Source organism: Brassica napus, chromosome C5 (genome assembly GCF_020379485.1).
Source record: "Brassica napus cultivar Da-Ae chromosome C5, Da-Ae, whole genome shotgun sequence".
Lineage (NCBI taxonomy): Eukaryota > Viridiplantae > Streptophyta > Magnoliopsida > Brassicales > Brassicaceae > Brassica > Brassica napus.
In genome coordinates, this window is record NC_063448.1 from 44,440,995 (window position 1) to 44,513,083 (window position 72,089).

Here is a 72,089-nt window from a genome sequence, read left to right on the forward strand (position 1 = left end):
TGGCTTAAGTCCGTCTGGGTTATCCGAAAATCTGAAATTTATATCATAATTTATTTAATTATTTACCAATGGTACTCATATCTTAAATAAATATATAATTAGTGATAATGTCTTAAACACATATAATTCAGATAACTATAGTGGCGTCAAAGTCTAGTTTTAACATTGGTGATCATGTATGAAACAAATATAGAATTTATCTCCGACCAATACATGTTGAATCACTGATTTGTACACATATTTTGTTTGAAGATTTATGTTTTACGATCTAGTTATTTTTAAAATTTTATTTATATTGACATATATGTCAAAAGTTAATATTTTTAAATATATGTAACTCCTGATGACGGTGAAAATGTCACAAAAACATCATGATCTCGATCCATTGTTTCTACTACTCAGAGTTGAAACATTTTTTTATTTCTATTCGATATTATTGTTTATTTGGTTTATTAGGTAAGACATTTATTTTAATTTTGGATTTTATAAACATATATGGATGATTATTTAAATTTGGAATCAAATTAATTTTGTTTTTAAAATTAATGTATTCAATTTTAATTTATATTTTTAAAGCCCAAAAAACACAAAAAAACTATAGCTTTTTCAGTGTCGACAGGGCTTTGAAATTTTTGGCCCAAAACTTTTGCGGACCGAAACAAACTTAAATAACAATGGAATTTGCGGGTTTCGGGCAGGGCAGGGTGGATTAACCCAATTGTCAACCCCTAGGTTTATCCTATTGAATTTATTCTCAATTTCTCAGAAAGGGTTTGCGCTTTATGATTGTGGATTGGGTCAAAGGAAGTTGTTGTCTAATTAAACTGATATTGTGTTTTTTTTCTGTACGCGTCTTCATTTCATATGTATTTCTGACGAAGTTAGTGTGTTCGTATTTTTTTTAAAAAATGTTGTTACATGTATTTTCTGTGTTATGCTTACAAATATTTTGAAGATCACTTAGCCTCATAACTCCGGTCTGTAATTTGGTACAAAGTTAACTAATACTATTCGTTCTTTAATATGAAGCTGAAGAAAATATAATTTATTTGAGATTTGAAAAAGCAAAATGTTGAAGTAGGTATGTTAGATGTTGCAGGGGAATGGTAGCTATGTTGTGTCAGATTGAAGCCAATAACTTTCTGATATGCTTGTAGTAGCACGTCCTGGAACAATTCTCAAGGTTGCAGCTAGGGACAGAATGGTTACTAGAGACAAGCTTCTAAGCTGGGGCTTGTCTGTTCGTTCGAGCTGTGTTCTTTGTTCGGGGTTTGACGAGAACCGACAACACTTGTTTTTTGATTGTGAGCACAGTAGCCAGATCTGGTCTTTCTTTGTTTCTAGGCTGCATCTGTCTCCACCACAGGGGTTTGAGGAGGTGTTGAGATGGCTGAAAGATCCAGCGAGAGATAGCAACGTGACTATGATTATCAGACTCATTCATCAAGCAGTTTTGTATCTGATCTGCAAGGAGAGAAATACGCGCATTCACTCAGCCGTGGAGAAGCCTCCAGACACTCTTATAGCAGAGACTCAGCAAACCATTAGACTCAGGGTGGACCCTTTGGCTCGTAGACAGGTTGTTTCTCCTGGCCATCTTTTTGTTCTTGCAGCTTGGCTATCCTTTTTTGCAGCATAGGATTTTGTAGAAGCTTGCAGCTTTGGCTACTTTTGGCTTTTAGTTGTAATGGCTTGAGCATAAATAAAATGGAGTTAAAAAAAAAAAAAAAAAAAAAGAAAAAAAAAAACAATTCTCAAGGTTATTGGCGTGGCAGCTACTTACTGGCTTGTTATTCCTTAAATTTTGCAATGCACATCCGCATCTTCACAGAGATGATGCCACGGAGTAACTTCTTGTTCTCTTCCTAGAAACGAAGAAGCCATATGACGATAGTATGTCTACACTGACGGGTATTCAAATCGTTCAAAGGAAATCGTCTAGCCAACGCTCCCAACCCGGTTTGCATCAACATACAAAGTCGGCAAGCTCTTTTTCTTGTAAATTCCAGCTGTGACAACGCTATATCTTTGTCATTTGCCCAGTTATTTAGCGCCTCCTTGTTTAAGAGTCTTGTTTTGGTCCAGAACCTATCGGCCATCCTTCCACCACGTGGCGCATGTCATGTCTTGATACGTCACGGTTATGCTGCAGGAACACTGCAAGACCCCGAAACGTTGATCTAGTAAATCCATAGGGTGTTCATCTCAGGCAAGAGCCCAACAACCTTTGAGGATATATCCCTTTTGTGATCCCCACTGAGTCTACTCACACGTGAACCTCGATTTCTCTGTTCAAAAAAAAAATACTTACTCATTTCTCAATTTCTAATATTTGCAGTCAACGTATAGTGTTGCAGAATCTATACCGGGTTTTTTTTTGCAAAGTGACTGAAGAGTCAATTCACCAGCTTGACTCAAAGTTGATAGCAAGGAAAGCTGAGAGGTCAATCTGGAGAAAAGGGAAAAAAACTTAGAATCCAAAATTTCTTACAACATATTATCTCAAACATTTATATTTCTTATTCCTCTTACCTGGGATACTGAGAAGAATCATCAGACTCAGTATGGAGAAGTAGCTGCGACAGCAAAAATGAGTTCTTGTAAGCATCCATACATATTTGTTTTAGTGAAAAACAAAGAGAAGTCCCATGTCCGAGAATTCGAACATATTTCTGTAATGAATGGATAAAGAAATTCAAATAATGCAGACGACCACCAAGTTGAGATCTGAGTAGAAATATTATTAGCAGATATCCCCACTTAAGTAGCCTTTGAATTTCTTGCATCAAATATAGATTAGAAATGAGATATAAAAAGAGAAAGAGCTACAAATGATTAATACATGTCTACAAACCAAATCATTATCGTTGACAGAGCGTACGTAAAGAATATGATCATGTGCCCTTTTATCGATCAAGAGGATCTCAAATTAGTTTCTTAAGCAAATGATACCTCTCCGTACCAAAGCTTTGACGACTTGAGCCCTATTCTTGACTGTTTTCAATCCTTCAGCCACAAAATCATCCTTGATCCAGCCACATAATTCAGAGGCTTGGTTTCAGATATATATTGATCCGTACAAAACAAATGATAAAAGAGCAATCACAGTCTCATAAATCGCAACTTTTCGGAGAGATGAACGCAACGGAAGCCTGAATCAGTGTAGACGGCGTAAGAAGAAGCAACCACATGTGAGGATGTTTGTATTGTTTGAATACTAAAAAAATAAACTAAATCTAGCGGCAATCTCATGGGTTACAAAGTACCTTTTCATAAAATCATGTCGACTCCCATCGCTAGCCTCCTTTTTTGATATTTCGTGCCTTTCAAAAACGTAAAACTCATGTCTCAACCGTCTAGATACATCGACCTGCCTTCAGCTGAGAAAAAAGTAGCTGAGGATTAGTCATTATTAGAACCACTGTTGCAGAGGGAATTAAGCTACGGAGAAGACAAAACAAAAAAAATAGTGCTAGAAACCTTTTGTGGATTTATATAGATTGGATGACACTGTAGAAGGCAGTAAGGCTGAATTAAAGAGGAGGTAGTGGAATTCTGGGATTGAATGTCAATCATTAACAACCGTTACGGTATCACAGCTGGAGCAGAAGCGTTAGGGTTACGACTTGGAAGATATGACCGTCGTAGTCGAGGAAATCCTATGGACAAAGAAGATAAACAGAGCTGGACTTTAAGAAAAAATTACATCAACCCATACTTTTTCTTTCTTGTTTGCATTTACACATAGTTTGAACGTCAGGTAATTTATTTTTCTGAAATATCTAAAAAACCCTTTAACATAAACACACCCAAACAATGTATCTTCTCTTTCCAATTATTCTTTTCGTCTCTTCTACCTTTCTTTCTTCCGCCTCCTTTTTTCCTTCACCCTCTCCATTCTCTGCTACTAACAACATGCTTTCCTCCTCTTCTCTCTCCATTTTTTACTCATTATATATTTTTTTGTTCAAAATCGTGAAACTTAAGCATTGATTTCATTTACATGGCTAAGAAAAGAACGCAGCGGCTAAGAATTAGATGATATGGATGAAGGTAAAATCTAGAAGATCAGTGGCCAAGACAAAAAAAAGCTAGGAATGAATTTCTTCTCATGAAAAAATGGGATCTTTTGAATCTTCCATGAAGGGAGAAACTAATATGAAATCTCATCTGCTGCGCTTCACAAACATTACTTTCATGGAAGGAGGAGTCTCGCAGCTGTGACCAAACTTCATTATGTAAACGCGCTCAATCCTGATTCTGACCATATGAACACTGACCCTAACCACATCTCTACCAACAACCACATATCATCAATCCAAGCTTCACCAACCGATGTATCACCCAACCACACTTCCCCCAACCACAAAGGCAACAACCACCACTGCGTGTATCCTCGTCTGTCAAATCTTGTGCTCCTACCAAACCAGACATGGATGATTAACATTCACAATATTTACGCGCATATGAATATATATATTTAATGTGATGGTTTTACAGAAGAGCAAATAAAAAGTCATGGTTGTTATTTAAATTTAAAAATGCCTCCAAACAAGAAACTAACGATTCGTTACTCCTTCGCTTTAACATTAACTAGAAAGCAAACACTTGTCTGTGAGAAAGGGCATTTAGGGAGAAAAAAAACAAAAACAAGTCCAATAGTACACTTCAAGTATAAAGTGCTTAAAGATGTAAATGACCCAACACAAAATACCCTTCTATGTAACTCTCTTGGACTTTAATGGGCCTTACCCACACGGTTATTACAAAAGACAATGAAGTTAAAAAGAGAGCGATATAGTTTTAGAATTACTTGTCCACGTGTCATCTTCCGCTTCTTCTATTTGATAAGGTGGAGAGAATGAATGTGTACTTTATATAATAAACTAGGGGAGATCCGCGCTTCGGAATTAGGATTTGTGTTAATTTATCTGTTATTCTTGTTTTGTTATTGGTGGTAGATTTCTTTTGTAGTTCTGTCATTCAGACCGTGACAGTAAATTGCCGTGGTGAGATGGGGTTGGTTGGTCTCTTTTGAACGTTTATAAACGTGGTGAAGGTATGAGTATATGGATGTTGAAATATAGGAAAAATGTGTTAAAAAGGTGGTTTTATTCACCACGTACATGTTATTTATCAAGTTGTTGTAGGTTGACATACGGAATGTGGGATTGTCCAATAAGGGTAAATAAAATTTAGTCTCAGTGAGCCACAAAAATTGTATGTCATTCAGTTTGTCAAGATGAAAGCTAAGCTAAGAATGAAGATGAAGTATAAAAGGAAGCTAGAGTAAAGAGTAGAGTCATGCTTTGTATGTTAATGTTAGTAGACTCCATGAGTCTCGAGTGACCGTTTCGATCAAGCATCTTGTAATCCATTTCTGATAATAATAAATAAAGGAGTAAAGAGAAATCAGCTGGTGGTTTTGATTGCAAGTTTTTAAAATAATGGAACTGGTGTATAAGTTTGTTGTTGATTTCATTTATATCACCACCAAAGTAGTTTAAGTAGACTATAAACAACTGTTTCAGAATATATAAACAAACGTATGTGCGCAGTAAGTGCAAATACGTTTTAAATTTATATGGTGGGAGTTTAAAACAAAGTCGAGGAAAGCATAAAGTGAGACTTTAAGATAACAAATACCAGCATTAAAGTGGAGCTTAATAAATATATAAATCAACATCTGTGTTGAATAAGTGACAAACCGTATTTAATTTCCATGGTGGAAGTTAAAAACAAAGGTGAGGAAACCATAAAACTGAGATTTTTAGATACAAAAACATCATTTAAATGGAGCTTGAGAGAAATACCAGACATGTAAAACAACACTGCAATGAGCCAAAAGAGAAAGAGTGAGGTGTCAAGGTCAATAGATTAATCAACTATCTGGTGCATGACTTCTTTGGGGGTGTTTGTTGCATGCAACTTGAACCGGGTCTGCATCTAGAACGCTCCCCTCCCAATTGTGTTGTGCAGCTGAAACTTCTCCACCAGATGGGCTCGCCTGGTCCGAAGGTTTTCCATCAATTTTGTTGCTCTGGACATTACCACTTGACCTTCGACCATCAATGCAGTTGCAAGAGAGACATTTAGCACCAGGCATTTCATCTCCTGGAAAATAGTTCCCTCTCTGTCCATTTCCCTTATAACATGTTAATGCAGAAGAGTGCAAAGTTATTAGTTTAATAAGGCTTACGTGATTTGCGATAATGGCATATCAAAGATGTGCGACACAGTGATGGTCTGATGCTTTGCGGAAAAATTGAACTTTAGTAGCTCAGCTGGAACTTGTATGTTTTCCCAACACTTTCTTAGGTAAAAGGTGGAAGCTCAAGGGGGTCGCCAACACCTGCAACCTGCTTAGCAACAAACATTATGTAGATCCCTTTCTAGTAAAAAAAATAACGTAAGATAAAATGATTTTAAGGGGACACACCATGAACTCGACGACTTCTGCCGCAAGCACACTAACTTAGACATCTCTTAGTCAAACAACACAAACACAGCCGAGTCTGTCGCATCTGTCATGGAAATTTCCACACGATACCTTAAATTTGAAAAGGAAAAAAAGGTGTAAGCTGTGATATGGGGATTATAAAAAATGAGGTAGTATTTAAAGCGTTCAATGTAGTTAAGGTCCGATTACGGCGCTAGTGTGACATGATGTACATGTGAATCAAGATAGGCCACGCTGAAGCTTCCGAGAACATTTTGAGCATGAAATGTAGACCCAGCCATTGGTTGTTTCAATGGACAACGGTTGAATCTGACAGCTTGAAGTGGGTGATAGTTCTTCCAACATGAAAGCCACTGATCTCCTAAATGTCTCCCTCTTTCAGAAGGTGTTTGAAAGTGTGAAGCCGGTGCACCCTTGCAGCAGTGTGGACTGTGGGGAGTCAAAACATAATAACAGTTCATAAGTATTTGACAAAATCTTAGACAAAAGTAGTAGATTAGTCACAGATCTATCTATATATCTGGTTACAAATTGTAACAATACATGGCATACATATCAAATAAAAAATTACTTGAGCTAAATATTTATAAGTATTTGACAAAATCTTAGACAAAAGTAGTAGATTAGTCACAGATCTATCTATATATCTGGTTACAAATTGTAACGATACATGGCATACATATCAAATAAAAAATTACTTGAGCTAATTATTTTTGGCTACATAAATAGAATGAAGGTAATAGCTGTAACTACTTGTGAACGAACATAGAAGATGTTACTACATAGACAAAGTAAAAAAAAATGAGACAAACCTACTCATCAAGAAGCACTATGTCAACTCCCATCAGATCCCCTCCTTTCTTGACGTTGCGTGCTTCCCCCGAAACACAGAAGACGCGCTACCACCGTTTGAGAACAACAACTGGGCTTCAAATTATAGAGAAATATATGGGATGAAAACATAGTTGCTGCTTGTGTGTGTGAGGAGGCAGAAGGTTGAATCGAGTGAAGCTGTGAGATTTCGAGAATTCTGCATCCCTATTTATAGTAGCAGAAATTAGGGATTTGCGGTGGGGCTGAGGTCATGGGAAACTAAAAGCAACGTCTTGGGAGAATTTGAATGAAAGAGTTAGTGGGTAAAATTTATGAAAAGGATTCAATGAGGACGAAAGACGTTGCAACTCCAATTTGTTATCGCCGTGAGTGAGGAGGATGTGATCGGGCGAAGACAATCAAAGAAGAAGGGTTTCAACAAATGGGCTTTGTCGAGGTTTTAGAGTTAGGCTGCTTTGTTGAATTTGTTGGGTGAGAGATTATGAAAATGATGCAATGGTCCACCACAGATAAGTTACAAAATCAGTCGATGTCTTAATTTTTTATAGTGCCAGGTGGCGCAAAACCCCCCACCCTTCTTGCTGATGTGGTCGCCTGAGAGAGCAGATATCTCCACTTTATTAATAAAGATTATATGTTAAAACGATTCTTAAATCAGTGCAAGACAATATACTGTACGCACATTAAAACTGCTCCTGCAAGAGTAGATGTTTTTGCCCAGAACATATGCAACGTGATGTTCAGTTTTGACAAACATGATTTTCTTCCCAGCGACCCCATAAATAAATACTAATAAACAAGAACTTAGTGGAACGTTACTGTGAGCAACTGGAACCTGACACCACCATCGTCAGAGAAGATGATGGATGCTTGTCAATATCAAGAACCAGGACAGATAGTCGATAGAGAAAGGCAATGCGGATTTCAAAAGATACATAATAAAAATGAAATTTATTTCATCAAATAGCTAAAACCTGCTTGATTCTCAGCTCTTGTTTTGGCGTTGAGTCTGCATTTAACAAATGAAGAAAGTAATCATTAACTAATACAGTAATACAATATTTAGAAACAATTATTGCAATTAACCTGAAAAAATTGCGTTAATCCATTGATATAAATCAGTGTTGTTCAACTTACTTTGGCATGGCTTTGATGAATTGATCTGATCCTACGCATCTCTGTGAGACTCTCGTTGATTTAATTTCCTTTTCTTCTCTGCGAGAATCTTTTTTTCCTCAGCGAGAAGCCTTTTCATCTCGGCAAGTTGCAATTTGTTCTCGTTGAGCTTCCTTTGCCTCTCCTTGAGACGCTTAAGGACTGCAAGAGTTAATATAAACAAAAAGAAACTCAAGAAATTAACGAGAATCAAATGAAGATACTTTTTCAAATAGAGATACAAAATACCTGCAGCTCTTCTGATCTTACACTCATGGAATTACTTAAGACGGTCTAGTAATTTTGATATTTTTTCTGAAACTGATTCGAGTTGTGAGAGTTCTTTCATAAATTCACATAAATCCTGCTTGGGGGTTAGATGTGAAGGCAAGCTTGGGAGAGGAGTAAGCGTTCTATTAAGGATGGAAAGAAAATGATCAAAACCAACAAGAGAAATGAATCAACTTGGACTCGTTCTTAGTTCACAATGGAAACCCTAACTAGAGCTACCTCTTGTTCAAAGGTGAATGGATTCTTGGACGAGGAGAATGACAAGTTAGGTATAAATGTGAACGCAATTGTTTGATTTCGAATGAATAACGCGAATGCACCATCTTGAGAAAGAGATCTGCCTCCCTTCTTCTATCTCAACCAAATAAAATCCTATTTCTTTCTTTCAGTTCATATAAAGATAGGGTTAATTGTTTGATAATATTAAATAACATCTTTACTAACTACTCTACCTAGAAATTATCCGTATTTTTAGATTATTATAGATTTATAGGCGATACCGTTTTCGATCATTAGATTATCAAATGAAAATATCGTTGTGGTAAAATCTAAAAAAATTAAATATTCTCCCAAGAATGATTTACTAAGAGTATCTCCAAAAAGAAACTCTATTTTGAAATTTCCAAAACTCTATATTTAAAGTTTAAAAATGTTATTCTCTAAAATCAAAACTTCAAACTCAACTTCAAAATTATTTGTATTTTATAATATGGTCTTTATATTTGTCATAACTAGCTTGAATTCATAAAAAAATTATAAATAATTAGCACATATATAAACATATTACAACAATATTAATTAATAAAATATTCTATTAAAATATAATTTTTAATAAAAATAACTTAATTAATATTAAACTTCAAATAAAATACCATATTATTCCATTAAATGATTTTTGTAATGCACATATGATCTATTAGTGCATTTCAAAGTAAAAAAATGGCTATCCTCATTTTTACTTTGTAGATTACGAGCTAAAGAAAAACCTGCAAAATCGAAAGAAAAAATTCAAATAGAAAAACTCTCTCTAGAAAACCCTAGCCGCCGGGGCTTCCTCCCTTGGCCTTCTCCTCCTCTGCCATGGATTCCGGTCAGTTGACGAAGCCTGACCCTCCAGAACCTCCCGATCCACCCTCATCTCCCGTTAAAACCTCTAACAGATCATTCTCTCCCGTCAAAGCTCTCATCCTCTGTAAATCCCATATCATCAATGGAGTTTCATTCTTGGACAGATCTGTCTTTTCCAAGAGACTTTCCATCTCATCATTCCATCTCCTGTTACTGTCCTCTGCTTCAGAATCATTCATGACTCCAAATTTAAATATGAAGTTTTCTCAGATCTCAGTGTATTCCGCCTTTGGAGTTCTTTGGCTTTCCATCTCCTCTCTGATTTTGGTCCTAAGAAGCTCTTCTACTTCAGTCCCGGTGGCTGGTTTGTTGGTGCTTGGTTTGGGTTCGTCCAATGGCCTTATTACTGCAGAATGTAGTCTCTTTTTATGGGTTTGGTTGTCTCCCGTCGCAGTCACTGTATGTTTTACCTCACAGCTAGTCAATCTGGTTGTAGCTTCGTACACGGGTTGCTCGGCCCTCATCACCACCTCATGCTTCATTCATCTCCCAACAATCCAGGTTGTATCTCTGAGATTTTCAAACTTATTCACTGGTGTTGTGTTGATTGTTTTGGAGTGGTCTTCTGGTCTGCTCCTAACCTTGGTGCGGCCATTTACTGCAGTATGCAGTCTCTTTACTGCTTTATGCAGTTCTGCTTGTGTTATATTGAAGTGCTTTTGTATTCTGTTGTGGCAGCTTGATGGAGTTATGTCTGACATTTCAATTCCTTGGGTCTTGTTTGTCGACATTTACTGCCCCCTTTCCTCCTCTATGGAGTGTGTTCCCCTTCCAAGTTCATCATCTACTTTAAGTGGTTTTGTTTCAGGAAGTAAAACATTTAAGATTAGAGATACTTCAGATATTGAAGTTCTAATCAAAGGCTCATCAAAATGGTGTTCAATCGCCTATGTGTGTGTAGCCATTTCAAGGATTGTCAATTGTGCACTTGCTGCTGTTTCAATCTCAGGAATTATATCACTGAATGTGATCTTTAATTCTCAAGGCTTTCTTTCACTTTGCAGCTTGGTTGTTGAGACTAGAGGACCTCTCCACGCCATTAGTTGTTTAAGTGTTTTGTATGCTTCTATCATTCTTTGCTTCATTGTAATTGTTGTTTGTTTGGCTTTGTTAGCATGTTCTGTAAACACTTTCTCCTTAAACGGAGAGTAAGAATCTATAAAATTGAGAAAAAAGATTACGAGCTAAAGTTGTTGAAATCAGGTGATATTGATACTTGTAAATACATTAGATCAGAACAAGAAATTAAAAGAGAAACATAAAATATTGCTAAAAGACTAATTTATTTTCGATGATATTAATACCCGTGAATCTATTTCGATATGAACAAGAAAGAATTTTACGAAAAAGACATCAAAAACAACAACTACAATCATCTTTAGTTACACAAAAATATTGGGACAATATTTGAAAATTTTGATGGTTCCTGATCAAACTTACCTGACTATTAGTGTTGTTGTAATATTAAAATTTGTGTAATAGTTATGTTTTCATGTAATTTTTTAAAAATTTTTTTGTTAAGTTTCTTTTGTATATTATTGTTGTCTAAATCTAGTTTAATTTTTTTAAATATTATTTAAAGTTTTATTTAATTTTATGTGTAAAATTTAAAATCTATAAACAAAATTTAAAATATTTATGAGATATAATTTTTTAAGGATTAAAACAATAAACGAGAAAATATTTATGAATCATAAAGATGATGTGTGATTGTTGGAACCAAAATGCAAATAAAATATGAAACTTCAAATTTGAAGTTTTGAGTAGTAAAACTTCAAATATAGAGTTTCACTCCTCATGAAGTTCTTTTTTTGAGAACAAAACTTCATATTTGAAGTTATAGAGTGTCTTTTGGAGATGCTCTAAACAATCCGAAGAAAAATCTAGAAACGAGAATTTATCGCCAAAACTACTAATGATGAAATTGATGGAAATTTTGTGATAGCAAAAAACCGAATGTCCACTGGAGTTGACGTAGGTATTAACATATACAAAGAGTCGATTAATTTACTTTGGAAATACGTGTTTGCAATACTGTAGTTCTCTAATCAAACATGGTTGGAATTATTTTGCTTTTATTCCTAAGTTGCATCCCCATAACTTTTACTTACACTAGCAAAGATTATATAATTTATAGACTAAACCATCCATTCAGTACCTTGGCATATTTTGATGATTTCATATATTATAAATTGCACTTGTTTTATATATTAGTATTTTTTTTGGAACGCTTGTTTTATATATTAGTTATTCAATACAATACAGTCAAATATCAAATTTTGATTCATTCAATTTTCAAATAGAAAGTGTATATATTGGTTTTTCTCTCGTTCACCATTGTATTATATTATATGGTATATTGAATTAGGTAGTTACTGCATAGTGGGGATGAGAGAAATGCTGGCCATTCAACACAATATGATTTACAAATTACATTTTAAATATTGATGAATCTTACAAAGACAAATCTTACTAAGACCAGTCGGCGAAGTCGTTGCCGGTGGTGCAAGACTGAGCGAAGTGGATGGGCCACTCGGCGAAGTCGTAGTCGGTGGTGCAAGAGGGAGCAAAGTGGACGGGCCAGTCGACGAAGTCGTAACCGGTGGTGTAGCAAAGTGGATGGGCCACTCGACGAAGTCGCTGCAGTTGGTTTCGATGTTCCCGATCGTAGATGACCGGAAATGATACGGTCGATGTTCCTCCATGGTCGATCCGAGGATCTTAGATTACTTCCGATTACCTTAGACCAACAACCAAAGAACACCAACGCTCCTATTGAATATCACTCCAGGCTTTTCAACCCGAAAAAGCAATATCCGATAGTTAGTTCGTCCGGACAGGTACTAATATCATATGGAACCTGTACTTTAAAAACATTCTTTATATATCATTTAAAAACATCTTACAAAATTTGTTATAAAATAACCTCGAGGTTTTCGGTCAACAAATCTTATACATAAGAAATATCAAAACACCTTTGCAAGGATAATAAAACTACCGCTCGCTAATGCTGTTCCTTTCCGTCCTAGAGTAAGGTCTCCTGTCTACTGGTTACCTGCATCACAAATTAGTCATGAGCAACTAGTTTACTCAGTGAGCCTAGTCTCGCACCCTAACGTATATTAGTAATGTTTCGAGCAATCAACTCCATTTGTACGCAGTGGAAATATATTCCATAACTAATAAGAATGCATATATAAGGTCTATCATTCCATCGATGTGCATCTTATCTTAAACATCATCTCCACGACACCCGCCATTCACTCATACTTATGATATTTATATATAGACTAAACCCGGAAAACCACCAAGGCTAACTGAGCCAATAACATAACGGTTGGAAAAAAGGTTAATCAGTCCGGTTCAACCCCACAGTTCAAGATTCAGGACAGCTACTAAGGCAAGTTGAAGGCAGCTTCAGTTCGGTTCAAACATAAATCGTTTCAGCTAAGTTGTCTAGATGCTAGGAGACCATGAACTGAACTAATATAAATCCACACAAGCGATTAAGAAATTAATCCAGAGAGGAAGAACAACAACTCAGCCAGCTGGTTACAATCTAAACTGATCTGGATCAAAAGGCAAAACAGTTTACCGGTTTAAATCAAACACTGTCTGAACTCAACTGATACTCCACTTTAAGATGAAGCCACGCCAAACCCGATCAGTACCACATCAAGAAAAGGTCGGACTCAATCAGAACAAAGCTGAATCGCAGTCAATCCAACAGAAATGCTCACATAAAACTGATCCACACAACAACTTACATCTTTACCGACTAGAATCAAAGGCTGAAGAACATGGGTGATTCTAAACTTCAGGACACCAAATCTCCAACTCTTTACCACACAAATACTCACTGATTAAAGTCACAAGAAGGTGAGAAAGGGTCGTCCAAGCTCACTTCTCTTCCCTGATTTTTTTCTGAATTTTTCAACCAATTTTTTCTAACAGATTTTTCTCTCTTCTTTCTCTCTTTCTCTCTGAACTTTTCTCTGGTTTTCTATCTGTCTCAGGACGTCCAGAGGAGAGAAGAGGGTATTTTATATCATAAGGAGTTGCTTCAGATGAGGGTTTGCTCCCACAAAAGACAAAGATGAGGTTAGACAGCTGGTGACATGCTTCAGCACACTAAGCAGCACAAGCAGCTGAACATTTCCCTTCCATGAAGAAAGATACAAGCAGCTGAAGCAAACAGCTTGTGACCAGCATGTGACTTCTAATGCGCAAGCAGGTAAGCAAGTAGGTGCATGTCATGTGACCTAATTACTGAGGAAGCAAGTAGGCTAGAAGGTGCAAGGCATGTGATTGTTCAGAAATAATTTTAAGAGTTTTGTCGATATTTTTCGGACTGTTTCGACTAAATATTTTTCATCCTTCGAATCTCGTCCTGCTCTGAATAAACTCGACCAGCATGAATAAAAATCGACAATAATAATTAACATTCGACCAGAACCATCAAGGGATGGTTTTTCGACCAAAAGACAGCCCCGTCGAGAGATTAATTCACCGTGTCGATTTTTATTTAAATTCTGTTCGACCAATCTTCAAACTGATCTTAAAGAATTTTCTCGACCAAAATTCTATCTGCTCGTGAGGGTTATTACACTATCGTAGTAGATCACATGTGAAGGAGCGAAGGGCTGAAGGAGGCTTCATGACTGATTCTAGGACCGCTTACACTCGCCGTGATGGTTATAGTGATAGGTACGCGTGGAAAGAAGGTGGCAAGGATAGGAAGTTAACCTCAGCTTACACACGACAGAACTCACGTTATGCACCTTATGCGAAGAAGAAGCCGAAGACATGAAGGGTTAAGGAAAGATCAGAGCCACATGATGCGTATAATGTGGAAAGAATTGAGTCATTTGCTCATCGAACACAGCTACGGAACATTGGGGAATCATTTGTACATCAACCAGCTGATGAAACATTCTACGACTCTCATAAGAGTAGTGGGAAGAGGATTGCAAGTCAAATTGTGACACCGGCTCGGCATGATAATGATGATAATGTGACAAAACACCCTAGAGTTTCTCCTTGTTTGTTAACTTTCTCTCCTACGGAGAAAGTGTTACCGGCTGATGCTCAGATTATTGGTGCTCTAAATGATATGGAGATCATTGATACAACCAACACAGACGTTGAGCTACATGATACGATGATGGTTGCGGAGACTCAAGATGATGATTTGCTTGGGGAAGATTTAATGGATATGGAGGACGGTACTAATACAGAAACAGAAGGCAATGGGCGAAAGGTTGTGTGGAAGGGAGATACAACTGCACTTGTATAGCTGAGATCCTCATCTTCTTATAAGAGTGGTGGTAGGTCTTTGGGATTACAGAGTAATAAGGCGGGTTTCCTTCGTCGAGGATCTCCGCAAGCGCGTCGATCGTCTTCAAGAGACAAAGCTCATTCAGAAAAACAACATCCAGGGCCGATTAAGAGTTCGAGAGACAGTACACGCAAGGGTAATGGTTTGGAGGGGTTCAAAAGCTCCTCTGAAAAGTATCCATGAAGACAATCAGTTGGAACTGTCGAGAGATAGGGAACGACCTCACAGTTCGACACCTTACGGAGATGTGTCAGAAGCATCGCCCATGACTTGTGTTCCTTTCTGAGACGAAGAACAGAAGGCTGCTGTTGCAAAAATTCAAGCCGACTTAGGTTTTGATCATTTGTATACTGTTGAGCCACTTGGACTCAGCGAAAGTTTAGCCTTTTTTTTTATGGATGAATTTCAAGTTAATGTTTTATTTTCAAATCACTGTATGATTGACATTGAGGCAGTCATTGATGGAATAAAAGTCTATATGATGTTTGTTTATGGGGATCCTGTACTAGAAAGACGAGATCAAGTTTGGGAACGTCTTACGCGTTTCTCAACAACAACAACTGGACCTTGGTTCATGATAGGAGATTTTAATGAAATTACGGGTCATAATGAGAAAGAGGAGGAAGACAACATACTGATAGTTCATTTCTGCCCTTTAAGCAGATGCTTAATGATTGTGGCATGCTAGAGTTTCCTTTCACGGGGAACATGCTCTCATGGGTAGGAAAGAGAGCAGGAAGAACAACTGTTAGATGTCGCTTATACAGAGCAGTAGGAAATGCGGATTGGCATGAGAAATTTCCCCACTCTACTGTGAAGTATATGAGGTTATGAGGATCAGACCATCGTCCGATTCTTGCAGACATACTCACAAAGCCAATGTAAAGATTAAAAAAAAATTCAAGTTTGATAAAAGGTGGCTGGACAATGAGGAGTTAAGGCAAGTCATTCTTGAGGGATGGAAATCACCTGATCTCCCTCCCAATGCGATTATTATAGAACATATTTTTAGCTACCGAAAAGCCTTGAGCAAATGGAGGAAACAACATAATGTTAATTCGGCAAAAATAGTGGAGGAGCTTAAAGAAAAAGTGGAAGGCTTGTACGCAAATGATAATGCTACAACTGAGGAGATTGCAGCAGCATTGAAGGAACTCTCTGATGCTCTTAAAGCAGAAGAAATGTTCTGAAAATAGAAGAGTCGAGTGTTTTGGCTGAGAGAAGGTGACAAAATACAAAAAAAAATTCATGCATTAACGAAGAAAAGAATAGCACAAAATAAGATCACACAGCTCCGGAATGCAAATGGAAATATAGTTGAGGATGAAGAAGGATTAGTAGCAATTGCTACTAGCTATTTTAGGCAGATCTTTAAATCGTCTAACCCGGAGGACATTGAAGAGGCACTGGCTCAAGTCCTTACGACGATCACTGGGGCAATGAATGACAACCTTACAGCTCCAGTCACTGAATGGAAGGTCAAATTAGCGCTTTTTGCTATGCATCCAGAAAAGACTCCATGCCCATATGGGATGACTGTGCTTTTCTATCAGAAATTTTTGGATATTGTAAAGGAGGATTTAACTCATATGGTTGATAAATTCTTTTTTTGAGGGGACTGTGGCGACCAGACTGAATGATACGAATATATGTCTCATCCCAAAGACTACAAAGCCTAATGAAATGACTCAATTTAGACCCATTAGCTTGTGTAACGTCAACTACAAGACAATCTCTAAGGTCTTATGCCAGAGATTGAAGAACGTGTTACCAGGCTTGATATCGGAAACCCAGTCAATTTTTGTTGCTGGAAGACAGATTTCAGACAACATTATGATTGCTCAAGAAATGTTCCACGCTCTGAGAACTAAACCAAGTGGACGTAGTAAAAGGATGGCTATTAAGACGGACATGAGCAAAGAATATGACAGGATGGAATGTCGTTTATTGAAGCTGTCATGCGCAAGATAAGTTTTTCAGAAACATGGATCACCTGGATAATGAGATGCATTACGTCGGTGAAATATAAGGTACTCATGAATGGAAAGCCAAGAATAAATATTGTTCCTTGTAGAGGCCTACGCCAAGGAGATCCTTTGTCTCCTTTCATTGTTATTCTATGCATGGAAGCGCTCGGTAGCCTTCTCAATCATGCAGAGAGCCAAGAGAAGATAACGAGGATACGTGTCACACGTGCGTGTCCTTTGGTATCCCACCTTCTCTTTGCTGATGATAGCCTTTTCTTCTGTAAGGCGGAGCCCCGTGAATGTGAAGAAGTAATGAAAGTAGTCAGGAAGTATGGTAAAGCATCAGGTCAATGTATCAACTTTGATAAATCGTCCTTACTCTTTGGTAAGCGGATTAATGCAACTAGTAGACAAGAGATTAAAGATGCACTTGTAATACAAAACGAAGGAGGAATGGGGACTTAGGTATCCCGGAAGACATAAGTGTTTTCAAGTGCAAAATTTTTGCATTTCTCAAGGATAAGTTAATGCATAGAGTGAATGGATGGACATGTAGATGGCTATCAAAAGGAGGGAAGGAAGTGTTGGTTAAATCCATTTTGTTTGCTCTTTCGACTTACGTTATGTCTACTTTCCTGCTCCCGTTGGAGATATGTGAAAACCTAGCAAGGGCCATTGCTCAATTCTGGGGGAGTTCAAATCCATTATGAAGAGAAATACACTGGGAGAAATGGGGAAATGTCTGCCTACCAAGAGAGGAGGGTGAGATTGGTTTTCTTTTGATCCATGATTTTAATCTGGCTCTATTGGCGAAACAATTATGGAGGCTTGTTCAATTCCCTGACTCTTTGGTTGCCCGGGTATTGAGGGGAAGATACTATAGACTAAGTTTACCACTAAGAGTAAACTCTGCTAGCAGTCCATCTTACGTGTGGACTAGCATTTCTGTTGCAAGGAAGTTGTTGTTATTGGGAATCTGACAGAAGATACATTCAGGTTATGAAGTCAAGGTGTGGGAGGATCTGTGGATCCCAACGACCCCTGTGAGACCAGCTATTCCTGCGGCGCCAGTTATGCATCCCAATATGAGAGTTAGCGATCTCATTAATCAGGTATCGAACATGCCTCGAGCCGTCCCCAAGGTATGGATGGCTTCAGATATGGACGGCTTCAGATATGTTTTCCGGATTTCAACATCATTCATATTTTAAGAGCGCGCAATCAGATTTGAGACTTTTTAGCTAAGACTACTAGATCTTTCTATAGGGAATTATTTTTTATTGGTTGTTCTATTCTGGCCTGGTTACCCAGATCACCTCAAGTTTGAGTTTTAGAATGACCTTTTGACGTCAAAAAAAAAAAAACCCCCAAAATATGTAAATCATATTTTCCAGTGTATAAATAACCATCTAACCAGGTTCATTTCAAGATAGTTATTTCATCAGATAGTTAAAACCCTCGTTTACAGTTCCTGTTCTGGATTTGGGTCTTCATAACTATAGGAACCAAGAATAATCACAATTAATCTACTATAACAATAATAGTTATAATAATAATAATCGTCAGTCTATTGATGTAAATATAAGTAACAAGTTGGATAAGAAACGTGAAAATCTGTTTTTTTGGTCTAAATGTGAAATGTGAAAATCTGTTATCCATTGATGAAGATGATGAGTGTTAATTACGCCGTGTATATATACATTTGAGAAAACCAACTCTATGCCATTGTAAACCATCCAGTAATTTATAATTAATATGTTTAATGATTCTTAAATTAGTGTAAAACAATTTAACTGTACATTAAAACTGCTCCTTCAAGATGGAGATAGATTTTTCCTCAAAAAAAAGAGAGATGGAGATAGATGGTTTTTGCCAGAACATATGCAACGTGATGTTCAGTTTTGACAAACATGATTTTCATAAAACCTTCTTCAAGTTGCTTCCCGCATGACAATAGTTTATTTAAGTGAACCCATAAAAAGACAATAAGTAAGAATTTTGTGGGACGTTATTGTGAGCAATTAAACCTATCTTGATCCTCAGTTTTTGTTTTGGCGTTGAGCCTGCATTAAAAAAAATTGAACAAAGTCATCACTAATCAATATATACTAATCTTTATATCTTTATATATATAATAGGTTTTGATTCTCTCCCAGGGTGTCCACCTCAGCTGCCCGCACATAAATTCGAGCTCTATGGTGTCAACACGTGTCCTGAAAATACAAAACGCAACACTTCATCGAGGCTTCTTCGCTGCACAGCGTTTCATTTAATCGTTTTTTTTATGTTTGTTGGGCTTATTCATTTGCCCGTGTATCTTTTACATTTATATCCCAATGGGCCCGGTGGACCATTATCGATCGTCAACCCTAATTGTTCTTACGGGAGGAATCTAGGATCAGGTTCATCTCTCATTCTCTCTCCTCTTCTGTTCTGCTTCCCCGATCTCTGAAACGGCCGATGGCTTCTGTGATTAATTCCATAAACTCGATCGGCCACGATGGGGTCTCTTAAATGTGTGGTTCACGTCGGCAGGGCGGTGTGTGTTTACGGTATAATAAATATGTCAGTACTTCAGCTCTTTGAATCATCTTTTCTCTCATCTCTTTTAGTACCAGGTAAATTACTCTAATTGAAACGGCCTTTGTATATATATAGGCTTATAGTTTTATAGATTCTATTGAAACGGTCTTTTATATATATATATGTGCTTAGAGAGTTTTATTGATAGATATTGTTTTATCCATATGATTTACTAATAGCGGTTATCTTCTCACAGATGTTATAGAAGTTACTGCAGTAAAAATTATTGGTGAAGCGGCCTTACGACCACTGCCGTTCAGTGTGAAGCGGACTTCGTCGGAAGTGTATGGCGAAGATTATCTTGGAGGAGATGGAGTTGAGATGAGGATGAGAGCTCCTACTTTTCTTTGAAGAAATTGATCGACAACTCAAGACTATTACTCGGTTAGCGCCGGTGCTCATGTTCACCGGCGGCGTTAAAGAAGTTCTATTTTTCGGCACCGTTTGTGACTTATGTGTTATCCCGAGTTTGTAACACGTGTTTAAAGAGGTGGCTTCATTTTGCTAAGCCTTATCAACTTCTGATGGGTTTCTTTTAGGCGTACGTAGTTGGGTTTCAACATCACCATTTGTAATCGAAAAGGCGACAAAAACGTATATCTTCTCACCTTAATGCAGTGCCCGACTATTCTCTCTCAATCTATATGACTATCTCCCAATCTCTCTATATGATTATCTCTCAACCTCTTTCCCTTTAACTCCATCAATGTCTGCTTTTGTAGGAAACCCGTCACTTAATCTAACTAAAAACTGAAAAGATAAGTTTTTAACCTCTCCTCCAATTCTCCAATCAAAAGAAAGCATGGTTTTTTTTCCTCTGTTATGAAAACTGGGTTATTAAATCATCTATGTTTTAACAAGATAGTGGAAGGCTCCTCTCTTTATCTCTCTCTTGAAAGTTGGTCAAACTATTAACTAATTACAAAAAATTCCGTTGTAAAGAAGACAGAATGGTGTTTCAAAACTAAAAAAGACAGAATGAGAAGATGACTCGAGACGCCCATTGGTATACCACCACTAGAACCAATACACATCCAATCTTGGATCTTTTCGATTTTGAAACAAAAAAACTCGCCCAAAAGTTCCTACATACATTAGGAGACAAACACCTGATAATTTTTAAAATGATTCTACCATGGAAATTATTTTATCAAAACCTTAACAGCCTCTTGGATAAAAGAAAAATAATGACCGTTCCAAAGATCTCATGTAATTTTGGTATATCTAAATTCGGGAACTAATGTTTCTTGGTATACCTTACAAGAATGATAAGCAAAACAAGTGTCCAAACGCATGCCCTCTCAACTCTAGAAAATGATTACCTGTCCGATGATGTTTGGGTTTCCTTTTTTCTTTTGTCAACCTCATATGTTTGAGTTTCCAAACGTAGATTACATGAACATTTTAAAATATTAATCTTACAACAAACAAATGAAAAAAATACAATAGAAAGGAGAGACTACCACAAAATTGTTTACTTACAAAAAGAAAGAAAAAAAAACCTTGAATTAAAGCATAAAGAAAATACATAAAAATTGAGAGTGAAACATGGCAGCATTAAGTTATAGATAATTTATTAAATGTTTGACTCAAGTTTAAGTTAGTTTTTATGAATTACGTGATATTTCGGATTGTGCCTGAAATAAACGATTATTGGGGTATGCATCTATCAGCCTAATCTTTACTTTCTACTGGAGACTCGGACGTTCCAGTTTTAAGATCATCGCCAGCAAAGTGGTTACTCTTAATACCACTACCATAAAATCTCAGAGGGTGCTTTGTTTAGTGACTGTTTTTTGACATATATTGGTGAACCATAGCATATGTGTATTATCCCATGTATTATGCCATTTACTGACTGTTTTCTATAGATTACATTAATTTATATATTTTTTATTTTGAAAATTTACATGTTCATTCTACTTTAATTATATTGATAAGTAAAATAAAATAAGAGTTTGACAAAAATATGTTAAAACATAAATGATGGATTATTTATCGGCTTTATACATTTATAATAGTTATGATAAAAGTTCACTAGAGACTTCATACACATTGTCTTACCAATACTACGAGGCAAGAGAGATGTGTTAGGCAACATGTATTAATGCCGGTACATTTTGAAGAAAAACATATATTAGCTTTACACTAATCAGTTTGTTATTAGGGTATGAATAAAAAGTTTAAATGCAGCCGACTAAAATATTGTAAAAGATGATTAACCGAAATACGCAGACCCAACTAAATATGTTAATTCATAGTACTTCTCAAATTTAAACTAATATGTTTTTAAGACATAAACAAATACACTAAATATTAACAAATTAAGGTGACCAGTTTTTTGTAAACTTAATTAATCTCACCATCTCTCGGACTCACTCAGACCAGAATAAATTACACCCTCATTTGCTCCAACAACAATAACCTTACGTGAATGAAGTTTTCAAAACCTAAGAACATTTACATGATCAATAAATTCAAATACAAACAAAAACCTTCCAAAAGTATATTTTAAACAAAAATATACATCACATTCTGCGCGTAGTGTGGACCGACCCTAGTACAATATATTTAGAAGCATTTATTACAATAATAATGTAAAATTCTTAGTCAATCCCTTGATGTATATCAGTATTGTTCAACTTACTTTTGCATGGCTTGATGACTTGACCTGATGCTACCTACGAATCTCTGTGAGACTCTCGTTGATTTAATTTCCTTTTCTTCTCTGCTAGGTTCTTTTTTTCCTCAGCGAGAATCTTTTTTTCCTCAGCGAGGAGTCTTTTCATCTCGGCAAGTTTCAATTTATCCTCGCGGAGGATCCTTTGCCTTTCGTCGAGAAGAACACGGACTGCAAGATTAATATAAACAAACAGAAAAATCAAGAAATTAACGAGAATCAAATAGATATGTTTGTTCAAATAGAGGTACAAAATAAATGCAGCTCTTTTGATCTTACGCTCATGGAGTTCCTTAAGACGGTCTAGTAATTTTGCTACTTTTTGTGAAACTGATTCGAGTTGTGAGAGTTCTTTCATAAATTCACCTAAATCCTTCATGGGGGTTAGATCTGAAGGCAAGTGTAACATCCCGAGTTGTGATATGTGAAAAGGCTTAAGAGAATTGATTTGACTACCTATGTCACCAAAGTTGACTTACCTTTTCCGGAGCACATCCTGAAAGAACTCTAGAGTTAAGCGTGCTTGAACTGGAGTAGTGGAAGGATGGGTGACCTATCGAGAAGTGATTCGCGATAGCGTGCGAGTGAGGCCAAAGCATGGGAAAAGGTCGGGTGGTGATTGCAGGGTCAGTAAACAATGATTTCGAGCCTTTGGAAAAATTAACGGACCGACCGTCAGACGGGATGGGGCCCACGGGCCGAGAAAGCAGGCGTGGGTGGCCCATTAGCTGTGGGCGGTCGGGGCATTATAAGTGGTATCAGAGCTGGTTAGCCATTTCAGTTCTGACCTGAGAGGCGTCTTGAGACCTATCATGGAGCGCAACGAGGACGTTGCGTTCTTTGAGAGGTGGTGAATTGTAACATCCCGAGTTGTGATATGTGAAAATGCTTAAGAGAATTGATTTGGCTACCTATGTCACCAAAGTTGACTTACCTTTTCTGGAGCACATCCTGAACATATTCGGTGGTGTTTTGGCATGTTAGTGGGCAGCGAGTGTGCACCTCACTAGGACTGTTCTGTGATCTTTGGGTACTTTAGGTACCGTGTTCGCAACATGTTAGGATTAAATTATATTTATTCGGAGTCCATGGACTTCGGGTTTAGTATCTCATACCTCACTGAGTGACTTGCCCGTTACTCACCCCTCTCTCTTCCCCATTTCAGGTGAGACTGACGAATATATGATATTTGGACGGATTGGTGCTACTGAGCTTTTTATTCGGATTTTTATTTGGGCTTTGGGTGAGTGTAATTGGATATATGAACTTTTATTATACGAGATATTGTTGGTTGCCCGCTGTTCTCCGGATTGGAGATGACGGGTGTCACAGCAAGCTTGGGAGAGAAGTAAGCGTTGGCAAGTTTGGGAGAGAAGTAAGCATTCTATTAAGAATGGAAAGAAAATGATCAAAACCAATAAGAGATATTAATCAACTTGGACTCAAAAAAAAATTTCATAATGGAAACCCTAATTAAAGCTACCTCTTGTTCAAGTATGGCGTATAAGGTCAGTGAATTCTTGGACGACAAGGATGACAAGTTAGGTATAAATGCGAACGCAATTGTTTGATGTCGAATGAATAACGCGAATGCACCATCTTGAGAAAGAGATTTGTCTTCTTTTATCTCAGCCAAATAAACCCTGACCTATTTCTTTCTTTCAGTTTATATATAGATAGGTTTTTTTATATAGATAGGTTTAATTGTGTGATAATATTAAATAATATCTTTGCTAACTACTCTACCTAGAAACTAGTCGTATTTTAAATGATTATAGGCGAGATTATCAAATGAAAATTTCCTTGGTAAAATCTAAACAGAGTAAATATTCTTCCAAGAATAATTTACTAAAATATCCGAAGAAAAATCTATAAACGAGAATTTATCGCCAAAACTACTAATTTTTACGGACCCTTTGGCTGATCCGGTTAACTTCGGAAAAAAACACACTTAATGCTACATAAAGGATTGACCATCACATTGCATGATCCGAGTTTGGAGTGCCTTTTGACAAATGCCAGAAGTGGACCGTTTATTGTTCACAATGTTAACCATCTGAGCCGAAGCCCAAACCCAAACTAACTAAATAATGATAATTTAGTTCGCAAGGGGAATCGAACTCAGGACCAACATGAATACATGCTAAGCCCAAAAAAAATGACACTAAAGTACTACCACTTGACTTAGAAAAAAAAACTACTCGTGATGAAACTGATGGAAGCCGAATATGTCCACTAGAGAGTTGATTTTAGGTATTAACATATACAAAGAGTCCATTAATTTTCTTTGGAAATACATGTTCAGGCAATACTATAGTTTCTCCCTAATCACTCAACATGGTTCGAATTATTTTGCTTTTATTCATAAGTTTCATCCCCTTAACTTTTACTTACACAAGCAAAGATTATGTAATTTATGGACTAAACCATCCAACCTTGGCATATTTTTATGATTTCATAATTTACTAGAGTTTGACCCGCACAAATATTTTTCATTTTATAAATGTATAACTTTGATATAATTATAAAATTTTAAAATAAATGATTTTAAATTTTATTGTTATATAGTGTGTTAACTATAATCTTATTGTTTAGATTTCTTATTCGACATTATTAATTATAGTGATCTGTTTTATACATTTTATTTTGTTATTAATTGTTATTGTACATAATAAATTTTTAAAATTTATTTAGTTATACATTAGAAAGATATTTGTTTAGTATAATTTAATTATACTATACATGTTGGTGTTTAAAAAATACTTTAACATCTATAATATTAATATTTTTTGGATTTTATAAATAAATTAATTCTGTTTAAATAATATAGCCTACTATTTTAGTAAATTTTATACATCGCAATATCTATCATTATTTTAGTAAATTTATTGATATATGATATTTTTCTGATGTAATGATATTAATTTTTCTAATTTCTTGTTATTAAATTAAAATTTTAAAATAATTCATTACTTTTGATTTTTACAATAAAATTTATTTTTGGTGTTACATTTCAAAAAAAATATTAAATTTTAACATTTATTTTTTATCATTAGCAACAACAGGATTTTTTAATAATTAAAATAAACATTAAATTGTAATTAAAATTAAAATTATTTGTCATTAATATATTTTTAAATTTCAAAGTTTTCTAATAGCATATTTTTTAAATAATATATAAGCATTGAATGATATATGACTATTTAGATAAAAGCATTTTAATAATAAAATAGGTTAATTTACTAATTTAATATAAAATTTTCATAATTAATTCATATAGTACTTTTAGTTTTAATAACATAGACCATAATTATAAAATTTATATAAAAATAGTATAGGATTTTTATAATAAAGTTTTTAATGAATATTATATTATAATAATATTATATTATTAATTACAAAATTAACTAATTCATTGATTTATAAAAAATATCTAAAAAAATTAGTAGGCTTTTGTTAGATTGGTATGTTAAACAAATAGTATGCAATAACATATAAATTAAGAAACTCTTGAACTTCAGATTTGGATGGGTTAATGATGGACACACTACAGGTTTCGAAGAAGACGTATGAGTGTCTTCTTAATGTTTGACGAATTTTTAGATAATCCTTATTTTCATTTTTTTTATTTTTGCGGGAAATTTTTGTGACTTAAATATAAATATTTTTAATATATTCGATGTGATAAAGTATATACTCAAACTTTCTTATTCTTCTTTTACAGCAAAATATATTTAAACTTTATCGATTTAATTGGTTGACTTCATGTTTTATAGGAAGTTTGGTATATTTTTATATTTAAAATTACATTAGATATGTTCTAATTTAATGTATAACCTTAAGTTGTTATCTTTTAATAATAATCTGGAAAGGGTCTAAGATGGACTTTTGAATAGTAGATTTTAGTTATTCAATACAATACTGTAAAATGTCAAATTTTTGATTCATTCAATTTTCAAATAGAAAGATATATATATATATATATATATATATATATATATATATATATATATATATATTTGAATATAATGTAGAATTAAGAGTTTGAGCTGCCCACATGTGCGGATATTCGTTTTGAAATAAATATATAGATATTTCAAAACACAACAAATGGTTCCCCTGGATTATAGCGATTTTCTCGGGAATTGATTGAGCTCCATCGATCTCTTCCAGAAAGCTGCTCTGCACCTTGTTCACGATATTGTAGGCATGACTGATAATGAGTTCGTTCGTGTTCAGCGAACAAGCTTTTACAATTACCTTTTTGTCAACTACTTTACATAATTTGCAATATAATCTTCGCCAATAATAAATCTAAATTATCCAATTCGGTCCAATCTCAATTTGGGTTATTCGGTTCTAATAAAATTCTACTAAATTAGTTTGGTTCCTTGTATTCTCGGTTTAGTTATAATTTAGTTAAAAGATCAATTTAAAAATTACAAAATCAAATCAAAATCATTACGAACAATAAAAAATAACTACACCCAATTACTTAAAAAATGTGTTTGGTTTGATTCTGCATGGTTTGTTTTGTCTTGGTTTGGTTCGGTTTTGTGCTCATTCCTGGTTATAACGACCATAATCTGCGTTTTGAGTCTTATAACTTATTCGAAGCTACCGTGTATGGCTATATAGTACACGTTTTTTTTTGATGAAGGTAGATGGTTTTTCCCAGAACATATGCAACGTGATGTTCGAGTTTTGACAAACGTGATTTTCATAAAACCTTCTTCAAGTTTCTTATACATTGACAATAGTTTGTTTAAGTGAAAACATAAAAGACAATAAGTAAGAATTTGGCGGAACGTTATTGTGAGCAACTATAGCTAACCCTACAATGATCCCCAGTTCTCGTTTTGGCGTTGAGCCTGCATTAAACAACATTGAACAAAGTAATCACTAAAATGTATATTAATTTATTTAAGAAACAATTATTATAATAATTCTTAGTCAATCCTTTGATGTAAATCAGTATTGTTCAACTTACTTTTGCATGGCTTTGATGACTTGATCTAATGCTACCTACGCATCTCTGTGAGACTCTCGTTGATTTAATTTCCTTCTCTTCTCTGCTATATTTTTTTTTTTTCGGCGATAATCTTTTTTTCCTCAGCGATAAGCCTTTTCATCTTGGCAATTCTCAGTTTCTCCTCGTTAAGGATCCTTTTCCTCTTGTCGAGAAGAACACGGACTGCAAGAATTAATATAAACAAAGAGAAAAAAAAAGCAAAAAAAAAAAAACTCAAGAAATTGTCGAGAAGGAAATAGAAATATTTGTTCAAATAGAGGTACAAAATACCTGCAGCTATTCTGATCTTACACTCATGTAGTTCCTTAAGACGCTCTACTAATTTTGATACTTTTTCTGAAACTGATTCGAGTTGTGAGAGTTCTTTCATAAATTCACCTATATCCTGCTTGGGGGATAGATCTGAAGGAAAGCTTGGGAGAGGAGTAAGCGTTCTATTAAGAATGGAAAGAAAATGATCAAAACCAACAAAGATAAATTAATCAACTTGGACTCGTTCTTAGTTCACAATGGAAACCCTAATTAAAGCTACCTCTTGTTCAAGTATGGCGTAAAAGGTGAATGGATTCTTGGACGAGGAGGATGACAAGTTAGATACAAATGTGAACGCAATTGTCTGATTTTAAATGAATAATGTGAATGCACCATCTTGAGAAAGAGAGCTGCCTCCCTTCTTCTATCTCAACCAAATAAAACCCTATTTCTTTCTTTCAGTTTATATATAGATATAGGGTTAATTGTTTGATAGTATAAAATAATATCTTTGCTAACCACTCTACCTAGAAATTAGACGTATTTTTAAATTATTATTGGCGACACCGTTTTCGATTATTAGATTATCAAATAAAAATATCTTTCGTAAAATCTAAACAATAAAAAAAAAACTACATTCAATTTAGTTATAAAATGCATTTGGTTTGGTTATGCATGGGTTGGTTTGTCTTTTTGGTTCGGTTTAGTGCTCATTCCTGGCTATAACGACCAAAAACCGCATTTTGAGTGTATATATTATTCGGTTCCTTTACTTTCTTTTACACTATAGGTCTTCTTTCAAACGTAAAGTTGGAAATGATCTTGAATATTTTTACAAGTCGACAAAGGGACAGAACTTAGGTTCACCCTAGGGGTGAACCTTTAAATTCACCCTACTCTTTAGCAACAATCAAATTTCCACATATATTATTAATTAAAAAACATTAAATTAAATAAAAAATAGCTACAAAAAATAAAAATTTTAATTTTAACGACGCTAACGCTTCCACGTAAACCCTAAACCCTAAATCTTAAATTCAAAACCCCATACCCTAAATTCTAAACCCAAATCCAAACCCCTAAACCCAAACCCTATACCCTAAACCCTAAACCCTAATCATAGATCCTAAACCCAAATTATATACCATAAACCCAAAAACTAGACTATAAACCTAAACTCTATACCCTAAACTCAAGTCCTAGACCCTAAACCCAAACCGTAAACCTTAAACCCAAATTATATACCCTAAACCCAAAACTTTAACCATAAGTCCAAACGGTAAATCTTAAACCCAAATCCAAAACCTATACCCTAAATCCAAATCCTAGACCTAAAACCCAAACGGTAAACCCTAAATCCAAACCCCAAACTTAGATGCTATAGGGTTTGGGTTAAGGTTTAGGTTTAGGGTCTAAGACTTGGGTTTAGGGTATAGGGTTTAGGTTTATAGTCTATTTTTTGGGTTTAAAATATATAATTTGGATATAAGGTCTAGGATTAGGGTTTAGGGTATAGGGTTTGGGTTTAGGGTCTAGGATTAGGGTTTAGGGTATAGGGTTTGGGTTTAGGGTCTAGGATTGGGGTATAAGGATATAGGGTTTAGGTTTAGGGTCTAGGATTAGGGCTTAGGATTTAGGATTAGGGTTTAGGGTATAGGGTTTGGGTTTAGGGCTTTGGACTTGGGTTTATAATTTAGGGTATAGGGTTTTGAATTTAAGATTTAGGGTTTAGAGTTTATGTGGAAGCGTTAGCATCGTTAAAATTAGTATTTTTTATTTTTTATAGCTATTTTTTGTTTAATTTAATATTTTTTAATTAATAATCTATGTGGAAATTTGATTAGTGCTAAAGGGTGGGGTGAATTTAAAGGTTCACCCTAGGGGGTGAACCTAAGTTCTGTCCTCGACAAAGTACATGCATATTATAAGTCCACAAAGTACCACCTAACCAGGTTCATTTCAAGATATTTATTCATCAAATAGTTAAAACCTTTTTTATCCTCAGTTCTTTTTCTAGATTTGGGTTTGCATAATTACTATAGGAACCAAGAATAATCACAATTAATTTACTACTACAATAATAATAATAACTAAATCTCAACCCGCGCGTTCATTTATTTTTATATAAATATTTTGTTTTCAATTCTAAATTGATATATATTATAATATATATATATATATATATATATGTTTATCAATTTTTAAAACATAATAAATTTACTGCATATTTTTCCATTGAATAGATTTTTTCAAACTTTCACATGTATTTGTAGCTTCTTCTATATATATATTTTTAGATTATTATTTCATTATTAAAATCATAACTATATATATAAAGATTAGTAAAACGTTGTTTTATTGTCATATTCAAAGATATTGTAACATTTCACAAATTTAGAAAGTTTTAAAAAAATTAAACTTTTCACTTTATAGATTTATATTATCGAGTAAATAATTAAACATTTAGTTTTTGTTTAATTTTTAAAATAAACTATATAGTTTAAATTTTTTTTTTCATTGGTTTAAGGTAGTAAAGATTAATCATTGTTAGATAATATGATTTTTGTTATTTAAAAAAAATATTTATAATTTTAAAAGTTAACATCGACAAATATTTAAATATTTAGCATAAAGATGTATAGTATTACAACATTAAATTATATCTATTTAATTTATACTATCTATAAATCCAATGAATCATCTATTGTTTAAATCCAATTATTGATAGGCCAGTAAAAATTTCTGGTAGGTCAAAATTTAAATGATAAGATTATATATTAAATGTAATATGACTTTCTATGAATATGTCCATTAGGTCCATTTTTTAAAAAATCACACATGAATCAATGTTGTGACTTCTGTTTTAATATATAATAATAATAATAATAAAAAAAATAATAATAATAATAATAATCGTCAATATATTGATGTAAATATAAGTAACAAGTTGGATAAGAAATGTGAAAATATATTTCTTTTGGGTCTAAATGTGATATGTGAAAATCTGTTATCCATTGATGTAAATATTAATATGTTGAACGATTCTTAAATTAGGGTAAAAAAATTTAACGGTATGATACCACTCAAATTACCCTAAACAGTGATTTATACTCTCTCAAATACGAGGTCGAATTGTAGTATTTAGGGATTGAATTCACAGGGAGATAAGGAACCTAAGAAATCTAATATGATTTGTTAACTAGGATGATTTAATGATTTAAATGTAAATTGCAATTTTTTATCAAGCAAGTGTTTGCTCAATTGATTGGTTGAGGTTTTGGTGCTTAAAAGGAAATAGCTAGACTTATGGTTTTTATTCAGAAAACTTGGGATTATAATCCTACAGATACCTAATGAGTTGCGTGCATAATAATGTAAAGCTAAACTACTTAATCAACAAGTAAATCATCTCTCGTATGTTGAGACTTGTCTAATAACTAGATCTAATGATCTCAACTATTGTTTGTCGATCAATAGCAGTGTCGATCGATGATCCTATAGGGATATCGATCGATTCACCTTTCGCTCCCTCGATCGATTATGCAATAATGATATCGATCGACGCACTTCTAGTTAAGCTTTATGTGCAGGTTGAACGGTAGCTTACTAAGCTCACTAGATCAGCTCTCGCCTTACTCATAACAAGAAACTTAGCTCAGTTATAGAATGTTTTCAGAATGAGAATGAAGCTCTTGCTGTTATCTATCAATCCTAGGGCAAGTTCTAGGAAGCTAATATAGAAACAAGCATTAATGAAAAATCCTAATGACAATTATCACAACTCAGCAATCTATAGTTGAGGCTAATCTCTCCTAACCTATTTAAACCCTAAAATCTAACAATGAAACTACTCAGACATGGCCGAAAAATTCATAACAACATTTAGGTAAGAAAACTTCATTAGACTAGCAAAATAGATATTAATGGAGTTTTAATCACAAATTATAACTTTGGATCTTCTCTCCAATCTATCAAAATCTTAGAAAACCTTGCTGTGAAAATAATAAAACAAGAAAGCACACTTTGCCTCTAACATGGTGGCAAAGCTTATATAATTAGGTTAAAACTCGTCAGGGGTAATCTTGTAAATTGGTGAAGACTTGGGCTTCAAGTCGGCTGTGACCAAACGGGCTTTCTGCGCGCTTCGCTGTCGATCGATGTCAAGACAAGAACATCGATCGATTATTCCTCTTCAATATCGACCGATGGTCGAGCTCGATGGTCATCTCGGGTGCTTACTCCAAATATCTCCAAAATGCTCCAAAATCATCACTTATCTCCAAATCACTCCTGATCCTATAAATATGCTAAATAGACTCTATAATATAATAATTAATAGGTAAAACACTTATAAACCATGATAAAAGTGGATCAAATCCATGGTCTATCAACTCTTCCAGACTTACCTTTTTGCTTGTTCTCAAGCAAAACAAACATGCAGTCTCTCTGAAAGATGTTTGAAAACAGCAGGAACTCACATGATTTAAAACTTAGAATCATCACCTCTACAATATTGCAATCCACATCTAAAAGTCCTAATCACAAAAGCACATTATACCATATCTTAGCTTAGCAACCAAATTCATCTAGCTAACAACTTAGCAAATTTTGTCTGACATTCCCCTCAACCAACCTCATTTCTTAGCATAAATAAAAGTGCAGGATTTACATTGGGGGTATCGATCACATGATGCAAGGATTTTCAAACAAGTGTCTGGACCTGTAGGTAAACATTAGTTTCTATCCTCTCTCTCTACTAATTTTCTCTCTTAGTCAAAATCTGCTTATTTTTGCAAGATCACTGACCAAGATTGGACAGACTTCCATGAATCAAGCTTTAATGGTGGTTGCCACCAAGTCATGTTCACTTCTTTTTGACTTATATCCTAGTATTATTTGTGAAGCAAGCCTTAATGGTTGTAGCCACCGAGTCATGTTCTAAACCTTTACCTATAGAATTCTTATGAAGCAAGCCTTAATGGTTGTAGCTACCAAGTCCTGTTCGAATTCCTTCCTAATAAATCTCTAATAGATATATATCATAGTAATTTTTTTTATCTACCTATAATTCGAAAATAGAGAGAGAAAGGACAATATATCTATCTACACAATGCTTTACCTTCCAGACTTGTTTGAAAAATCTGATCCCATGTATACCAAGCCTCAAGACAAGCAGTTGTGTCAAGTTTAGTGTTGGAGGTCAGTTTTGGTTCCTTCAAACAATCTCAGCAAGTGTGGATAGTTGACAAGTTGATCCACTTTAGTATCTTTAGTACTATCTGCAATCAGTAAGTCTAGAATGGTGCTAAAGAGTGGTTAGATAACAAACAAAAATCTAAAAGTTCATTATCCCCTTCTTGACTCAATAATTTTTTTTTTTTTTAAACATTTGATAAGACTCATAAATAAATTACTACCAGTAAACCTTTCCCCAGACTTAAACTACACTGTCCTCAGTGTAAATTCAGTAGGAGTTATGGTGATAACTAATCATAAGGACTCAATGTAACAAGTTAGAACGATATACCAGACCAGAATGGATGTCGACCGATGTAAGGATGTTGAAATCGGTCGCGGCAGGTAAGGCATTGTCGATCGATGTCGACAGCTTCTCGTCGGTCGATACACACGGCAATCGTCTACTTGGATCTTTTTTTATTTATGACCTGCAATAATTAAAAACCAATATAAATAGTGTATTAATAAAAACTAAATAAATATTACCTAATAGTGGGTTGCCTCCCACTCAGCGTTTTGTTATAGTAATTTAGCTTGACTTTTGGAGGTGATTGGGCTAGTAGTGTTGAAAACTGGAACTTGTTGGAAAACAAGTGTCCATCTCTTCTCTGCGCTTGTTGAACCATGTACCAGTGAAATCTCTCATTGCTTCATCCCCTTTGCGCCATTTTTCCTTCATTGTTGCAGTTGTGTTTTCCATCCTCTGCAGTCTATCTCCAAGACTCTCAAGGTTGAAATGATGTCTTCTAAGTGTGGCATAAGTGTCAGCTGAGATATCCTCTCCATGGTACTGTGTGTCAGACATGTCTGATGTCACCTTTGGTACTAGCCGGCCTCGGTTTGTAGCGTCGTCGACCGATGTCTGTCTACGAATGTTGGTCGATATGTTGTTGTGTATGTCGAACGATGCGGATGCTTCTTGATGACGAGCAATGTAACTCCGAACCTCCACCAATTCCCCTTGTATAGCTTCAATCTTGGAAGTCAAAGTACTAACGCTAAGATCCATTGGGAAATAGATGTCATCGCATCTCCCATCAAGGGACATTCCGACGGAAAATGAAATCCTCGGAATATCCTGAGGAATTTCCGAGGAAATTCTGAGGAAACACAAAATTTGGTTTCCTCGGAATTTCCTCGGAATATACCGACGGAATTCTGAGGATATATCAATCCGTCGGAATATTCCGAGGAAATTCCGAGGAAATATGTGTTCCTCGGAAAAAACCGATGAATTCCGAGGAAATATTATAGATGTTGGAGAGCCGTTGGGGGATTTTACAAAATTCCGAGGAAATTCCGACGAACTAGCCGTTGGCGTCGGAATTCCGTCAGAATTTCCTCGGTCTGTCGGCAGGATTTAAACTATAAATACAAGCACTCCTCTTCCTCTTCATTCACTCCATATCTTCATCCTCCCTCTTACTCTATTTACACACGAATTTGATTCATAAAAAATATGTCTTCTTCAAATTATTTTCGTTCTTGGATCGATCGACCTCATTTGGATCCGAACACGAGATTGCTTACGGAAGAATACCAACGACGTATAACCGAATTCATGGGGTTAGTTCACCGACAACCGGAAGCAAAAACAGGTAAGTTAAGATGTCCTTGCTCTAATTGTAAAAATAGAAAGGTTATTAAAGAGTGGGATGTTTGGACTCATCTATATTTGAGTGGTTTACACGAAGTTACAAAATTTGGTATCATCATGGGGAAACTGATTATGAACATGGTAGTACTAGCGAACCTCAGCCAGCGGTTAGATTAGAAGAACCAATTAGAACGAATGTAGATTATGGTGTAGGTACTGAGCAGATGGTAAATGATCATTTTAGAGGGGAAGATTTACCCAATGCACAAGCTAGGAGATTTTATGATATGTTGGATGCAGGAAAGCAACCATTGCACGAAGGTTGCAGAGATGGTCATTCAGCTTTATCATCTGCTACAAGATTGATGGGCATTAAAACAGATTATAATTTGGCTGAAGACTGTGTGGATGCGATTGCTGATTTTGTAAAAGGTATTCTACCCGAGGATAATGTAGCTCCAGTTCATACTGCGAGGTTCAGAAACTCGTAGCTGGTCTTGGTTTATCGTATCAGGTAATAGATGTATGCAGCGACAACTGCATGATTTATTGGAGGGCGGATGAACAGCGGGTTACATGCACATTTTGTGGGAAACCTCGTTATAAAGATACGAGTGGAAGAGTTCCAGTGCCATATAAAAGGATGTGGTATTTGCCTTTGACGGAAAGGTTGCAGAGGTTGTATATGTCTGAACGCACAGCGCAACAAATGAGATGGCATGCGGAGCACTCAACAGATGGTGAGATCAGACATCCTTCAGATGCAAAAGCGTGGAAGCATTTCCAATCAAATTATCCCGACTTTGCGTATGAGAGAAGAAATGTCTACCTTGGATTATGTACTGATGGTTTCAGTCCGTTTGGCAAGAGTGGAAGACAGTATTCTCTATGGCCCGTCATTCTTACACCATACAACCTACCCCCAAACTTGTGCTTGCGACGAGAGTTTTTGTTTCTCTCGATTCTCGTTCCCGGACCAGAGCATCCTAAGAGATCACTTGATGTGTTTCTTCAGCCACTAATATATGAGTTGCAACAACTATGGGCTCAAGGTGCTGAAACATACGATATTTCGTGTAAAGAAAACTTTCAAATGGGGCAGTACTAATGTGGACAATAAGTGATTTTCCAGCATATGGTATGTTGTCTGGATGGACAACGCATGGAAGGCTATCATGTCCATATTGTCAAGATAACACTGATGCTTTCCAACTAAAACACGGAAGGAAAACGTGTTGGTTTGATTGTCACAGGAGATTCCTACCACCTGATCATCCATATCGTAGGAGTAGGAATTTGTTTACGAAGAACAAGAGGGTGTTTGACAGTCCACCTCCGGAAATTTGTGGGAAAGATTTGAAGATACAACTAAGAGATTTTGGTGCAGAAAGGACGCCAGACGTCGGTGGACATGAGCGTTTTCCGGTAGATGCTGTTGGAGAACTACATAACTGGCACAAAAAAAATATTTTCTGGGATCTGCCATACTGGGAGGATCATCTGCTAAGGCATAATTTAGATGTCATGCATATTGAGAAGAACTTTTTTGACAATCTCATGAACACGATCCTTAATGTTCAAGGTAAAACAAAGGATAATTTGAAGTCAAGACTGGATTTAGTCGATATATGCGCTCGTTCAGAACTTCATGTTGATGAGAATGGTAGGGCTCCTTTTCCCATATACCGACTTGATGCAGAGGGCAAAGATGCGTTCTTTGATTGGATTTCAAACGATGTGGAATTTCCAGACGGTTACGCATCAAATTTGCGTAACTGTATCGACAGAAAGGAAGGAAAGTTTACTGGCTTGAAAAGCCACGATTGCCATGTAATGATGCAGCGCCTCCTTCCGTTTGCCTTCAAGGAACTATTACCACGAAATGTTCATGAAGCAATTGCAGGGATAAGTGGTTTCTTCCGCGATTTATGCACGAGATCAGTGACTCTTGAAGGTATTGAAAATTTGAAGACTAACATAACCGTGATTCAGTGCAACCTTGAGAAGATATTTCCTCCTTCATTTTTTGATGTTATGGAGCATCTTGTTATTCACCTGGCAAGAGAATTGGAACTTGGTGGTCCTGTGCAGTATAGATGGATGTATCTGTATGAGTGGTATATGTTCCATTTGAAGAAGATGGTGACAAATTTAAGTAGGGTGGAAGGTTCTATAGTCGCAAAGATGATCAATGAAGAAACTTCAAACTTTGCCGAGTACTACTTTCCAGCAGAAGTTCAGACCAAAAACAGAAGACCTGCTCGGTATGATGATAGAGGCAAACAGGCAACATATCCTGTTACGGTTCCAGACATTTTCACAGACGTTGGGCGACTTAGCGGAAAACCAAAGGACCGTCGACTTACTGAGCAGGAGCGCAGTCATTTACAAACATATTTGCTCACCAACTGCGAAGATGTTCTTCAATATGAGAGGTAAATAAATTAGCTTACAAATTTTTATTTTAACAAGTTGAAATTTAAATCTTAATTAATTACATTATTGTCATCATATGTACAGGATTTTCATGGCAGAAAAGCGGTTCGAATATAGATACGCCACAGAGGACGAACTAGAAGAAATGAAGCAAAGAGAATTTGCTAGATGGATGTTTATTTATGTGAGTGCTTTAAACAAATTAAAATATCATTTATCACATACTAATTCACATTTATTGATATAACATATATATGTGCTATTAATAGGTGTCTGCTGGTTTGGCCAGAGGTGAAACATTTGACGATTGGATACGCGAGATGGTCGTTGGACCAAACTTTGTTGTGAAGTCATATCCGAGATTTTGTACTCGAGGATATGCATTCACAACTCAGAAGAGGAGACGTTCGAGTACGACTTATGATGCTGGCGTTTGTTCTGCATCAGGAGATGATGTATACTACGGACACATACATGAGATTTTGGAAATCAAGTATTTGGGCATGGTTGGATTGCGCTGTACTGTTTTCTATTGTGATTGGCACGACAACACTCCAGATCGAGGTGTGAGAACAGATGCATTTGGTGTTACATCAGTAAATTCGAGGCGAAAGCTGCAATATTATGATCCTTTCATTCTTGCTTCTCAGGCCGATCAAGTAATTAAATGTTAATTATTCAGAATGATTCATCATCATGTGTATTAATTTATAAATTTTTCTAAATGTTACAGGTTTGTTATATCAAGTACCCCCGGGTAAGGAACAGAGATGATCCATGGGTTACTGTTACAAGACTCAACCCGAAAGGCCGAGTTCAGGGAAGTTCTGAGCTGGAAGACCCACTACAACCAAGCACATCCGGCAACTTAAGTGCAGCAGAAGATTTAGCTGGAGTTGGCCTTGTAGTCGATTTAACCGACTTCGGAGAGGAAGCCGCCGTTCACGTAGAGGATGAACCAGTGATTGGAGAGTTTCACCAAGATCCAGATTCAGATTCATCTAGTGATGATGACTCGAAAACAGAATACCATTGATTTTTTTTTTTTTTTTAAAGAAACACCGAGGAAATTCCGAGGAACACTTGATATAACCTCTTTCCTCGAATATTAGTTATTTGGTTTATCTAGCAAGGCTAAGCTGAATACTAATTAAAAACTACTCAAAATACAACCAAATAAAACGAAGAAACCATGAAAAAGATATAGGAACTCGTAATTAAGAAAAAAAATAAAATAAAAAACTAAGTTCAAAACTAAGTTCAAAATTAACCGAAAAAAAAAGCATAGCTCCTACTCCTCTTCTCCTGCTCCAGATGTTCCTGCATCTTTGGCTCTCTTAGACCTCTTTCTTACCCTGTGTGTACCACTCGAACCCGAACCAGAGCTGGATGGAGAGTTGTCCCGATGAACAACATCATCCTTTTGGCAACGACACGGCCTGATACGTGAAATGGCAGCCCAGATCTTGTGTAGCATGTCGTTGTTTGTCTTTATGCTCTGATCTCTCCAATGTTGTTGCTGGCGCGAAGTGGCGTTCGGTGGAAGCTCTTGCAACTTGTACTGGCTGGAGTCTGATGGGAGTAGCTGATGGGGTTGTGAATCATCTGGAATGGCTTGTGCAGCCTCATCTTCTCCTTCTTCATCATCCACGGCCTTGCCTTTGGTCTGATATTTTGGCGTGAAGAAGGATGGCTTGTCTACTAGTGCGGTAGCAGGGGGTAGGAACTCAACTGCAGCCTCTGAAAGTAGAGCAGTCAGGCCGATCTGAGGCAGGTGGCAGTAGAGTGTTTTCTTCGCTCGGTCCTGGAATACGTAGACGTAAGGACCATCCCGATGGATCCTCGAGTGGGGACCAGCTATGAACTCCTTACTTACTAGATTTTTGACATCCAGGTAGTTCCAAGCAATGTTGTTTGATCTGTCCAGTGCTACCTGATGGTTCTCGCAGTCTACACCCACATGTGTATGGATCCGAGTAATCACTGCACCAAATCCACATGCACTGCTCTTGGATTTGGTTACTTTCCCCTTGTATCCTGCTAAGTTTGCGGCCAGCACCGCTTCCATGTTGAAGACAGTAGCAGGTGGGAATGTAGAGTTTCCAAATGCCGGTAGCAAATGCCTCACACCTTGGTACATGAGGCACAACTCCCATTGCGTGACTGATGCGGCTGTGGTTGTCCCGTATAGCAATGAGCCAATGAGGCGTGTGGCATATCTCAGTACTGGGCTCCGGATAAGTGACTCCTTTGCCTGAGAAGATCTATAAACCCCTGTGCCAATCGTTTCCCAGAAGTTCAACAGCTCTGAAGTCCAATAAAGACCAGATGTCCTCTCCCCTGCACTCAATCCAAATAATCCGCAGAGGTCTGTGAAAGATACCTCAAAGTATTTTTTCTGCACTACGAATGCCAGAAAACCTTCCTGATGGCTATCATCGGGATGGCTGACGTATGCGGATGCTATGAACTGGCGTACCAACTCCGGATAAGTGGGTTCGTTGAGGTTGCATAGTTGGCCTAGACCCATGTTCTTGAACAGCCCTTCAATGTCTGATTTGATTCCTAATATTGTCATCGTCTCAGGACATGCTAGTTGTGTAGCCGGAACGGCTACCTTCTTCATGTTGTTGTAGTGGGTGGTATCAGACTTATCCCACTTGTTTGGCCTTTGCTTCTCTCGCTGAGACGAACCCTCTTCTTGTGTGTTCTTCTTTGCTGATGTTTTCTGGCGGTTCATTCTCTACAAAATAGAATCTTTGAAACAAGTGAGTATGCAGTATATGTTTTGATAAAAAACAAGCGAGTTGTGATAAAAGAAAATCCAAATTGAAAAAAATTCTCAATCCCTAAATCATCTCAAATCCTGTTCCAAACTCGTTGATCACAGACAATTGTGTTCTATTCCATGTTTAAACATCTGTTTCATACATATTTGATCAAGGAATCAACACGGAAATAAGAAATTCACAAAACCCAAAAAAATTGCTCAAGAACACAATTTGAGAATGTGGAGATTCGCGGAGTATACCTGTCTTAGGGTGAAAACGAGTGTAGGAATCAGGTAGAGCTCGAAAAATCAAGGGGAATAGAGCCCAAAATTGTTCAAATCGGATGATTATAGAGAGAGAAAAGGGGGGGGGGTCGAATTATAGGGGAAATCGGAGGGGATGAGAGTTCTGAGGTTTAGATCCAAAAAGTTCGGGTTTTGCCCTATAATTCTGTTCGCACACGCATCGATCGATGCGTTTTTCTACAAAAACGCATCGATCGATCCATTTATAAAAAAGCGTACAAGATTTTCCGAGGATATTCCGAGGAACGCTTCAGATTTTGTTCGATCGATCGATGGTATAATCTAATCGATCGATTACATTCTTACGGCTTTCGTCCATCTGGTGATCGATCGATGCGTTTTTTTACACAAACGCATCGATCGATCCGTTTATAAAAAAACGTACAAGATTTTCCGAGGATATTCCGAGGAAGGCTTCAGATTTTGTTCGATCGATCGATGGTATAATCCAATCGATCGATCACATTCTTATGGCTTTCGTCCATCTGGTGATCGATCGATGCGTTTTTCTACAAAAACGCATCGATAGATCCATTTATAAAAAAACGTACAAGATTTTCCGAGGATATTCCGAGGAACGCTTCAGATTTTGTTCGATCGATCGATGGTATAATCTAATCGATCGATCACATTCTTACGGCTTTCGTCCATCTGGTGATCGATCGATGCGTTTTTTTACACAAACGCATCGATCGATCCGTTTATAAAAAAACGTACAAGATTGAAACCCCAAACACTAGTTCCTCGGAATTTCCTCGGAATATTCCGACGGAATTACGAGGAAGAACAGGTTTTCCTCGGAATTCCCTCGGAATAGTCCGAGGAAATTCTGAGGAAATAGGGGTTTTAAACCGAAAACAACGTTTTGCAGTTTGAATAACACCTATATAACCCTTATTAAGTGTCTTACGTTAATTATGAAGTCTAAAATTTGTTCCTTACCCCTTAATTAACAATTTTCCAATTGTATGAACGAAATCCCACAACATAAGAGAAACACTTATACGTTTTAATGAACGGTATAGGGAATACTTTCAATTAGTTTTGAAATTTGTTATTTCATGGTTTATGCTAATCTATACAAAGAATCCTCAATGGTATACATTACAATTGTATAAGAAATGAAATACGGCAAAAAAAATTGATGTTTTGAAACCCCAAACACTAGTTCCTCGGTATTTCCTCGGAATATTCCGAGGAAATTCCGACGGATATTTTACTATCCGTCGGAATGTCCTCGGAATATTTTCATTTTACCGGGCAAATATTTCGCGAAAATTGAAATTAGAATTCCGACGGAATTCCGACGGATAATATCCGTCGGACCCTAGGTTTTATAACCACGAGCCACTTCTTCTTCCCCATTTCTTTCTTCTTCCTCTGCGCGACTCCTCTCTTTTTTCTCCGGCGATTTCCCCCTGAAATTCGACGATATCTCCGGCGATCTCCCCCTTTTCTTACACAAATCATGTAAGGACCCTATCCCACTCTCTTAGGTTCTATTTGTTAGGTTTTTGTGTAGTTTTGATAGATTTTTGTTAGGGTGATTGGTTAGATTGGTTAGGACTGTGATTTTTGGTTGTATAATAGGTTTAGAATTGTGATTTGGTTGAATTGATTTATAATTTTTTTTATGATTATTTTATTTTTTTTGTATTTATAAAATCAATTTTTGTATAGAAAATCGATTTTTGTATTTTACAAAATGATTTTTCTATATAAATTCGATTTTTTGGATTTTACAAAATCTTTTTTGTATATAAATTCGAATTTTTGGATTTTACAAAGTCTTTTTTGTATATAAATATTTTTAATATATATATATATATATATATATATATTATTAAAACTATTTTTTGTAATTATTAAACTATTTTTATTTATTAAAACTATTTTTTGTTTATTATAACTATTTTTATATATTTATTAAACATTTTTAATATCTATAAAAAAAATTTGGGATTAAAAACTATTATTTGGGATTTTTTTTTTTAAAAAAAAATTAATTTATATATTTCTATATTTATTAAATATATTTTTTTTAATTTACGGGTCTCATGATGATCAGACTCGGCCTCGACAGCGTCGTGGTCGTGGTGGTACGGGGAGCTAGTCTCGGGATTCCAGCCATTTTCAGGATTCCCCTTCGCCCCACAGCTCCAACCATACATCTCCCTCTGCTGCACCCGCTCCTGCTCCTCTCGCTCCCGCTGCTGCATACGCTCCTCCTCCTCCGGGTCCTCCGGGAGTGATGAGTGTTGCGGAGTTGGTTCAACAGCCCGGTCGTGACCATCTTCCGTATCTCACTCCGTATCCACGTGGACGGGGTCAAACATGGTAATTAAACATTTTTTTTCTTTAAATTTGGATTCATTATTAACCGTTTGTTCTTTTTATTAGGTTCAATCGATCTGGGAACGGGATCAGCGCATGGATCAACCGTATGATGTACTCGGCCCTCGAAAAGGGACATCCGACTTTCACTCACTTCCCTACCGACAAGCAGGTTCTGTGGTTTCGTCAGTTTGCGGTAAGTATTCTAATTTTTTACTTATATTTTTAATCTTTAATATAAATTTTCTACTAATTGTGTTTTTTTTTCAGCAAGAGTTCAACTGGAATTCCGATAAGACGCTCTTTATCTATCACCACTTCGTCCATAAAGTTATGGACAACTATGGGAAGCAGATCCACGAGTGGAAGAAGAAGTAGGAAATCAATAAGGTTCGATTTAATTTATTAAACAATTTTTTAATTTATTAAACTATTTTTAAATTTAATAAACTATTTTCTTTTTTTTTATTAAAAGGTCCCAAAGTCGATGAACGACACGGTCTGGAGGAGTTGTGTGCGCATTGGGATAAGGAAGAGACGAAAGAAACTTCTTCCACCAACTCCACCAACCGCAGGAGCGACCGTAAAGGGAAGGGCATCTACAAGCATAACTTGGGTGCTCAATCTATTGCCACTCTGGGAGATCGCATGGTAAGTTCAAACGTTTTTTCTTCAATTATTTGAGTTTCAGAATTTTAATTTACCGTGCATTTCTTCTATTTTCTAATGTTTCTTTAATTTATGTTTTTTTTCAAGGCGGAAGAAAATGATGGCGAGCCGGTTGATGATCTCGCCCTAATGAGGAGGGCGTATACCAACAAGAAGACCGGCCAGATTGATGACGGTCTTGTGAGGGACGTGGTCGACCTGGTCCAAACTCAGGTGGTAGACGAAGTGTCTCAGCTTCAAACCGAGGATGACGCTTCGACGGCTTCGACCAACTTGTCCCGGTTTCGAATCAACGAAATCGTTGAATCCGTAAGTTCTTTTTTTTTTTAAGTTCAATTCATTTATTTCTTGATTTTTATTTTATCATCAATTTACATTATTTAAATTTGGCTATTTATATTTCAGTCGGTTCCAAAGAAGAAGGGACGTTTGGTCGGTTTGGGTCGTCGCTCCTGGTCGGCTGCTCCTTCTTCTGCATCACCGCCATATGTTGATCCAGAAGTTCTTACGGCTCAGCTAAAGGACAAGGATGATCGGATATCTGCGTTGGAGACCCAGATGGCAGCTCAACAGGCGGGCTATGAGACACAGAAGAGGCTGAACGAGCAGATGATGGAGATGATGAAGAGGATGTACCCGAATGAGGTGTTCCCGAACATTCAAGACCCGTAGTTTTTTTTTTTTTACCAAAAACTCGAAATGTTTTATTTTTATTTGTAGAACTTTGAATTATCTAATATGTTTTCAGTTTTAATTTTAATTTTATATTTTCGAATTTAAATTCCACAAATTTTAATTTAAAAAAAAAAAAAAATTTAAAAAATATTTTTTTCGAAAATCCGAGGAAAAGAACCCTCGGAAATTTCCGACGACCTTTTCCTCGGAATTTTAAAAAATAATCCGAGGGAATATTCCTCGGAATTTTCTGAGGGACCACTTTCCTCGGAATTTTAAAAAATAATCCGAGGGCCACGTTCCTCGGAAATTCCCGATGCAAATTCCGAGGAAGATTTCGTCGGAACTTCCGAGGATTGAACCATCGGAAAGTTCCTCGGAATATACCGATGAAGTCCTCCCTCGGTATATTCCGAGGAACTTTCCGACGATCTAGTGGTCCGCGGAGTTTCCTCGGAAATTCAGTTCCTCGGAATTCCGTCGGAAATTTCCGAGGGATTTCCGAGGAAAAGTGAATTTCCGAGGAGTTATTTCCGACGACTTTTTTCGTCGGTATGTCGTCGGAATAACCTTATTCCGACGACATACCGACGATTTTTTCCCTCAGTATGCCGCTGTTTTCTTGTAGTGGTTCCAGTTTTAAGATCATCGCCAGCAAAGTGGTTACTCTTAATACCACTACCATAAAATCTCAGAGGGTGCTTTGTTTAGTGACTGTTTTTTGACATATCTTGGTGAACCATAGCATATGTGTATTATCCCATGTATTATGCCATTTACTGACTGTTTTCTATAGATTACATTAATTTATATATTTTTTATTTTGAAAATTTACATGTTCATTCTACTTTAATTATATTGATAAGTAAAATAAAATAAGAGTTTGACAAAAATATGTTAAAACATAAATGATGGATTATTTATCGGCTTTATACATTTATAATAGTTATGATAAAAGTTCACTAGAGACTTCATACACATTGTCTTACCAATACTACGAGGCAAGAGAGATGTGTTAGGCAACATGTATTAATGCCGGTACATTTTGAAGAAAAACATATATTAGCTTTACACTAATCAGTTTGTTATTAGGGTATGAATAAAAAGTTTAAATGCAGCCGACTAAAATATTGTAAAAGATGATTAACCGAAATACGCAGACCCACCCACTCTTACTAAATACTAGGGGGGGTGTCCGCGCTTCGCGCGGAATATTGTTTTATTGTTGTTAAAAGTATGATTTGTTGGATAATGTAATTATGTGATCACTTTTGTTTGTTAAGAATGTTATTTGGTGTTTTTATTGTGTTATGTAGTAGTAATAGTGATATGTTAATATATTTTGTCTTTGTTTTTTTCATAATGTGTTTTGTCTGTATAGTATTTATTAGCAGTGAAGTGAGCCTCTAATATAAAAATATATTGAATTTCAATAACTTTGCATTTATGCATTTGTTGATTCTAAGATTTACGGTTTCAGCGTCAAAATTTTCTTTTAATTTTTTTTATATTTTTGAACATTATAAGTTTCAAGATGTTTTCGTTTTTTTCCCATATTTTTACATTGAGCCTTCAACATCTATGTATTTTCTTTACGTTTCTGGTATGCGGTATTTCTCATCATCACCAAAAAAGACTCACCTCATGCTCTTGTTCTTTATCGCCTTCTTCACCTTGAGATTTCTGGTATTTATTGTAGATCGGGTTTAGGAGTTCCCAGTTGTGCGGTTGTTTCTCGCATTATTTTAGGCTACTCCATGCAATATTGGATGCTCCTCTTCTTCCTTAGATTTTAGCTGATGTTAGGAACTGCATCTCTTTGGGTTGGGTCAGAGTTTAGTCGTCTTTGAAGTTGTTTTCCTCGTCGTTGGCTTACCATTGTTACTCCCCTCTCGTCTTGGTTTTCAAGATATGGTTTTTGGTGATCTGACTTCTATAGCTCGAGGACGGCTCCACGATTTGATGATTTCGTTTTGTCTACCCTTCCAGCTATGTTCTTTCATCTCGTTGCAGCTTTCAACCCTGCTTGCGTCTCTGTGACTCTCTCTCTCTTTTGCCATGTTTGCCACTCTAGGTTTGGATAATGTTCTCCTCCGAGTATGCTCTGTAGATTTGGAAGATTGTTTCTGGTCTCAAGTCTGGACTCATGTTTCTCGGGGGTTGGCTTCATTTCTCCCTCACTCATGTTGTTCTCTTCTTCCCTTAGTATAAATGTGTGATATTAGACTCTTGGAGCTTTGGTCCCTTCTATCCAGAATTTTGTGGTTCTTCTCCGGCATAGGCGTCTTGTTTGTGCTTGTTTAGTTTGAGAGATGCTTCTTACCTCTTAGCTGGTGGTTGTGCTTATCGTTTGTTATGTATGTCTCTTTCTGCTTCGTGGTGATTTTGGCCTTCTGTTGATTATTCTTACTCTAACCCGCTTTCTTGGTTCTTTGCATTGGTCCTTGATCACGCTCATTTGTGTTCGAGGGATTGCTTTATCTGAAGATTATATTTCTACATTTTACTGACTTTTGATTGTTCTGGCCAAGATACTCTATGATAAAGTGGGGTAAGTTAGTTTTCGTTCTTGATCGCCTTTGAGCTCTGGACCTTTATTGAGTTAGTGTTTCTTTGGCATTATTTTTCTCTGGGATTATGGTGGTTTTATGTTTAAATTATGTGTTCTGCTTTAGTTTGGTTAATATTAAGATAAATATATAGTTGTAAATGAAATAATAGAAAATAGTAAAAAATAATAAAATAACGAAAGTTTATGTTATTTTTAGCTGCGAATAAATTTAATATTTAAAGTACATTTATATTTTTTACTTGTTTCTTTATTCGTTTTGCTATTTTTTGAACAATAAAGTAGATTAAAATATATTAGCAAAATTCAAATGATGATGTTTAGTGTGAGAATGATTAGATAATGTATAATTAGAAAATAGTGAACCAAATTGCAATAATCTAAAAGAAAAAGGATCTAAAATGTAAAAAGACAAAAAGATGACACGTGGCAGCAAACCCCCCTGCCACTTGTCGGAAGAAGGAAAAAAATCTACTTTATATATAAAGATGTTAATTCATAGTACTTCTCAAATTTAAACTAATATGTTTTTAAGACATAAACAAATACACTAAATATTAACAAATTAAGGTGACCAGTTTTTTGTAAACTTAATTAATCTCATTATCTCTCGGACTCACTCAGACCAGAATAAATTACACCCTCATTTGCTCCAACAACAATAACCTTATGTGAATGAAGTTTTCAAAACCTAAGAACATTTACATGATCAATAAATTCAAATACAAACAAAAACCTTCCAAAAGTATATTTAAACAAAAATATACATCACATTCTGCGCGTAGTGTGGACCGACCCTAGTACAATATATTTAGAAGCATTTATTACAATAATAATGTAAAATTCTTAGTCAATCCCTTGATGTATATCAGTATTGTTCAACTTACTTTTGCATGGCTTGATGACTTGACCTGATGCTACCTACGAATCTCTGTGAGACTCTCGTTGATTTAATTTCCTTTTCTTCTCTGCTAGGTTCTTTTTTTCCTCAGCGAGAATCTTTTTTTCCTCAGCGAGGAGTCTTTTCATCTCGGCAAGTTTCAATTTATCCTCGCGGAGGATCCTTTGCCTTTCGTTGAGAAGAACACGGACTGCAAGATTAATATAAACAAACAGAAAAATCAAGAAATTAACGAGAATCAACTAGATATGTTTGTTCAAATAGAGGTACAAAATAAATGCAGCTCTTTTGATCTTACGCTCATGGAGTTCCTTAAGACGGTCTAGTAATTTTGCTACTTTTTGTGAAACTGATTCGAGTTGTGAGAGTTCTTTCATAAATTCACCTAAATCCTTCATGGGGGTTAGATCTGAAGGCAAGTGTAACATCCCGAGTTGTGATATGTGAAAAGGCTTAAGAGAATTGATTTGACTACCTATGTCACCAAAGTTGACTTACCTTTTCTGGAGCACATCCTGAAAGAACTCTAGAGTTAAGCGTGCTTGAACTGGAGTAGTGGAAGGATGGGTGACCTATCGAGAAGTGATTCGCGATAGCGTGCGAGTGAGGCCAAAGCATGGGAAAAGGTCGGGTGGTGATTGCAGGGTCAGTAAACAATGATTTCGAGCCTTTGGAAAAATTAACGGACCGACCGTCAGACGGGATGGGGCCCACGGGCCGAGAAAGCGGGCGTGGGTGGCCCACTAGCTGTGGGCGGTCGGGGCATTATAAGTGGTATCAGAGCTGGTTAGCCATTTCAGTTCTGACCTGAGAGGCGTCTTGAGACCTATCGTGGAGCGCAACGAGGACATTGCGTTCTTTGAGAGGGGGTGAATTGTAACATCCCGAGTTGTGATATGTGAAAATGCTTAAGAGAATTGATTTGGCTACCTATGTCACCAAAGTTGACTTACCTTTTCTGGAGCACATCCTGAACATATTCGGTGGTGTTTTGGCCTGTTAGTGGACAGCGAGTGTGCACCTCGCTAGGACTGTTCTGTGATCTTTGGGTACTTTAGGTACCGTGTTTGCAACATGTTAGGATTAAATTATATTTATTCGGAGTGCTCTGTCCGGGTCCATGGACTTCGGGTTTAGTATCCCATACCTCACTGAGTGACTTCCCCGTTACTCACCCCTCTCTCTTCCCCATTTCAGGTGAGACTGACGAGTATATGATATTTGGACGGATTGGTGCTACTGAGCTTTTTATTCGGATTTTTATTTGGGCTTTGGGTGAGTGTAATTGGATATATGGACTTTTATTATACGAGATATTGTTGGTTGCCCGCTGTTCTCCGGATTGGAGATGACGGGTGTCACAGCAAGCTTGGGAGAGAAGTAAGCGTTGGCAAGTTTGGGAGAGAAGTAAGCATTCTATTAAGAATGGAAAGAAAATGATCAAAACCAATAAGAGATATTAATCAACTTGGACTCAAAAAAATATTTCATAATGGAAACCCTAATTAAAGCTACCTCTTGTTCAAGTAAGGCGTATAAGGTGAGTGAATTCTTGGACGACAAGGATGACAAGTTAGGTATAAATGCGAACGCAATTGTTTGATGTCGAATGAATAACGCGAATGCACCATCTTGAGAAAGAGATTTGTCTTCTTTTATCTCAGCCAAATAAACCCTGACCTATTTCTTTCTTTCAGTTTATATATAGATAGGTTTTTTTATATAGATAGGTTTAATTGTGTGATAATATTAAATAATATCTTTGCTAACTACTCTACCTAGAAACTAGTCGTATTTTAAATGATTATAGGCGAGATTATCAAATGAAAATTTCCTTGGTAAAATCTAAACAGAGTAAATATTCTTCCAAGAATAATTTACTAAAATATCCGAAGAAAAATCTATAAACGAGAATTTATCGCCAAAACTACTAATTTTTACGGACCCTTTGGCTGATCCGGTTAACTTCGGAAAAAAACACACTTAATGCTACATAAAGGATTGACCATCACATTGCATCATCCGAGTTTGGAGTGCCTTTTGACAAATGCCAGAAGTGGACCGTTTATTGTTCACAATGTTAACCATCTGAGCCGAAGCCCAAACCCAAACTAACTAAATAATGATAATTTAGTTCGCAGGGGGAATCGAACTCAGAACCAACATGAATACATGCTAAGCCCAAAAAAATGACACTAAAGTACTACCACTTGACTTAGAAAAAAAAACTACTCGTGATGAAACTGATGGAAGCCGAATATGTCCACTAGAGAGTTGATTTTAGGTATTAACATATACAAAGAGTCCATTAATTTTCTTTGGAAATACATGTTCAGGCAATACTATAGTTTCTCCCTAATCACTCAACATGGTTCGAATTATTTTGCTTTTATTCATAAGTTTCATCCCCTTAACTTTTACTTACACAAGCAAAGATTATGTAATTTATGGACTAAACCATACGTGTCACACGTGCGTGTCCTTTGGTATCCCACCTTCTCTTTGCTGATGATAACCTTTTCTTCTGTAAGGCGGAGCCCCGTGAATGTGAAGAAGTAATGAAAGTAGTCAGGAAGTATGGTAAAGCATCAGGTCAATGTATCAACTTTGATAAATCGTCCTTACTCTTTGGTAAGCGGATTAATGCAACTAGTAGACAAGAGATTAAAGATGCACTTGTAATACAAAACGAAGGAGGAATGGGGACTTAGGTATCCCGGAAGACATAAGTGTTTTCAAGTGCAAAATTTTTGCATTTCTCAAGGATAAGTTAATGCATAGAGTGAATGGATGGACATGTAGATGGCTATCAAAAGGAGGGAAGGAAGTGTTGGTTAAATCCATTTTGTTTGCTCTTTCGACTTACGTTATGTCTACTTTCCTGCTCCCGTTGGAGATATGTGAAAACCTAGCAAGGGCCATTGCTCAATTCTGGGGGAGTTCAAATCCATTATGAAGAGAAATACACTGGGAGAAATGGGGAAATGTCTGCCTACCAAGAGAGGAGGGTGAGATTGGTTTTCTTTTGATCCATGATTTTAATCTGGCTCTATTGGCGAAACAACTATGGAGGCTTGTTCAATTCCCTGACTCTTTGGTTGCCCGGGTATTGAGGGGAAGATACTATAGACTAAGTTTACCACTAAGAGTAAACTCTGCTAGCAGTCCATCTTATGTGTGGACTAGCATTTCTGTTGCAAGGAAGTTGTTGTTATTGGGAATCTGACAGAAGATACATTCAGGTTATGAAGTCAAGGTGTGGGAGGATCTGTGGATCCCAACGACCCCTGTGAGACCAGCTATTCCTGCGGCGCCAGTTATGCATCCCAATATGAGAGTTAGCGATCTCATTAATCAGGTATCGAACATGCCTCGAGCCGTCCCCAAGGTATGGATGGCTTCAGATATGGACGGCTTCAGATATGTTTTCCGGATTTCAACATCATTCATATTTTAAGAGCGCGCAATCAGATTTGAGACTTTTTAGCTAAGACTACTAGATCTTTCTATAGGGAATTATTTTTTATTGGTTGTTCTATTCTGGCCTGGTTACCCAGACCACCTCAAGTTTGAGTTTTAGAATGACCTTTTGACGTCAAAAAAAAAAAACCCCCAAAATATGTAAATCATATTTTCCAGTGTATAAATAACCATCTAACCAGGTTCATTTCAAGATAGTTATTTCATCAGATAGTTAAAACCCTCTTTTACAGTTCCTGTTCTGGATTTGGGTCTTCATAACTATAGGAACCAAGAATAATCACAATTAATCTACTATAACAATAATAGTTATAATAATAATAATCGTCAGTCTATTGATGTAAATATAAGTAACAAGTTGGATAAGAAACGTGAAAATCTGTTTTTTTGGTCTAAATGTGAAATGTGAAAATCTGTTATCCATTGATGAAGATGATGAGTGTTAATTACGCCGTGTATATATACATTTGAGAAAACCAACTCTATGCCATTGTAAACCATCCAGTAATTTATAATTAATATGTTTAATGATTCTTAAATTAGTGTAAAACAATTTAACTGTACATTAAAACTGCTCCTTCAAGATGGAGATAGATTTTTCCTCAAAAAAAAGAGAGATGGAGATAGATGGTTTTTGCCAGAACATATGCAACGTGATGTTCAGTTTTGACAAACATGATTTTCATAAAACCTTCTTCAAGTTGCTTCCCGCATGACAATAGTTTATTTAAGTGAACCCATAAAAAGACAATAAGTAAGAATTTTGTGGGACGTTATTGTGAGCAATTAAACCTATCTTGATCCTCAGTTTTTGTTTTGGCGTTGAGCCTGCATTAAAAAAAATTGAACAAAGTCATCACTAATCAATATATACTAATCTTTATATCTTTATATATATAATAGGTTTTGCTTCTCTCCCAGGGTGTCCACCTCAGCTGCCCGCACATAAATTCGAGCTCTATGGTGTCAACACGTGTCCTGAAAATACAAAACGCAACACTTCATCGAGGCTTCTTCGCTGCACAGCGTTTCATTTAATCGTTTTTTTATGTTTGTTGGGCTTATTCATTTGCCCGTGTATCTTTTACATTTATATCCCAATGGGCCCGGTGGACCATTATCGATCGTCAACCCTAATTGTTCTTACGGGAGGAATCTAGGATCAGGTTCATCTCTCATTCTCTCTCCTCTTCTGTTCTGCTTCCCCGATCTCTGAAACGGCCGATGGCTTCTGTGATTAATTCCATAAACTCGATCGGCCACGATGGGGTCTCTTAAATGTGTGGTTCACGTCGGCAGGGCGGTGTGTGTTTACGGTATAATAAATATGTCAGTACTTCAGCTCTTTGAATCATCTTTTCTCTCATCTCTTTTAGTACCAGGTAAATTACTCTAATTGAAACGGCCTTTGTATATATATAGGCTTATAGTTTTATAGATTCTATTGAAACGGTCTTTTATATATATATATGTGCTTAGAGAGTTTTATTGATAGATATTGTTTTATCCATATGATTTACTAATAGCGGTTATCTTCTCACAGATGTTATAGAAGTTACTGCAGTAAAAATTATTGGTGAAGCGGCCTTACGACCACTGCCGTTCAGTGTGAAGCGGACTTCGTCGGAAGTGTATGGCGAAGATTATCTTGGAGGAGATGGAGTTGAGATGAGGATGAGAGCTCCTACTTTTCTTTGAAGAAATTGATCGACAACTCAAGACTATTACTCGGTTAGCGCCGGTGCTCATGTCGAAGGAGCTTTCGTGATGTTTGGTATGTTCACCGGCGGCGTTAAAGAAGTTCTATTTTTCGGCACCGTTTGTGACTTATGTGTTATCCCGAGTTTGTAACACGTGTTTAAAGAGGTGGCTTCATTTTGCTAAGCCTTATCAACTTCTGATGGGTTTCTTTTAGGCGTACGTAGTTGGGTTTCAACATCACCATTTGTAATCGAAAAGGCGACAAAAACGTATATCTTCTCACCTTAATGCAGTGCCCGACTATTCTCTCTCAATCTATATGACTATCTCCCAATCTCTCTATATGATTATCTCTCAACCTCTTTCCCTTTAACTCCATCAATGTCTGCTTTTGTAGGAAACCCGTCACTTAATCTAACTAAAAACTGAAAAGATAAGTTTTTAACCTCTCCTCCAATTCTCCAATCAAAAGAAAGCATGTTTTTTTTTCCTCTGTTATGAAAACTGGGTTATTAAATCATCTATGTTTTAACAAGATAGTGGAAGGCTCCTCTCTTTATCTCTCTCTTGAAAGTTGGTCAAACTATTAACTAATTACAAAAAATTCCGTTGTAAAGAAGACAGAATGGTGTTTCAAAACTAAAAAAGACAGAATGAGAAGATGACTCGAGACGCCCATTGGTATACCACCACTAGAACCAATACACATCCAATCTTGGATCTTTTCGATTTTGAAACAAAAAAACTCGCCCAAAAGTTCCTACATACATTAGGAGACAAACACCTGATAATTTTTAAAATGATTCTACCATGGAAATTATTTTATCAAAACCTTAACAGCCTCTTGGATAAAAGAAAAATAATGACCGTTCCAAAGATCTCATGTAATTTTGGTATATCTAAATTCGGGAACTAATGTTTCTTGGTATACCTTACAAGAATGATAAGCAAAACAAGTGTCCAAACGCATGCCCTCTCAACTCTAGAAAATGATTACCTGTCCGATGATGTTTGGGTTTCCTTTTTTCTTTTGTCAACCTCATATGTTTGAGTTTCCAAAAGTAGATTACATGAACATTTTAAAATATTAATCTTACAACAAACAAATGAAAAAAATACAATAGAAAGGAGAGACTACCACAAAATTGTTTACTTACAAAAAGAAAGAAAAAAAAACCTTGAATTAAAGCATAAAGAAAATACATAAAAATTGAGAGTGAAACATGGCAGCATTAAGTTATAGATAATTTATTAAATGTTTGACTCAAGTTTAAGTTAGTTTTTATGAATTACGTGATATTTCGGATTGTGCCTGAAATAAACGATTATTGGGGTATGCATCTATCAGCCTAATCTTTACTTTCTACTGGAGACTCGGACGTTCCAGTTTTAAGATCATCGCCAGCAAAGTGGTTACTCTTAATACCACTACCATAAAATCTCAGAGGGTGCTTTGTTTAGTGACTGTTTTTTGACATATCTTGGTGAACCATAGCATATGTGTATTATCCCATGTATTATGCCATTTACTGACTGTTTTCTATAGATTACATTAATTTATATATTTTTTATTTTGAAAATTTACATGTTCATTCTACTTTAATTATATTGATAAGTAAAATAAAATAAGAGTTTGACAAAAATATGTTAAAACATAAATGATGGATTATTTATCGGCTTTATACATTTATAATAGTTATGATAAAAGTTCACTAGAGACTTCATACACATTGTCTTACCAATACTACGAGGCAAGAGAGATGTGTTAGGCAACATGTATTAATGCCGGTACATTTTGAAGAAAAACATATATTAGCTTTACACTAATCAGTTTGTTATTAGGGTATGAATAAAAAGTTTAAATGCAGCCGACTAAAATATTGTAAAAGATGATTAACCGAAATACGCAGACCCAACTAAATATGTTAATTCATAGTACTTCTCAAATTTAAACTAATATGTTTTTAAGACATAAACAAATACACTAAATATTAACAAATTAAGGTGACCAGTTTTTTGTAAACTTAATTAATCTCACCATCTCTCGGACTCACTCAGACCAGAATAAATTACACCCTCATTTGCTCCAACAACAATAACCTTACGTGAATGAAGTTTTCAAAACCTAAGAACATTTACATGATCAATAAATTCAAATACAAACAAAAACCTTCCAAAAGTATATTTTAAACAAAAATATACATCACATTCTGCGCGTAGTGTGGACCGACCCTAGTACAATATATTTAGAAGCATTTATTACAATAATAATGTAAAATTCTTAGTCAATCCCTTGATGTATATCAGTATTGTTCAACTTACTTTTGCATGGCTTGATGACTTGACCTGATGCTACCTACGAATCTCTGTGAGACTCTCGTTGATTTAATTTCCTTTTCTTCTCTGCTAGGTTCTTTTTTTCCTCAGCGAGAATCTTTTTTTCCTCAGCGAGGAGTCTTTTCATCTCGGCAAGTTTCAATTTATCCTCGCGGAGGATCCTTTGCCTTTCGTCGAGAAGAACATGGACTGCAAGATTAATATAAACAAACAGAAAAATCAAGAAATTAACGAGAATCAAATAGATATGTTTGTTCAAATAGAGGTACAAAATAAATGCAGCTCTTTTGATCTTACGCTCATGGAGTTCCTTAAGACGGTCTAGTAATTTTGCTACTTTTTGTGAAACTGATTCGAGTTGTGAGAGTTCTTTCATAAATTCACCTAAATCCTTCATGGGGGTTAGATCTGAAGGCAAGTGTAACATCCCGAGTTGTGATATGTGAAAAGGCTTAAGAGAATTGATTTGACTACCTATGTCACCAAAGTTGACTTACCTTTTCCGGAGCACATCCTGAAAGAACTCTAGAGTTAAGCGTGCTTGAACTGGAGTAGTGGAAGGATGGGTGACCTATCGAGAAGTGATTCGCGATAGCGTGCGAGTGAGGCCAAAGCATGGGAAAAGGTCGGGTGGTGATTGCAGGGTCAGTAAACAATGATTTCGAGCCTTTGGAAAAATTAACGGACCGACCGTCAGACGGGATGGGGCCCACGGGCCGAGAAAGCAGGCGTGGGTGGCCCATTAGCTGTGGGCGGTCGGGGCATTATAAGTGGTATCAGAGCTGGTTAGCCATTTCAGTTCTGACCTGAGAGGCGTCTTGAGACCTATCGTGGAGCGCAACGAGGACGTTGCGTTCTTTGAGAGGTGGTGAATTGTAACATCCCGAGTTGTGATATGTGAAAATGCTTAAGAGAATTGATTTGGCTACCTATGTCACCAAAGTTGACTTACCTTTTCTGGAGCACATCCTGAACATATTCGGTGGTGTTTTGGCCTGTTAGTGGGCAGCGAGTGTGCACCTCGCTAGGACTGTTCTGTGATCTTTGGGTACTTTAGGTACCGTGTTCGCAGCATGTTAGGATTAAATTATATTTATTCGGAGTCCATGGACTTCGGGTTTAGTATCCCATACCTCACTGAGTGACTTGCCCGTTACTCACCCCTCTCTCTTCCCCATTTCAGGTGAGACTGACGAATATATGATATTTGGACGGATTGGTGCTACTGAGCTTTTTATTCGGATTTTTATTTGGGCTTTGGGTGAGTGTAATTGGATATATGAACTTTTATTATACGAGATATTGTTGGTTGCCCGCTGTTCTCCGGATTGGAGATGACGGGTGTCACAGCAAGCTTGGGAGAGAAGTAAGCGTTGGCAAGTTTGGGAGAGAAGTAAGCATTCTATTAAGAATGGAAAGAAAATGATCAAAACCATTAAGAGATATTAATCAACTTGGACTCAAAAAAAAATTTCATAATGGAAACCCTAATTAAAGCTACCTCTTGTTCAAGTATGGCGTATAAGGTCAGTGAATTCTTGGACGACAAGGATGACAAGTTAGGTATAAATGCGAACGCAATTGTTTGATGTCGAATGAATAACGCGAATGCACCATCTTGAGAAAGAGATTTGTCTTCTTTTATCTCAGCCAAATAAACCCTGACCTATTTCTTTCTTTCAGTTTATATATAGATAGGTTTTTTTATATAGATAGGTTTAATTGTGTGATAATATTAAATAATATCTTTGCTAACTACTCTACCTAGAAACTAGTCGTATTTTAAATAATTATAGGCGAGATTATCAAATGAAAATTTCCTTGGTAAAATCTAAACAGAGTAAATATTCTTCCAAGAATAATTTACTAAAATATCCGAAGAAAAATCTATAAACGAGAATTTATCGCCAAAACTACTAATTTTTACGGACTCTTTGGCTGATCCGGTTAACTTCGGAAAAAAACACACTTAATGCTACATAAAGGATTGACCATCACATTGCATGATCCGAGTTTGGAGTGCCTTTTGACAAATGCCAGAAGTGGACCGTTTATTGTTCACAATGTTAACCATCTGAGCCGAAGCCCAAACCCAAACTAACTAAATAATGATAATTTAGTTCGCAAGGGGAATCGAACTCAGGACCAACATGAATACATGCTAAGCCCAAAAAAATGACACTAAAGTACTACCACTTGACTTAGAAAAAAAAACTACTCGTGATGAAACTGATGGAAGCCGAATATGTCCACTAGAGAGTTGATTTTAGGTATTAACATATACAAAGAGTCCATTAATTTTCTTTGGAAATACATGTTCAGGCAATACTATAGTTTCTCCCTAATCACTCAACATGGTTCGAATTATTTTGCTTTTATTCATAAGTTTCATCCCCTTAACTTTTACTTACACAAGCAAAGATTATGTAATTTATGGACTAAACCATCCAACCTTGGCATATTTTTATGATTTCATAATTTACTAGAGTTTGACCCGCACAAATATTTTTCATTTTATAAATGTATAACTTTGATATAATTATAAAATTTTAAAATAAATGATTTTAAATTTTATTGTTATATAGTGTGTTAACTATAATCTTATTGTTTAGATTTCTTATTCGACATTATTAATTATAGTGATCTGTTTTATACATTTTATTTTGTTATTAATTGTTATTGTACATAATAAATTTTTAAAATTTATTTAGTTATACATTAGAAAGATATTTGTTTAGTATAATTTAATTATACTATACATGTTGGTGTTTAAAAAATACTTTAACATCTATAATATTAATATTTTTTGGATTTTATAAATAAATTCATTCTGTTTAAATAATATAGCCTACTATTTTAGTAAATTTTATACATCGCAATATCTATCATTATTTTAGTAAATTTATTGATATATGATATTTTTCTGATGTAATGATATTAATTTTTCTAATTTCTTGTTATTAAATTAAAATTTTAAAATAATTCATTACTTTTGATTTTTACAATAAAATTTATTTTTGGTGTTACATTTCAAAAAAAATATTAAATTTTAACATTTATTTTTTATCATTAGCAACAACAGGATTTTTTAATAATTAAAATAAACATTAAATTGTAATTAAAATTAAAATTATTTGTCATTAATATATTTTTAAATTTCAAAGTTTTCTAAGAGCATATTTTTTAAATAATATATAAGCATTGAATGATATATGACTATTTAGATAAAAGCATTTTAATAATAAAATAGGTTAATTTACTAATTTAATATAAAATTTTCATAATTAATTCATATAGTACTTTTAGTTTTAATAACATAGACCATAATTATAAAATTTATATAAAAATAGTATAGGATTTTTATAATAAAGTTTTTAATGAATATTATATTATAATAATATTATATTATTAATTACAAAATTAACTAATTCATTGATTTATAAAAAATATCTAAAAAAATTAGTAGGCTTTTGTTAGATTGGTATGTTAAACAAATAGTATGCAATAACATATAAATTAAGAAACTCTTGAACTTCAGATTTGGATGGGTTAATGATGGACACACTACAGGTTTCGAAGAAGACGTATGAGTGTCTTCTTAATGTTTGACGAATTTTTAGATAATCCTTATTTTCATTTTTTTTATTTTTGCGGGAAATTTTTGTGACTTAAATATAAATATTTTTAATATATTCGATGTGATAAAGTATATACTCAAACTTTCTTATTCTTCTTTTACAGCAAAATATATTTAAACTTTATCGATTTAATTGGTTGACTTCATGTTTTATAGGAAGTTTGGTATATTTTTATATTTAAAATTACATTAGATATGTTCTAATTTAATGTATAACCTTAAGTTGTTATCTTTTAATAATAATCTGGAAAGGGTCTAAGATGGACTTTTGAATAGTAGATTTTAGTTATTCAATACAATACTGTAAAATGTCAAATTTTTGATTCATTCAATTTTCAAATAGAAAGAATATATATATATATTTGAATATAATGTAGAATTAAGAGTTTGAGCTGCCCACCTGTGCGGATATTCATTTTGAAATAAATATATAGATATTTCAAAACACAACAAATGGTTCCCCTGGATTATAGCGATTTTCTCGGGAATTGATTGAGCTCCATCGATCTCTTCCAGAAAGCTGCTCTGCACCTTGTTCACGATATTGTAGGCATGACTGATAATGAGTTCGTTCGTGTTCAGCGAACAAGCTTTTACAATTACCTTTTTGTCAACTACTTTACATAATTTGCAATATAATCTTCGCCAATAATAAATCTAAATTATCCAATTCGGTCCAATCTCAATTTGGGTTATTCGGTTCTAATAAAATTCTACTAAATTAGTTTGGTTCCTTGTATTCTCGGTTTAGTTATAATTTAGTTAAAAGATCAATTTAAAAATTACAAAATCAAATCAAAATCATTACGAACAATAAAAAATAACCACACCCAATTACTTAAAAAATGTGTTTGGTTTGATTCTGCATGGTTTGTTTTGTCTTGGTTTGGTTCGGTTTTGTGCTCATTCCTGGTTATAACGACCATAATCTGCGTTTTGAGTCTTATAACTTATTCGAAGCTACCGTGTATGGCTATAGTACACGTTTTTTTTTGATGAAGGTAGATGGTTTTTCCCAGAACATATGCAACGTGATGTTCGAGTTTTGACAAACGTGATTTTCATAAAACCTTCTTCAAGTTTCTTATACATTGACAATAGTTTGTTTAAGTGAAAACATAAAAGACAATAAGTAAGAATTTGGCGGAACGTTATTGTGAGCAACTATAGCTAACCCTACAATGATCCTCAGTTCTCGTTTTGGCGTTGAGCCTGCATTAAACAACATTGAACAAAGTAATCACTAAAATGTATATTAATTTATTTAAGAAACAATTATTATAATAATTCTTAGTCAATCCTTTGATGTAAATCAGTATTGTTCAACTTACTTTTGCATGGCTTTGATGACTTGATCTAATGCTACCTACGCATCTCTGTGAGACTCTCGTTGATTTAATTTCCTTCTCTTCTCTGCTATATTTTTTTTTTTTTCGGCGATAATCTTTTTTTCCTCAGCGATAAGCCTTTTCATCTTGGCAATTCTCAGTTTCTCCTCGTTAAGGATCCTTTTCCTCTTGTCGAGAAGAACACGGACTGCAAGAATTAATATAAACAAAGAGAAAAAAAAAAGCAAAAAAAAAAAAAACTCAAGAAATTGTCGAGAAGGAAATAGAAATATTTGTTCAAATAGAGGTACAAAATACCTGCAGCTATTCTGATCTTACACTCATGTAGTTCCTTAAGACGCTCTACTAATTTTGATACTTTTTCTGAAACTGATTCGAGTTGTGAGAGTTCTTTCATAAATTCACCTATATCCTGCTTGGGGGATAGATCTGAAGGAAAGCTTGGGAGAGGAGTAAGCGTTCTATTAAGAATGGAAAGAAAATGATCAAAACCAACAAAGATAAATTAATCAACTTGGACTCGTTCTTAGTTCACAATGGAAACCCTAATTAAAGCTACCTCTTGTTCAAGTATGGCGTAAAAGGTGAATGGATTCTTGGACGAGGAGGATGACAAGTTAGATACAAATGTGAACGCAATTGTCTGATTTTAAATGAATAACGTGAATGCACCATCTTGAGAAAGAGAGCTGCCTCCCTTCTTCTATCTCAACCAAATAAAACCCTATTTCTTTCTTTCAGTTTATATATAGATATAGGGTTAATTGTTTGATAGTATAAAATAATATCTTTGCTAACCACTCTACCTAGAAATTAGACGTATTTTTAAATTATTATTGGCGACACCGTTTTCGATTATTAGATTATCAAATAAAAATATCTTTCGTAAAATCTAAACAATAAAAAAAAACTACATTCAATTTAGTTATAAAATGCATTTGGTTTGGTTATGCATGGGTTGGTTTGTCTTTTTGGTTCGGTTTAGTGCTCATTCCTGGCTATAACGACCAAAAACCGCATTTTGAGTGTATATATTATTCGGTTCCTTTACTTTCTTTTACACTATAGGTCTTCTTTCAAACGTAAAGTTGGAAATGATCTTGAATATTTTTACAAGTCGACAAAGGGACAGAACTTAGGTTCACCCTAGGGGTGAACCTTTAAATTCACCCTACTCTTTAGCAACAATCAAATTTCCACATAGATTATTAATTAAAAAACATTAAATTAAATAAAAAATAGCTACAAAAAATAAAAATTTTAATTTTAACGACGCTAACGCTTCCACGTAAACCCTAAACCCTAAATCTTAAATTCAAAACCCCATACCCTAAATTCTAAACCCAAATCCAAACCCCTAAACCCAAACCCTATACCCTAAACCCTAAACCCTAATCATAGATCCTAAACCCAAATTATATACCATAAACCCAAAAACTAGACTATAAACCTAAACTCTATACCCTAAACTCAAGTCCTAGACCCTAAACCCAAACCGTAAACCTTAAACCCAAATTATATACCCTAAACCCAAAACTTTAACCATAAGTCCAAACGGTAAATCTTAAACCCAAATCCAAAACCTATACCCTAAATCCAAATCCTAGACCTAAAACCCAAACGGTAAACCCTAAATCCAAACCCCAAACTTAGATGCTATAGGGTTTGGGTTAAGGTTTAGGTTTAGGGTCTAAGACTTGGGTTTAGGGTATAGGGTTTAGGTTTATAGTCTATTTTTTGGGTTTAAAATATATAATTTGGATATAAGGTCTAGGATTAGGGTTTAGGGTATAGGGTTTGGGTTTAGGGTCTAGGATTAGGGTTTAGGGTATAGGGTTTGGGTTTAGGGTCTAGGATTGGGGTATAAGGATATAGGGTTTAGGTTTAGGGTCTAGGATTAGGGCTTAGGATTTAGGATTAGGGTTTAGGGTATAGGGTTTGGGTTTAGGGCTTTGGACTTGGGTTTATAATTTAGGGTATAGGGTTTTGAATTTAAGATTTAGGGCATCTCCCATCAAGGGACATTCCGACGGAAAATGAAATCCTCGGAATATCCTGAGGAATTTCCGAGGAAATTCTGAGGAAACACAAAATTTGGTTTCCTCGGAATTTCCTCGGAATATACCGACGGAATTCCGAGGATATATCAATCCGTCGGAATATTCCGAGGAAATTCCGAGGAAATATGTGTTCCTCGGAAAAAACCGATGAATTCCGAGGAAATATTATAGATGTTGGAGAGCCGTTGGGGGATTTTACAAAATTCCGAGGAAATTCCGACGAACTAGCCGTTGGCGTCGGAATTCCGTCAGAATTTCCTCGGTCTGTCGGCAGGATTTAAACTATAAATACAAGCACTCCTCTTCCTCTTCATTCACTCCATATCTTCATCCTCCCTCTTACTCTATTTACACACGAATTTGATTCATAAAAAATATGTCTTCTTCAAATTATTTTCGTTCTTGGATCGATCGACCTCATTTGGATCCGAACACGAGATTGCTTACGGAAGAATACCAACGACGTATAACCGAATTCATGGGGTTAGTTCACCGACAACCGGAAGCAAAAACAGGTAAGTTAAGATGTCATTGCTCTAATTGTAAAAATAGAAAGGTTATTAAAGAGTGGGATGTTTGGACTCATCTATATTTGAGTGGTTTACACGAAGTTACAAAATTTGGTATCATCATGGGGAAACTGATTATGAACATGGTAGTACTAGCGAACCTCAGCCAGCGGTTAGATTAGAAGAACCAATTAGAACGAATGTAGATTATGGTGTAGGTACTGAGCAGATGGTAAATGATCATTTTAGAGGGGAAGATTTACCCAATGCACAAGCTAGGAGATTTTATAATATGTTGGATGCAGGAAAGCAACCATTGCACGAAGGTTGCAGAGATGGTCATTCAGCTTTATCATCTGCTACAAGATTGATGGGCATTAAAACAGATTATAATTTGGCTGAAGACTGTGTGGATGCGATTGCTGATTTTGTAAAAGGTATTCTACCCGAGGATAATGTAGCTCCTGGTTCATACTGCGAGGTTCAGAAACTCGTAGCTGGTCTTGGTTTATCGTATCAGGTAATAGATGTATGCAGCGACAACTGCATGATTTATTGGAGGGCGGATGAACAGCGGGTTACATGCACATTTTGTGGGAAACCTCGTTATAAAGATACGAGTGGAAGAGTTCCAGTGCCATATAAAAGGATGTGGTATTTGCCTTTGACGGAAAGGTTGCAGAGGTTGTATATGTCTGAACGCACAGCGCAACAAATGAGATGGCATGCGGAGCACTCAACAGATGGTGAGATCAGACATCCTTCAGATGCAAAAGCGTGGAAGCATTTCCAATCAAATTATCCCGACTTTGCGTATGAGAGAAGAAATGTCTACCTTGGATTATGTACTGATGGTTTCAGTCCGTTTGGCAAGAGTGGAAGACATTATTCTCTATGGCCCGTCATTCTTACACCATACAACCTACCCCCAAACTTGTGCTTGCGACGAGAGTTTTTGTTTCTCTCGATTCTCGTTCCCGGACCAGAGCATCCTAAGAGATCACTTGATGTGTTTCTTCAGCCACTAATATATGAGTTGCAACAACTATGGGCTCAAGGTGCTGAAACATACGATATTTCGTGTAAAGAAAACTTTCAAATGGGGCAGTACTAATGTGGACAATAAGTGATTTTCCAGCATATGGTATGTTGTCTGGATGGACAACGCATGGAAGGCTATCATGTCCATATTGTCAAAATAACACTGATGCTTTCCAACTAAAACACGGAAGGAAAACGTGTTGGTTTGATTGTCACAGGAGATTCCTACCACCTGATCATCCATATCGTAGGAGTAGGAATTTGTTTACGAAGAACAAGAGGGTGTTTGACAGTCCACCTCCGGAAATTTGTGGGAAAGATTTGAAGATACAACTAAGAGATTTTGGTGCAGAAAGGACGCCAGACGTCGGTGGACATGAGCGTTTTCCGGTAGATGCTGTTGGAGAACTACATAACTGGCACAAAAAAAATATTTTCTGGGATCTGCCATACTGGGAGGATCATCTGCTAAGGCATAATTTAGATGTCATGCATATTGAGAAGAACTTTTTTGACAATCTCATGAACACGATCCTTAATGTTCAAGGTAAAACAAAGGATAATTTGAAGTCAAGACTGGATTTAGTCGATATATGCGCTCGTTCAGAACTTCATGTTGATGAGAATGGTAGGGCTCCTTTTCCCATATACCGACTTGATGCAGAGGGCAAAGATGCGTTCTTTGATTGGATTTCAAACGATGTGGAATTTCCAGACGGTTACGCATCAAATTTGCGTAACTGTATCGACAGAAAGGAAGGAAAGTTTACTGGCTTGAAAAGCCACGATTGCCATGTAATGATGCAGCGCCTCCTTCCGTTTGCCTTCAAGGAACTATTACCACGAAATGTTCATGAAGCAATTGCAGGGATAAGTGGTTTCTTCCGCGATTTATGCACGAGATCAGTGACTCTTGAAGGTATTGAAAATTTGAAGACTAACATAACCGTGATTCAGTGCAACCTTGAGAAGATATTTCCTCCTTCATTTTTTGATGTTATGGAGCATCTTGTTATTCACCTGGCAAGAGAATTGGAACTTGGTAGTCCTGTGCAGTATAGATGGATGTATCTGTATGAGTGGTATATGTTCCATTTGAAGAAGATGGTGACAAATTTAAGTAGGGTGGAAGGTTCTATAGTCGCAAAGATGATCAATGAAGAAACTTCAAACTTTGCCGAGTACTACTTTCCAGCAGAAGTTCAGACCAAAAACAGAAGACCTGCTCGGCATGATGATAGAGGCGAACAGGCAACATATCCTGTTACGGTTCCAGACATTTTCACAGACGTTGGGCGACTTAGCGGAAAACCAAAGGACCGTCGACTTACTGAGCAGGAGCGCAGTCATTTACAAACATATTTGCTCACCAACTGCGAAGATGTTCTTCAATATGAGAGGTAAATAAATTAGCTTACAAATTTTTATTTTAACAAGTTGAAATTTAAATCTTAATTAATTACATTATTGTCATCATATGTACAGGATTTTCATGGCAGAAAAGCGGTTCGAATATAGATACGCCACAGATGACGAACTAGAAGAAATGAAGCAAAGAGAATTTGCTAGATGGATGTTTATTTATGTGAGTGCTTTAAACAAATTAAAATATCATTTATCACATACTAATTCACATTTATTGATATAACATATATATGTGCTATTAATAGGTGTCTGCTGGTTTGGCCAGAGGTGAAACATTTGACGATTGGATACGCGAGATGGTCGTTGGACCAAACTTTGTTGTGAAGTCATATCCGAGATTTTGTACTCGAGGATATGCATTCACAACTCAGAAGAGGAGACGTTCGAGTACGACTTATGATGCTGGCGTTTGTTCTGCATCAGGAGATGATGTATACTACGGACACATACATGAGATTTTGGAAATCAAGTATTTGGGCATGGTTGGATTGCGCTGTACTGTTTTCTATTGTGATTGGCACGACAACACTCCAGATCGAGGTGTGAGAACAGATGCATTTGGTGTTACATCAGTAAATTCGAGGCGAAAGCTGCAATATTATGATCCTTTCATTCTTGCTTCTCAGGCCGATCAAGTAATTAAATGTTAATTATTCAGAATGATTCATCATCATGTGTATTAATTTATAAATTTTTCTAAATGTTACAGGTTTGTTATATCAAGTACCCCCGGGTAAGGAACAGAGATGATCCATGGGTTACTGTTACAAGACTCAACCCGAAAGGCCGAGTTCAGGGAAGTTCTGAGCTGGAAGACCCACTACAACCAAGCACATCCGGCAACTTAAGTGCAGCAGAAGATTTAGCTGGAGTTGGCCTTGTAGTCGATTTAACCGACTTCGGAGAGGAAGCCGCCGTTCACGTAGAGGATGAACCAGTGATTGGAGAGTTTCACCAAGATCCAGATTCAGATTCATCTAGTGATGATGACTCGAAAACAGAATACCATTGATTTTTTTTTTTTTTTTAAAGAAACACCGAGGAAATTCCGAGGAACACTTGATATAACCTCTTTCCTCGAATATTAGTTATTTGGTTTATCTAGCAAGGCTAAGCTGAATACTAATTAAAAACTACTCAAAATACAACCAAATAAAACGAAGAAACCATGAAAAAGATATAGGAACTCGTAATTAAGAAAAAAAATAAAATAAAAAACTAAGTTCAAAACTAAGTTCAAAATTAACCGAAAAAAAAAGCATAGCTCCTACTCCTCTTCTCCTGCTCCAGATGTTCCTGCATCTTTGGCTCTCTTAGACCTCTTTCTTACCCTGTGTGTACCACTCGAACCCGAACCAGAGCTGGATGGAGAGTTGTCCCGATGAACAACATCATCCTTTTGGCAACGACACGGCCTGATACGTGAAATGGCAGCCCAGATCTTGTGTAGCATGTCGTTGTTTGTCTTTATGCTCTGATCTCTCCAATGTTGTTGCTGGCGCGAAGTGGCGTTCGGTGGAAGCTCTTGCAACTTGTACTTTCTGGAGTCTGATGGGAGTAGCTGATGGGGTTGTGAATCATCTGGAATGGCTTGTGCAGCCTCATCTTCTCCTTCTTCATCATCCACGGCCTTGCCTTTGGTCTGATATTTTGGCGTGAAGAAGGATGGCTTGTCTACTAGTGCGGTAGCAGGGGGTAGGAACTCAACTGCAGCCTCTGAAAGTAGAGCAGTCAGGCCGATCTGAGGCAGGTGGTAGTAGAGTGTTTTCTTCGCTCGGTCCTGGAATACGTAGACGTAAGGACCATCCCGATGGATCCTCGAGTGGGGACCAGCTATGAACTCCTTACTTACTAGATTTTTGACATCCAGGTAGTTCCAAGCAATGTTGTTTGATCTGTCCAGTGCTACCTGATGGTTCTCGCAGTCTACACCCACATGTGTATGGATCCGAGTAATCACTGCACCAAATCCACATGCACTGCTCTTGGATTTGGTTACTTTCCCCTTGTATCCTGCTAAGTTTGCGGCCAGCACCGCTTCCATGTTGAAGACAGTAGCAGGTGGGAATGTAGAGTTTCCAAATGCCGGTAGCAAATGCCTCACACCTTGGTACATGAGGCACAACTCCCATTGCGTGACTGATGCGGCTGTGGTTGTCCCGTATAGCAATGAGCCAATGAGGCGTGTGGCATATCTCAGTACTGGGCTCCGGATAAGTGACTCCTTTGCCTGAGAAGATCTATAAACCCCTGTGCCAATCGTTTCCCAGAAGTTCAACAGCTCTGAAGTCCAATAAAGACCAGATGTCCTCTCCCCTGCACTCAATCCAAATAATCCGCAGAGGTCTGTGAAAGATACCTCAAAGTATTTTTTCTGCACTACGAATGCCAGAAAACCTTCCTGATGGCTATCATCGGGATGGCTGACGTATGCGGATGCTATGAACTGGCGTACCAACTCCGGATAAGTGGGTTCGTTGAGGTTGCATAGTTGGCCTAGACCCATGTTCTTGAACAGCCCTTCAATGTCTGATTTGATTCCTAATATTGTCATCGTCTCAGGACATGCTAGTTGTGTAGCCGGAACGGCTACCTTCTTCATGTTGTTGTAGTGGGTGGTATCAGACTTATCCCACTTGTTTGGCCTTTGCTTCTCTCGCTGAGACGAACCCTCTTCTTGTGTGTTCTTCTTTGCTGATGTTTTCTGGCGGTTCATTCTCTACAAAATAGAATCTTTGAAACAAGTGAGTATGCAGTATATGTTTTGATAAAAAACAAGCGAGTTGTGATAAAAGAAAATCCAAATTGAAAAAAATTCTCAATCCCTAAATCATCTCAAATCCTGTTCCAAACTCGTTGATCACAGACAATTGTGTTCTATTCCATGTTTAAACATCTGTTTCATACATATTTGATCAAGGAATCAACACGGAAATAAGAAATTCACAAAACCCAAAAAAATTGCTCAAGAACACAATTTGAGAATGTGGAGATTCGCGGAGTATACCTGTCTTAGGGTGAAAACGAGTGTAGGAATCAGGTAGAGCTCGAAAAATCAAGGGGAATAGAGCCCAAAATTGTTCAAATCGGATGATTATAGAGAGAGAAAAGGGGGGGGGGTCGAATTATAGGGGAAATCGGAGGGGATGAGAGTTCTGAGGTTTAGATCCAAAAAGTTCGGGTTTTGCCCTATAATTCTGTTCGCACACGCATCGATCGATGCGTTTTTCTACAAAAACGCATCGATCGATCCATTTATAAAAAAGCGTACAAGATTTTCCGAGGATATTCCGAGGAACGCTTCAGATTTTGTTCGATCGATCGATGGTATAATCTAATCGATCGATTACATTCTTACGGCTTTCGTCCATCTGGTGATCGATCGATGCGTTTTTTTACACAAACGCATCGATCGATCCGTTTATAAAAAAACGTACAAGATTTTCCGAGGATATTCCGAGGAAGGCTTCAGATTTTGTTCGATCGATCGATGGTATAATCCAATCGATCGATCACATTCTTATGGCTTTCGTCCATCTGGTGATCGATCGATGCGTTTTTCTACAAAAACGCATCGATAGATCCATTTATAAAAAAACGTACAAGATTTTCCGAGGATATTCCGAGGAACGCTTCAGATTTTGTTCGATCGATCGATGGTATAATCTAATCGATCGATCACATTCTTACGGCTTTCGTCCATCTGGTGATCGATCGATGCGTTTTTTTACACAAACGCATCGATCGATCCGTTTATAAAAAAACGTACAAGATTGAAACCCCAAACACTAGTTCCTCGGAATTTCCTCGGAATATTCCGACGGAATTACGAGGAAGAACAGGTTTTCCTCGGAATTCCCTCGGAATAGTCCGAGGAAATTCTGAGGAAATAGGGGTTTTAAACCGAAAACAACGTTTTGCAGTTTGAATAACACCTATATAACCCTTATTAAGTGTCTTACGTTAATTATGAAGTCTAAAATTTGTTCCTTACCCCTTAATTAACAATTTTCCAATTGTATGAACGAAATCCCACAACATAAGAGAAACACTTATACGTTTTAATGAACGGTATAGGGAATACTTTCAATTAGTTTTGAAATTTGTTATTTCATGGTTTATGCTAATCTATACAAAGAATCCTCAATGGTATACATTACAATTGTATAAGAAATGAAATACGGCAAAAAAAATTGATGTTTTGAAACCCCAAACACTAGTTCCTCGGTATTTCCTCGGAATATTCCGAGGAAATTCCGACGGATATTTTACTATCCGTCGGAATGTCCTCGGAATATTTTCATTTTACCGGGCAAATATTTCGCGAAAATTGAAATTAGAATTCCGACGGAATTCCGACGGATAATATCCGTCGGACCCTAGGTTTTATAACCACGAGCCACTTCTTCTTCCCCATTTCTTTCTTCTTCCTCTGCGCGACTCCTCTCTTTTTTCTCCGGCGATTTCCCCCTGAAATTCGACGATATCTCCGGCGATCTCCCCCTTTTCTTACACAAATCATGTAAGGACCCTATCCCACTCTCTTAGGTTCTATTTGTTAGGTTTTTGTGTAGTTTTGATAGATTTTTGTTAGGGTGATTGGTTAGATTGGTTAGGACTGTGATTTTTGGTTGTATAATAGGTTTAGAATTGTGATTTGGTTGAATTGATTTATAATTTTTTTTATGATTATTTTATTTTTTTTGTATTTATAAAATCAATTTTTGTATAGAAAATCGATTTTTGTATTTTACAAAATGATTTTTCTATATAAATTCGATTTTTTGGATTTTACAAAATCTTTTTTGTATATAAATTCGAATTTTTGGATTTTACAAAGTCTTTTTTGTATATAAATATTTTTAATATATATATATATATATATATATATTATTAAAACTATTTTTTGTAATTATTAAACTATTTTTATTTATTAAAACTATTTTTTGTTTATTATAACTATTTTTATATATTTATTAAACATTTTTAATATCTATAAAAAAATTTTGGGATTAAAAACTATTATTTGGGATTTTTTTTTTATAAAAAAAAATTAATTTATATATTTCTATATTTATTAAATATATTTTTTTTAATTTACGGGTCTCATGATGATCAGACTCGGCCTCGACAGCGTCGTGGTCGTGGTGGTACGGGGAGCTAGTCTCGGGATTCCAGCCATTTTCAGGATTCCCCTTCGCCCCACAGCTCCAACCATACATCTCCCTCTGCTGCACCCGCTCCTGCTCCTCTCGCTCCTGCTGCTGCATACGCTCCTCCTCCTCCGGGTCCTCCGGGAGTGATGAGTGTTGCGGAGTTGGTTCAACAGCCCGGTCGTGACCATCTTCCGTATCTCACTCCGTATCCACGTGGACGGGGTCAAACATGGTAATTAAACATTTTTTTTCTTTAAATTTGGATTCATTATTAACCGTTTGTTCTTTTTATTAGGTTCAATCGATCTGGGAACGGGATCAGCGCATGGATCAACCGTATGATGTACTCGGCCCTCGACAAGGGACATCCGACTTTCACCCACTTCCCTACCGACAAGCAGGTTCTGTGGTTTCGTCAGTTTGCGGTAAGTATTCTAATTTTTTACTTATATTTTTAATCTTTAATATAAATTTTCTACTAATTGTGTTTTTTTTTCAGCAAGAGTTCAACTGGAATTCCGATGAGACGCTCTTTATCTATCACCACTTCGTCCATAAAGTTATGGACAACTATGGGAAGCAGATCCACGAGTGGAAGAAGAAGTAGGAAATCAATAAGGTTCGATTTAATTTATTAAACAATTTTTTAATTTATTAAACTATTTTTAAATTTAATAAACTATTTTCTTTTTTTTTATTAAAAGGTCCCAAAGTCGATGAACGACACGGTCTGGAGGAGTTGTGTGCGCATTGGGATAAGGAAGAGACGAAAGAAACTTCTTCCACCAACTCCACCAACCGCAGGAGCGACCGTAAAGGGAAGGGCATCTACAAGCATAACTTGGGTGCTCAATCTATTGCCACTCTGGGAGATCGCATGGTAAGTTCAAACGTTTTTTCTTCAATTATTTGAGTTTCAGAATTTTAATTTACCGTGCATTTCTTCTATTTTCTAATGTTTCTTTAATTTATGTTTTTTTTCAAGGCGGAAGAAAATGATGGCGAGCCGGTTGATGATCTCGCCCTAATGAGGAGGGCGTATACCAACAAGAAGACCAGCCAGATTGATGACGGTCTTGTGAGGGACGTGGTCGACCTGGTCCAAACTCAGGTGGTAGACGAAGTGTCTCAGCTTCAAACCGAGGATGACGCTTCGACGGCTTCGACCAACTTGTCCCGGTTTCGAATCAACGAAATCGTTGAATCCGTAAGTTCTTTTTTTTTTAAAGTTCAATTCATTTATTTCTTGATTTTTATTTTATCATCAATTTACATTATTTAAATTTAGCTATTTATATTTCAGTCGGTTCCAAAGAAGAAGGGACGTTTGGTCGGTTTGGGTCGTCGCTCCTGGTCGGCTGCTCCTTCTTCTGCACCACCGCCATATGTTGATCCAGAAGTTCTTACGGCTCAGCTAAAGGACAAGGATGATCGGATATCTGCGTTGGAGACCCAGATGGCAGCTCAACAGGCGGGCTATGAGACACAGAAGAGGCTGAACGAGCAGATGATGGAGATGATGAAGAGGATGTACCCGAATGAGGTGTTCCCGAACATTCAAGACCCGTAGTTTTTTTTTTTTTTTACCAAAAACTCGAAATGTTTTATTTTTATTTGTAGAACTTTGAATTATCTAATATGTTTTCAGTTTTAATTTTAATTTTATATTTTCGAAATTAAATTCCACAAATTTTAATTTAAAAAAAAAAAAAATTTAAAAAATATTTTTTTCGAAAATCCGAGGAAAAGAACCCTCGGAAATTTCCGACGACCTTTTCCTCGGAATTTTAAAAAATAATCCGAGGGAATATTCCTCGGAATTTTCCGAGGGACCACTTTCCTCGGAATTTTAAAAAATAATCCGAGGGCCACGTTCCTCGGAAATTCCCGATGCAAATTCCGAGGAAGATTTCGTCGGAACTTCCGAGGATTGGACCATCGGAAAGTTCCTCGGAATATACCGATGAAGTCCTCCCTCGGTATATTCCGAGGAACTTTCCGACGATCTAGTGGTCCGCGGAGTTTCCTCGGAAATTCAGTTCCTCGGAATTCCGTCGGAAATTTCCGAGGGATTTCCGAGGAAAAGTGAATTTCCGAGGAGTTATTTCCGACGACTTTTTTCGTCGGTATGTCATCGGAATAACCTTATTCCGACGACATACCGACGATTTTTTCCCTC

At 36.2% G+C, this 72,089-nt stretch overlaps 2 protein-coding genes and 4 long non-coding RNA genes across 8 annotated transcripts; 3 read left to right on the forward strand and 3 right to left on the reverse strand.

The window, feature by feature from the left end:
- The first annotated feature begins 1,147 nt into the window (after positions 1-1,147).
- Positions 1,148-1,639, forward strand: LOC106356638. The gene has a single exon (XM_013796375.1). It carries the CDS (start codon positions 1,148-1,150, stop codon positions 1,637-1,639), a length of 492 nt encoding a protein of 163 aa, XP_013651829.1.
- A 74-nt stretch (positions 1,640-1,713) lies between these two features.
- On the reverse strand, positions 1,714-3,458 carry LOC111212553. 2 transcript variants are annotated; one of them, XR_002663015.2, is made up of 4 exons: positions 3,267-3,444; positions 2,533-3,152; positions 2,367-2,449; positions 1,714-2,288 (listed from the first exon to the last, which is right to left on the reverse strand). It is a non-coding gene; the product is annotated as an uncharacterized LOC111212553 (long non-coding RNA). The 2 variants fall into 2 exon arrangements; XR_007324219.1 differs by having other exon boundaries at positions 2,533-3,458.
- Positions 3,459-14,570: 11,112 nt separating this feature from the next.
- Positions 14,571-21,261, forward strand: LOC111212555. The gene is made up of 2 exons (XR_002663019.2): positions 14,571-19,791; positions 19,953-21,261. It is a non-coding gene; the product is annotated as an uncharacterized LOC111212555 (long non-coding RNA).
- A 5,247-nt stretch (positions 21,262-26,508) lies between these two features.
- Positions 26,509-28,739, reverse strand: LOC111204142. The gene is made up of 4 exons (XR_002656553.2): positions 28,001-28,739; positions 27,739-27,902; positions 27,427-27,630; positions 26,509-27,307 (listed from the first exon to the last, which is right to left on the reverse strand). It is a non-coding gene; the product is annotated as an uncharacterized LOC111204142 (long non-coding RNA).
- A 19,183-nt stretch (positions 28,740-47,922) lies between these two features.
- LOC111211136 lies at positions 47,923-52,707 on the forward strand. The gene is made up of 2 exons (XR_002662298.2): positions 47,923-52,077; positions 52,239-52,707. It is a non-coding gene; the product is annotated as an uncharacterized LOC111211136 (long non-coding RNA).
- A 6,078-nt stretch (positions 52,708-58,785) lies between these two features.
- Positions 58,786-61,038, reverse strand: LOC106405497. Of its 2 annotated transcripts, XR_007324052.1 has the most exons (4): positions 60,279-61,038; positions 60,017-60,180; positions 59,702-59,906; positions 58,786-59,582 (listed from the first exon to the last, which is right to left on the reverse strand). XR_007324052.1 is itself a non-coding variant. In XM_048758775.1 (3 exons), the coding sequence occupies exons 1-3, from the start codon at positions 60,392-60,394 to the stop codon at positions 59,737-59,739; spliced, it is 450 nt and encodes a 149-aa protein (XP_048614732.1). In that variant the 5' UTR covers positions 60,395-61,038; the 3' UTR covers positions 59,609-59,736. The 2 variants fall into 2 exon arrangements, 1 of the variants encoding a protein (XP_048614732.1); XM_048758775.1 differs by lacking the exon at positions 58,786-59,582 and having other exon boundaries at positions 59,609-59,906.
- Between the last annotated feature and the right edge of the window lie 11,051 nt (positions 61,039-72,089).

Bases quoted from the DNA above. Each gene is read 5' to 3' on its own strand.
- LOC106356638 (XM_013796375.1), top strand. From the start codon at position 1,148: ATGCTTGTAGTAGCACGTCCTGGAACAATTCTCAAGGTTGCAGCTAGG.
- LOC106405497 (XM_048758775.1), bottom strand. From the start codon at position 60,394: ATGGTGCATTCACGTTATTCATTTAAAATCAGACAATTGCGTTCACAT. The intron at 60,181-60,278 runs GTAGCTTTAATT...CATTCTTAATAG, and splicing joins ACGCCATACTTGAACAAGAG to AACGCTTACTCCTCTCCCAA. The intron at 59,907-60,016 runs GTATTTTGTACC...TAATTCTTGCAG, and splicing joins TAAGATCAGAATAGCTGCAG to TCCGTGTTCTTCTCGACAAG.